The 72,089-nt window shown below is 45.3% G+C and overlaps 2 protein-coding genes and 1 pseudogene across 2 annotated transcripts; 2 read left to right on the top strand and 1 right to left on the bottom strand.

Moving 5' to 3' along the window:
* Nucleotides 1-32,972: 32,972 nt before the first annotated feature.
* Nucleotides 32,973-34,138, bottom strand: LOC136511485 (peroxidase 2-like). The gene is made up of 2 exons (XM_066505546.1): nt 33,917-34,138; nt 32,973-33,731 (listed from the first exon to the last, which is right to left on the bottom strand). The coding sequence occupies exons 1-2, from the start codon at nt 34,136-34,138 to the stop codon at nt 32,973-32,975; spliced, it is 981 nt and encodes a 326-aa protein (XP_066361643.1).
* Nucleotides 34,139-37,401: 3,263 nt separating this feature from the next.
* On the top strand, nt 37,402-38,669 carry LOC136510075 (peroxidase 42-like). Its single transcript, XM_066504644.1, has 2 exons — nt 37,402-37,644; nt 37,911-38,669. Exons 1-2 carry the CDS (start codon nt 37,402-37,404, stop codon nt 38,667-38,669), a joined length of 1,002 nt encoding a protein of 333 aa, XP_066360741.1.
* Nucleotides 38,670-54,598: 15,929 nt separating this feature from the next.
* On the top strand, nt 54,599-60,856 carry LOC136511420 (peroxidase 2-like; annotated as a pseudogene).
* Nucleotides 60,857-72,089: the final 11,233 nt, after the last annotated feature.

The raw sequence follows: 72,089 nt of genomic DNA, 5'->3' as shown, positions 1-72,089 counted from the left end.
ACACCGTCATGAAGATGGATAGAAGTGGCATTGGGTACTTGGCAAACCAAGAGAAGAAGGCTTAAGCTCAACAACAACACAAGTCAAAGCCAAAGCCAAAGAGGTGTTTTGAGTGTGGACAAGAATGTCACTTTGCCCATGAGTGCCAAACTCTACCACCACAACCCTTGCCCAAGTATTCTAGATCCTTTGCTTTCAATGCTCATTACATCTTAGAAAGGACTCTAGTGGAAAGATGAAAGTTATGTTCTTAGGACCTCCCAACAAGAATAGGCCTAAGAAAATTTAGGTAGCAAAGTCACTTGTTGAGAAAGTGAAGGGCCCTCAACAAGTTTGGGTTCCTAAACAGGCTTGATCTCTTGTGTGTAGGTGAACTACAAGACCGGTGGAAGTCATTGGGTAATTGATAGTGGTTACACACAACATATGACCGGTGATCCTCATATGTTCACCTCACTAGATGAAGAAGTAGATGGACAAGAAAGAATCACATTTGAAGATAATTCAAAGGGAAAAGTTAAAGGATTGGGCAAAGTGGCAATATCAAATGATCATTCAATCTCAAATGTGCTATATGTTGCTTCTTTGTGTTTCAACTTGCTATCCGTTGGACAATTATGTGATCTTGGCTTTCAATGCCTATTCACCAGAAAGGAAGTGGTTGTATCTAAGAAGGATGATGATCAAGTGATATTTAAGAGATTTAGATACAACAACCTATATCTAGTGGATATCACCTCCGAAGATGCTAACTTGAAGACTTGCCTATTCACCAAAACATCACTTGGGTGGCTATGGCATAGAAGACTTGCTCATGTTGGGATGAGCTCACTCAAGAAGCTAATGAAGAATGAATTGGTGAGAGGGTTGAAGCATGTGAAATTTGAGAAGGACAAGCTTTGTAGTGCATGTCAAGCCAGCAAACAAGTTGCAAACACTCATCCTACAAAAGCTTTCATGTCAACCACAAGAGTGCTAGAGCTCCTTCACATGGACTTATTTAGACCAACAACATACAAGAGTTTGGGAGGAAATCTTTATTGTCTTGTGATTGTTGATGACTACTCTAGATACACATGGGTATTCTTCCTTCATGACAAATCTGAAATTGCATCATGCTTCAAGAAGTTTGCCAAGAGAGCACAAAATGAGTTTGAAGTGAAGCTCAAGAAGATTAGAAGTGACAATGGGAAAGAATTTGACAACACAAACATTGAAGTCTATTATGATGAAGTTGGGATCAAGCATGAGGTCTCCGCAACATATACTCCTCAACAAAATGGTGTAGTTGAGAGAAAGAATCGGACATTAATCACACTAGCAAGAACAATGCTTGATGAGTACAACACACCTGAAGCTCTATGGGAGGAAGCTATCAACACCGCATGCTATGCATCCAACCGCCTATTCCTTCAAAAGTTTCTTGGCAAGACACCTTATGAGTTGCTCAATGGGAAGAAGCCGGACGTCTTCATCTTTAGGGTGTTTGGTTGCAAATGCTACATCTACAAGAAGCGGTAACACCTAGGGAAGTTTCAAAGACGTGATATTGGTTTTCTTGTTGGTTACTCATCAAAGTTCAAAGCATATCGAGTATTTAATCATGCCACCGGCTTGGTTGAAGAAACATATGATGTGGAATTTGATGAATCTAATGGCTCCCAAGGAGCACATAAGAATCTTGATGATGTAGGTGATGAATCATTGAGGAAGGCCATGAAGAATATTCCGGTTGGAGACATCAAGCCACAAAATGATGAAGATGATGTACAAGTGATTAATCCACATTCTTCATCAAATGTGCCACAAGATGGTGATAAAGTTGGGAGAGTAGAAAATGAAGATACTCATGTCTCCCATGAGCAAATGGTAACACAAGCACAAGATGTTGATGCTCCACAACCTCCCCCTCAAGTGGTTGATAGAAGAAATTCACCTCTACTACAAGCTCATCCACAAGATCTCATCATAGGGAGTCCATCAAAGGGTGTAATGACTCGCTCTCAAAAGCTTTCTTCATTTATTGAACATCACTCTTTTGTCTCTTACTTTAAGCCTACTAAGGTAGAAGAAGCTCTTCAAGATCTGGATTGGAGAAATGCCATGCATGAAGAATTGAACAACTTCACCCACAATAAAGTTTGGACTCTTGAAGAGCGACCACAAGGTGCAAGAGTCATTGGAACAAAGTGGGTGTTTCGCAACAAGAAAGATGATCAAGGCGTTGTTGTGAGGAACAAGGCAAGACTAGTTGCAAAAGGGTTCTCTCAAGTTGAAGGATTGGATTTTGGAGAGACCTTTGTACCGGTTGCAAGACTAGAAGCCATTCGTATCCTCCTTGCATATGCATCACATCATGAAATGAAACTATATCAAATGAATGTGAAAAATGCATTTTTAAATGGCTTTATAAATGAACTAGTCTATGTTGATCAACCTCCTGGGTTTGAAGACCCTAGATATCCTAATCATGTTTATAGGTTGTCCAAGGCGCTATATGGGCTTAAGCAAGCCCCAAGAGTTTGGTATAAACGCCTTTGGGATTTCCTCATTGAGAAGGGCTTCACCATTGGGAAGGTCGACACCACACTATTCACCAAGAAGCTTGATGGATATATCTTCATTTGTCAAGTGTATATTGATGATATCATATTTGGATCATCAAATGAAGATTCTTGCAAAGATTTTGGTGAATTGATGTCGAAGGAGTTCGAGATGTCAAGGATTAGAGAGCTTACATTCTTTCTTGGTTTTCAAGTCAAGCAAATGAGAGAAGGGATTTTCATCTATCAAGAAAAGTATACCAAGGATCTTCTTAAAAGGTTCAATATGGATGAATGTAAGCCAATCAAGACACCAATGCCATCTAATGGACATCTCGACCTAGATGAGGGAGGTAAAACGGTTGATCAAACTCTCTACCGCACTATGATTGGTAGCTTGTTATATTTAACCGCATCTAGGCCCGACATCATGTTTAGTATGTGTATGTGTACTAGATTTCAAGCTAATCCTAAGGAAGCTCATTTGATTGCCGTTAAAAGAATCCTTAGGTATCTTAAGCACACGCCAAGCATTGACCTTTGGTATCCTAAAGGAGCTAGATTTGAATTAGTTGGCTATTCCGATTCGGATTATGCCGGTTGCAAAGTTGATAGGAAAAGAACATCCGGAGGGTGCCATTTGCTTGGTAGATCACTTGTGTCTTGGTCCTCCAAGAAGCAAAATAGTGTGGCTTTGTCCACCACCGAAGCGGAATACATTGCCGCGGGTGCTTGTTGTGCACAAATACTTTACATGAAGCAAACTTTGCTAGACTATGGTGTAGTTCTAGAAAAAGTACCTCTTTTGTGTGACAATGAGAGTGCGGTAAAACTTGCTAATAATCTGGTTCAACACTCTCGCACCAAGCACATAGATATCTGCCATAACTTTCTTAGAGATCATGTTGCAAAGAATGATATATCATTAGAAGGTGTAAGGACCGAGGATCAATTGGCGGATATCTTCACTAAACCGCTAGATGAGGCGACATTTTGTCGGTTGAGGAATGAGCTCAATGTGCTTGATTTTAGCAACTTCACTAGAAAATGAGCTTATGTTGTCCCTTGCATTGCATTGTAATATACAACATGTTTAATCTTTGGTAATGCATTTAGGGCTTATCTAACATGGTTAAGATAACCGCCGAAAAGCATGTGAAGAAGCTTAACCTTGGATCAAACTTGACAAGCAACTAGATTTACTTTCAAGTATTGCATTGCATATGCATGAATGTTGTTTTGTCGTTTCTCTTCAATCACCCTTTTATTGCCTATTTTCTTAAAAAGAATTATAGCCTAAGGCAAAATATTTTGAAAAATTTGAGGGTTTGAGAGAGGTCACTCACATCAGTCCTAATTGGTGTTTATTTGGATCTTATTAAAGTTTGGACTTGATTGGGAACAGGCAGCGCGAAGGACTTTGAAGATTTGCTGAAAAAGAGTGACCGGACGTTGCACCGGACTTTGATATCCAGCGTCCGGTCAGTTCACAGAAGGTGAACCGTTGCTGTGAAGGAGTGACCGGACGCTGGAACAGTGTTCTGTCTATGTCTGGTCAGAAGGTGATCCTACGTTCGGTCAAGTGAAGAAGACGAAGACAGGATCGACCGGACTCTGGCTGCGTCCAGTCAGTTGTGATCGAACGCATCCGGTCGTGACTCGACAGATTTTGGACCTCTCTGGAGTTGACCGGACTCTGGTTGACAGCGTTCGGTCGTTGCCATCGGAGCATCTGGTTAGTAGATGTCGTGCGGTTTTTGGACTCTATCTCGTTTCCTTTTCTAATCCATCGGGGGCCACCATATAACCCAACCACCGTACGCGCCGCCTGACCTGACCCGCATCCGTGCCGACATCGTCGAGACACGTGCCCTAGCCGATTTCGCCGCTCTCGCACCGCCGCATCGCATCTACGCCGTCTTCCTCGCCGCCCACAGCGCCGCTGACCCACGCCGTCATGTCCACACTCCAGCACCGCTGTCCCGTGCCGCTCCCGAGCCATGCAGCAGAGCTCCACCGCGCCGCGCCTGCGCAACGCTCTCGCCACTCCCGAACACCACCACGCCCACGCCTTGCTCCACACTGCCATAGCAGTGCCGCCAGTGCCCTAGCGCCTCTACCTTGTCGTGCCACCATAGTGCCGCCACCAGCTGCATCTCCTTTGCCACGCTAGAATCTCCTCACCCCATCTAATGCCGCATTGCGTCGTTGGAACCCTCATTGCCGATTCGATGGTGCCCGAGATCCGTTCCTATTCTCTTCGGTCATCGGTTCGTCACGTAGCAAGCCATCGTCTCTAATTTCGTACCTATTGCTTGCTTCTTAGGGTTTCGTATCTCTAGATATATTGTAATTATTCATATATTCGATCTATTCTAACGTGCAGCGAGTCGGTGTTTCTGAGATCATCTTGGCGGTTGTCAGTCAACTCAGGGCCAAGCTTGTGAGTAAGGATCGAGGCCAAGCCTCAGGAGTGTCAGTGACAGTTGTTTCTTGTCTGAGGTAGCAGATTGTTCCAGATGGCTCGTGTCAAGAACGTCGGAGGTGGTCCAGGTGATGAGGATCCAAGACCTTCGCCTCGCTTGCCTACTGATGTGAAAGGCAAGGCGACGAAGAAGATCAAATCGAAGAAGTAGAAGTATGCAGATGCTAATACAGCGAGAGCAGTCGTAGTTGCAGCCACCGCAGAGCATGTAGAGAGAGGAGGTGCTAGGAGTGGAGTCCAGATTGTAGATCAGCTTTCACTAGTACAGAGGGCAGCTATAGAGTAGGTTGAGCATCGTCATGGTAGTCCAGCTAGGACTATCATGCTTGAGGGATGTCGTGTTGCTTTGGAGGAGACTTAGCCTTAGGGGGAGCCACAATTGTAGACAAAGCAGACATAGGAGGCAGAGCAGACCGAGGAGACAGAGCAGGCACCTTAGCCATAGTTATGCCGCTTTGGTCGTACTCGTACCTAGGTGACACCGAGGGCAGAGACATAGCGGAGGGGTTCTCATCCACCTCCTAGACCACAGGGTCCACCTCCAGTGACTCACCTAGGTTTGAGGGCTGCCACGGCCAAGCAGGTTCAACAGCTTAGATTTGTGCTGTTCAAGGACTGGTTCCCGCCGAGAAGGGATGAGCATGCTTCAGAGGGGTTCTATACACCACTATAGGAGGATTTTTATAATGCATATCTTAACAGTGGGGTTGCATTCAGGTCTCAGAGGGTGTGTTCTATTGAGGCCATTGTAGCAGTAGCTAGAGAGCAGATCTGTCCTCACCTTTCTTATCTGCCAGGGCTGATAGATCTACTTGGATGAACAGGCAAATATGTCCCATCATGGGTCCATGAGTTCTACGCTTCACTCTATATTGACCCAGGCCATAGATTTATTCACTTTACATTCAGAGGCCGCGATTATAGGCTGATGAGCTTTAGGGTCTGAGAGATCCTCAGGTTACAGGATTCACCCATCCACATTCACGAGGTTTGCTATGGACACACAGAGCCTCCTAGACGCCCTCATGGTGGTCTTGTGCCTCCTACAAGTCTGGTTCACCCTTGCTTCACAGAGCCATTCGTGCGAGGGGTCGAGCAGGACACCTAGGGATCTTACTCCTATAGCTAGACTGCTAGATGCTATCATGAGGAGGACCCTGCTACCAAGGATGGGATATCGCGAGAGATTGACTCGTATTCAGTTGTGGCTACTGAACGCCTTGATGTAGCAGACACTCTTTGATGTATGGAATGTCATTCTCTCTGAGATGGAGGATACCCTTGTGGAGGGATTTAGAGGACATAGATAGCTGCCTTATGCACACTAGATTACCTTTCTGATTCATAGGGCAGCTACAGTGAGGCCTCCAGAGATATTGGTAGAGTATTCTGGTGCTACTACTGAGTTCCCTGCATATAACTTGACCCAGATGCTCCATCATAGTAGGCTGAGTGCACCTAGCCAGCTGCACTGTCACCCAGAGGTGCCTGAGACTGTAGCCCAGCAGGATGAGACTATTAGGGGCATTACAGCTACAGAGGAGGAGCAGTTAGATGCTCAGTGGGAGGGTATGGTCGAGAGCGACTCCAGCGATAGTTTAGATGACGACTACCAGGATATCCCTCAGATGCCTCCTCGATGACATGACCATGAGGCTGGTAGCTCTAGTTCAACTCCACCTGCACCGTAGACAGACCCTGCTCTACTTGCTATCCTTGAGCAGATGAGGTAGGATCAGGCTTGTCAGGCCTAGGAGACCGCAGCTACATTTGCATAGTTTCAGGCCAGACAGGACGAGTTCCAGCGACAGCAGCAGGCTATCTAGTAGCAGCAGCAGGCCATGCAGCAGCAGCAGCTCCTCATGCAGCAGCAGTTACTTGGATTTATGCAGCATGTAGTTACTGCTATTGGGGCTCCACCGCCATAGCCTTCACCCTAGATTGGCTAGCCTGCCACCACTTCTATGACTCCAGCTTTACAGCCTAGTGGGCTTCAGAGTCAGGGACAGCCAGCGGCACAGTTTCTTTCAACTATAGAGCAGGTGTCCCAGTGGTTTGCCTCGCTAGTGCCAGCCCCGCAGTTCACACCGCTTCATACGGGCTTCCCACCGGCACAGAGTTCGTTGTTGCTTATGCTAGATACCCTAGTCTCTAGGAGCCTTGGTGTGACATTCAGTGAGTTGACAGGGCAACCTAATCTGTTAGATCTACATGTCCCTGGTTCTTCCACAGTTGCTCCTATCACTGGGACTACATAGACGCTCCCTTCATCAGTTGCATCATCAGAGCCGCCTGCTTCAGTGATACTTGCAGAGTCACAAGCCGCACCTGTTCCAGATTTGATCTAGACCGCTTCAGCGTCACTTCTAGCCATAGAGGGTTAGACTGCATAGAGCTCAGGATCAGATGATGATGCTACATAGTTCTAGATCGCTCATCGCACCTCAGCGTCCGACTCGTCCACTGCAGCCCCACCGACCGACCCTTAGGTGTTGGTGTTTGACACTAAGGGGTGAGAGGGATCGAGTATGATAGACTTAGGGGGAGCAATACATTTAGGGGGAGCTTATCTATTATATTTGGCTTTTTATGTGTGATGCACTATTATGCATTCATGTTTACTTTCATGCATCGAACTATATTTATGTGATAGTGATATCTACGTGATGTGATATTTATGTGATATGTGACATGTGTGCTCTCTACTTTGAATTATTTATATGTCATGTCACTTGGTTATACTCATTTATTTTGCTTCCGTGTTTTACTCCGATGCAAATGAGCTTTATTACTTGTACTCATGCTTATTTCATATCTATTGAGTACATCATGTTGGCTTGGGTCTTATAAGCTTGCCTAAATCTTTTGTTCTTATTGTCAAAAGCTTATATATGAACCAAGCATGTTGAAAACCTCATCTCTTTTACATACTCGAGGTTGTTTTGTCATCAATCACCAAAAATGGGGAGATTGAAAGCATCTAGGCCCCTAGTTGGGTTTCAGTGATTAATGACAATACATGATTACTGTGACTAACATGTGTTTTGCAGATGCAATTAAGTTAGGTCATGGTAATGGCAATTGATTGGGCAATCATGGTTGTCATGCCCCTACGATGGAAATTGTTTTGGTTTTCAAAGGATGGATGACAAGGTTAAGGATAGACTAGTTCTAAGTGTCGTTTGGTGTTGAAGAGACACTTAGAGTAGTTTAGGACTTTGCTTTTCCTTTAGCCGTACTAAAGGGGGTATGGACAGGTAGCTTGACCTAGGTGAGTCTAGTGGGTTAGGTGTGGTGCACACTTGTCAAATCTAGCACTAGGTAGCTCCTAAGTAGCCCTAAGATCAATTGGAGCGAACTTCATTCACATATGATTGCGAGTTGGAAGTGTATGGAGGGTCAAATGTTGATCGGACATTGGTTCCGGTGTGACCGGACGCTGGCGCAGAGTGCGCTCAGTTCATTTGATCAAGGTAAAGTCATCTAGATATGACCGGACGCTGAGAGAAGAGTGACCGGATGCTGGGTACTAGAGTCTGGTCAACTCCAGTAAGGTCCCAAAGAGAGAGAATCCTAATCGGACGCGTCCGGTCAGTGCTGACCAGACGCTGGTCAGGTTCTGGCTACTGACCGGACGCTGAGCAGTAAAGTGACCGAACGCTGGATGCTAGAGTCCGGTCAACATCAGTAAGGTTCCAGAGGGGAGTTTTCGTGACCGGAGCTGGTCAGTGCTGATCAGACGCTAGTCACTGTCCGGTCACAACTTAACTGCTCGGTGGCAGGGAGAACTGACCGGAGCGTCCGGTCACCCTGCAGTGGCATATAATGGTTCATTTTGAATGAGGGGTTATAAATACTTCCTCTATTCACTCAAGGGATCACTTTTGCTCATTTCAACAGCTGAGAAACACCCTTGAGAGTGCCAAGAAGAGCAAGGTCCTAGTGAGGTGATTGAGATTTGAGAATCCAAGAGAGAGGCCTCATTAGTGAAAGCAAGAGTAGCAAAGTGTGCATCCACCCTTCTCATTAGGCTTGTCATGGTCAAGTGAAAGTTTGTGCTTGTTACTCTTGGTGATCGCCATCACCTAGATGGCTTGGTGGTGATTGGGAGCTTGGTGATCATCCGGCGGAGCTTGTGGATGACCCAACTCAAGTTGTGAGTGGTTGTGGGTGATTCACCGCGACGGAGTGTCGAAGAATCAACCCGTAGAGAGCACTTGATCCTTGCGTGGATCAAGGGGGAGCTACACCCTTGCATGGGTTCTCCAACGAGGACTAGTGGGAGTGGCGACTCTCCGATACCTTGGCAAAAATCGCCATGTTCCTCCTTCTCTCTTTACTTTAAGCATTTACTTTGAGCAATTCAATTCTTGTCTTTACATTCATAGAATTGCCATGCTAGAGTAGGATTGGAACATAGGTTGCAAAACTTTTGTGCGGTAGAACATTAGAAATACATTCTAGGCACAAGGGGTGAAGTGGGCTAAGTGTAGGATTTAATTATTGAAAGAATTTTAGAATTAGCCCAATTCACCCCCCCTTTTGGGCATCTTGATCCTTTCATGGGCCACCCTCATGGGCCGGGCGACCTCCCTATTGGGCCGACCGGCTCACTATGGTGCCAGGTGGGCTCCTCCTTCTGGTGGTGAGGCTTGGGCTCCGTCTTGAGTCGACTTTCGTAGGTGTCACGGGTAGAATCACTTGTTGTCATCGGTTTGCTCGTTTGGAGTGTATGACAGTAGTCCTGGAAGCTATTTTCTAGATAAATCCTCCTGCAGTCATGAAATCACCAAAGTTCGTGGAATTCATTAGTTTAAACCCCTAAACCTTCATTGGTGATTACATTTATGCCCTTATATATGTTTAATTAACGATTTATAATGGTTATTAACTACCGTCAATAAACACACACGTGAAGCAAGAATAATCATCAACAATAATAAGACCATATTTGTTACCGTCGATGCTAACATAGGCGACCAGTCCAAAGAGATCCATATGAATAAGCTCCAATGGGCTTGTTGTTGTGACAATGTTCTTTGGTGGGAGTGGTACGCCTACTTGTTTTTCGGCTTGGCATGCATTACATATCCAATCTTTCTCCAAGTGAACATTCGTTAGTCTAAGAATGTGCTCATCCTTTAGAAGTTTGGCCAAATTCCTCATCCCAACATGAGCTAGCCGGTGATGCCATAGCCAACCCATGCTAGATTTTGCCACTAAATAAGTCTCAAGCTTAGCTTCACTTTTGTTGAAATCAACTAAGTAAAGCTTGCTTTTCATATGACCCATAAAAGCAATAGAGGAATCCTCCCTTCTAATGGCAGTCATACCCTTATCCGTAAAGTGACAGTCATAGCCCATCTCACATAATTATGATACGGACAATAAATTGTAACTCAATAAATCAACATATAAAACATTTGAAATTAAATAATCTTGAGTTATAGAGATTTTACCAACACCAAGCACGTCTCCTTTTGAATTATCCCCAAATACTATATTTTCACTTGGACCTTCCGTTTGGGCATAAGATGTGAACATACTCTTCTCTCTGGTCATATGATTTATACATCCACTATCAAGCACCCAACTTGATCCACCAGGGGAGTATGCCTGCAAAACAAGTTTAGTTCCTTCTTTTAGGTCCCCAATTAGCATTGGGGCCTTGAGTGTTAGCCACTAGAATCTTAGGAACCCATAGAGATCTTTTCTCATATATGTTGGGCTCATTTCCAACATACGTGGCAACAACTTTACCAAGGCTGTTGCGTCTCAACACATAGCTATAGGACATACTCTCATGGGGTGCATGGTTCTTAGGCTTGTAGGCATACTTGTTCCTCTTTGGTATGATTGGGTTCTCCATGACCTATAGACGAGTGTTAGATGCTTTAGGGGCTTGCTGTCTTGGTTGAGGTTGTGCCTTGGTTCTGTTGGTGCCACTGTTCTGCCAGACCCCGAAGCCTCTGTGTTTTGGCGCGAAGCATCCAGGGCATGAAACCTCCACATTTCTACGTGGAGCCTCCATGGTCTGCACTAGTTGCACCTCTCCAATGGTCTCCTTCTTCTCAAACATGATGCAAGACACTCCATTCACCATCTTTCTTTCACCAGTCTTGCCACCCTTCTTGTGACCGAGACCCTCCTTGATAAAAGGATGTCTTCCTTGAATGAATTTGGGCTTCTTGCTTGCATCATCCATGCACCCACTAGCTATGATGTTGTTGAGTCTTGTAATTTCCTTCTTCATAGCTTCCATATTAGCAAGGTTAGTAGCATGAGTTTCTAAATCAATATTGTAGAATCTATCACAACCCTTGCTAGTAGATGCATTAGAGATCTCACTTGCCTTCATAGGATGTGAGGTTTTATCCCAAAGGATGCTAAATTGCTCTTCAAGCTCCTCATTTCTTGTCTTGAGGGCATTGTTCTTTTCTTGAAGAGTATTTAGGTCATCCGTTAGGGTAGCTATGACACTTTCCGCTTGGTCAACTTCCAAACATAAAGTTTCAACCTCACTTCTTTTCGATGCAAGAGCTTTCTTGCAAGTAACATAGTGTTTCTCTTGTTTGGCAAGAGTAGCTTGAGTTCTCTCTAATTCATCTACCACCTTGGCTATGAAGTTTCTAGATTTTTTATCCATTTTACTTACCAAGTTGTTTAGTTCATCATCACTAGAGTCTATGTCGGATTCATCACTAGGTGGAGGAGAGGGTTTAGGCTTGGATTTAGGTTTTACCTTTTCTCCTTTGCCCATGAGACAAAAGAGTGTAGATCTCTCCTCATCATCGGTCAAGTTGGTGAAGAGCTTTGGTGAAAAAGAATGCTTCTTGATAGCAATGGTTGCAACTTTCTTTGTTTCTTCTTCACTTGAGCTATTATCATTTGAATCCCATTCATGACCAATATGAGCTTGACCCGAATAGTTCTTCTTATGTTGGGTCTTGTCATCTTTCTTATAGTACTTCTTCTTTTTGTCTTTCTTGTCCTCTTTGTTCTCATAAGGACAATCGACAATGAAATGCTCTGTGCTTCCACAATTATAGCATTTCCTCTTTTGCTTGTTGGGAAATCTCCTCTTCACAAATTTGTACCTTTCTCTTTTCAATCCCTTCTTGTACTTCCTCATGAACAAAGCAACATCACCAATCTCACCGGAAGACACTTCATCATCTTCATCATCACTTGAGTCACTTGATGAATCAATCGTCTCAACCTTGCTTGATCTTGATCTTGGCAGCTTGCTTGAGGTGGAGGTCTTGTTTGATTTATTTGCCTTGAGAGCTACCTCTTTGACCTTCAAGTTCTCCATCTTTGCTTCTAGCTCTCCAAACTTCTTCCTTTGTTGTATCTCCATCTCCATGAGCTCATGAGTGAGTATTCTTCCAAGGACATCACTAGGGGTGAACTCTTCATACATCTTCTCTCTAATCAATGTCACGAGAGTTGGGTTTCTTGGAGCAAATGCTTCTAACATCACTTTTACAACATGATGATCACCCAAGTCATCCCCACCCAAGCCTCTAATCTTGCCAACTATCACCATCAATCTATCAAACATCTCTTGAGGGCCTTCTCCATCCTTGATGACAAACCTATTGAGTTGAGCCATCAATAGATCAATCTTGGACTTCTTTACCTTACTAACCCCTTCATGTGCAAGGTGAAGAGTGTCCCAAATCTCCTTAGCAATCTCCAAACCAATCACTTTGTTGTACTCTTCTGGGCTTAATGCACTTAGAAGAGCACTAGTAGCTTGAGCATTGCGATGTATCATGCGAATCTCTCTTGGTGTGGGATTTTTGAGATCAACAAGATCTTCAAAACCTACACACACAATATTCCACATCTTCGGATGGAGTCCAATAAGATAAGCCTTCATCATATGCTTCCACTTGGCAAAGTTAGTCTCATCATATTGGGGTAACTTGCCCGCGGGTATGTTGATGTGAGTGTTAGTAGGCAAATTTATGGAATCATAATTGAAGGATACACTCGAATATGACCTCTTGGTGTTGGACTTGAGTGTTCTCTTTGGTGGCCTTTGAGCATAGTACTCATCATCATCATCATCTCGATTCTCTGACTCGCTGCTTGGTTGTGGACTTGATTCCACTTTTCTTCTTGCTTTGTATTTCTTCTTCTCCTTGTTCTTGTTCTTTTCCCTTTGCTTGTCTCCCTTGGAGGATCCCTTCCCACCGAGCTTGACCTTTGGAAGTCGCTCAAGCGCTGCTGCAGGATCATCCTCAAGAGCTTCTAGTTGTTCTCCACTTGGAACATCTTCATAACATTCCTCTCCATCTTCCTCCAGATCCCTTTCTCTAGGACTTGCCATTTCCTCACATGATTAAGTGCTATCACGATGAAACCTACTCTAATACCAATTGAAAGGATCTAGCAAGTGGCCTAAAGGGGGGTGAATAGGCTTTTTTCTAAAATTTAATCAACTTCACGAAATTAATCAGAACGCGGAACCTCCGGGCCTGAGCATGGAGGTTCCGGGGCTAAGCGTGGAACCTCCGGGATCAGAGTAGAAATCGATCTATTGTGGAAATTAGCAAATGAAAAATTGATCGAATGTGATACCAGTCTTCCTAAGGAGTTTGTTGAGCTATCCAAATGGTTGGTTGCACCTAGAAGATGAGGAACTCATAGATCGGATGCAAACCCTAAAAATCAATTCAAATCACAAGTAACAGCAACAACAATCATAAACACAAGAGACACAAGGATTTATCCCGTAGTTCAACTCATCATAAAGGCTTGTCTACGTCCACGTTGTTGAGGTTAGCCACAAAGGCTATGGAGTCTCTTTCAACTCACTCCTCTTCTCCAACCTATCACTAGGCAATAGATTGAAGGGTTCCACTAAGTCACAAAGGGTAATACAAACGTCCTGGTGCTCAGGCACAAAGGATTGGGAGCTCCCAGGCAACCGCTAGCCATCTAGGAGCTAAGCTCCAAGAGTAACGAACACACCAAGCGGCTAGGGCTTCACCAAGTGCACAAGAACAGAGGAGAAGGATCTTCTCAAGCTTTCTTGCACCCTCTAGAGCTAAATCCCTCAAGGAATCATAGAGATCGTGAGCAACAGAGTTGGGAGCACTGAGCTTGGAGATAGAGAGAGCTTCAGTTCGAGTTAGTGATGAGGACATCACTTCTTCATCACATACAAGCCAAGGAGAGGAGGAGGACCAGCATGGACATCCAATTCATCTTTCTCATGGTGGAGGCCCAGTCCAACTGAAGTTGGAGCCCATCTCGGGTTCTAGGATCAATCTTCCTTAAACTGGTCACCCAAGAAGCATCCGGACTCCGTTTTCGACGATCCACATATGGTTGGAAAGCTAATTTGATAAGGAAGCCAATGAAAGTGGTATCATGTCAAAAGCCCTTCGTAATCAATGGGAATTGTCGAAACAAGTCAGTATCCAGAATCTGCTAGGGTGCTGCGACACCGTCTTTTGGTCCTTTGGACCATGTATCGTGTTTGAGCCCATTAGGGGGCGCGTCCAGAGGGTGACGCCCAAGACTCTATAAATAGCAACTGTCACTCTCCTTAGGGTTTGGGTTTTGTTTAGTTCTAGATTTCCTCGTGAAACATATGTCGTTTTGCTACAACTATCGCCGCTAAGGCCGCTTGCTGTGAACCAAGGCCCTAGTTCTTGATCTTGTTTCCCTGTGACGATTAGTCCTTTCGAATAAAGACTTGAACTCATTCTCGTTATCTTAAGCCTCATATTTATTTACAATTTCAGATTGTGTTCATCCCGTTCTTGCTTGTGTTCTCGATTCACTTGCAGGAAAGCCTTCTCGGCAAGGTCAATCGCGTTCGCGTGGTTGATAACCAATGGAGCAGTGGTGTAACGGTTGCGGGGTCCGAATCAGTCTTGGTTCGAAGCCTAGATCATGAATATTGAGTCTCCACCAATCGACGCTATCATACCTTTTGGAAGATCGGGCCTAGTCTACATCAAGTGGTATCAGAGACCTTGTTGCCCATTAGGTATAACTTTGTTTTTCCCTTTAGATTGTTACTATTTTTGCATTACCTATAGTCCACAAAAAGCCAAAAAAAAATATACACTGCCACATATTCCCTGTCCTATAGCCTCATTGTGCCATGCAATTTCGTCTCTGTGTCGCATGGTTGAGTTTGTGCCCTAGGTCAAGCTCTGGTTGCTGGTTTTAGATCGTTTTTAGTCTAGTTTGTGTTTTTTCCTTTGTTTTTCATCATAATCCATGAACACCTTCAAATCTTGCTGTGTTTCCTTTATATCCATCAAACCCTAGTCCACGCCATCTAATTTGTTATCCTTGTCTTCACTGTTTCCATTAAATCTTTGCTGCCGTGGCCAATTTTGCGCGCATTGTTCCCGTTTTGTCCTCTAATTCGGAGTCAGTTTGTAAAACTGGTCTAGTTTTCGCATACGAAATCGGATTTCGACGTTCCATATATCAAAATCGATTAGAAAAAATTTTTAGATCCGTCCGTCCCCTACATTGTTGGGGTCGGAGATTTTTATTTTGGTCAAAAACTGGTCACAAGATCCTCTTTTCGTGGCCACAAGCTTTTTGTTGATTTTGAGCACGTCTTTTGAAATTTCCATAGGCCACGCCTTTCACTTGTTTAAGCTCATATTTTCTGTGGTTACTTCTTTTGTGCTCCTAAGTGAAGAAAAAATATCAAAAAAATAAAAATAAAAAGTCAAAAAATCCCAAAAAAACAACGACAGCCGAAAAATAGAGAAAAAAGAGGGGCAAAAGTGGAACAATATCTAGAGGAGCACATAGAGAGCACCATTTGAGCTATGTTTGCATGTGCTAATTTCTGCCTTGTTCCTAATCATATTCCTGTTGTTCACATCACTTGATACATCTGGTACTTGGAACGTGAGTATTCCAGCAACTAAGATAAGTACTTGGGATACTTATTTAGCTTTGCTATTCAGTTGCGAATTTTGCTATTCCTTGCTACTATATTGTGTCTGTCCAAGCTCCACTTTCTTCTAACCAAGTACAGGTTCACCTTACAACTGTTACACTCAAGCTACACCGGTATCACAGTCACTGACCGATTGCATCGCCTGTTGCTTTGGTAAGAACACTTATAAGACCATGGTAAGATGCTTGAGAGTTAAGTGCCTTGTTTTTCCTTATCGACAACCTAAGTAGTTGGTAGGGATAATACTATTTGTGTTGTCATCTTCTTTCTACTAACCATGTCAGGAAAAGCGAAAGGCAGCGGCAAAGGAAACAGGGACACACCTACAGATATCAATGACTGTGTTTCTAAGAATGAGCTTCGTGCCGTTCTTAATGACAAGTTCAATGAGATCCTTCAATAAATCACCAACTTGGCCAAGAGGATTGAAGATGTTGAACAACGACATCCTAGACCATGTCCTAAAGAAGATGATGATGATCTCTCTGAGGAGGATGATGGCGACGCGGAGGCTGAAGCCGAAGCTCAACGACGTGCTGAGGATGCACGTAACCATAATCGGTTGAACTTTAACCGACGCGGTATGGGAGGTAATAACCAAGGTAATAATGATCCTTTCTCTAAAACCAAGTTTAAGATACCTCCTTTTTCTGGTTCTGCTGATCCTGAAGCATATTTAGATTGGGAGATGGCTGTAGATAAAAAATTTAGCTCCCATCAAGTCCCTGAAGAATATAGAGTTAGACTTACTACTAGTGAGTTTACTAGTTTTGCTCTTTTCTGGTGGAATGATATTTGCAATAATGTTAATGCTAATGCTAATGCTCAAATACCTCAAACCTGGACTGTACTTAAACGACGAATGAAATCGAGATTTGTTCCTCCATACTATTAGCGTGATCTGCGATTAAAACTGCAATGTTTAAATCAAGGTAGTAAGACTGTTGAGGAATATTATCAGGAGCTTTTAATTGGTCTAGTACGTAGTAACATACAAGAGGATGAAATGGATAAGTGTTCTAGATTTTTTGGAGGTTTGCGTCATGAAATACAGGATGTTCTTGACTATAAAGAATGGACTAGATATATCATTATGCTCTTAAAGCTGAAAGGGAAATACAGGGATGACAACCTAGGCGTTCCACGAATCCGTCCACTCCTTCACGTCCAGTTGAGGTGAGTAAATTTTCTGATGTGCAGACACCACTAGCGCCTGTAAAGAAGAGTTCTTCTATCACACCTTCGTCCAGTGGATCTGCTACACCTTCCTCTAGCAGCTCTTCTAAAATTGTTTGCCACCGCTGCAAGGGCATGGGACATATTGCTAAAGAATGCCCTAGCAAACGCGCATATATTGCTACTGATGATGGTGGGTATGCTAGTGCTAGTGATGAAGAGAATGAATTTGCACTTGCAACTGATCTTTATGCAGATAAATTTGCGGATAGTGCTGAAGATCCTGATGAGGTAATTGATAGTGTGACATGCACTGCAAACTACAAAACAATCCTTGTTCAGCATGTTTTGAGTACACAAGTTGAGCCAGTAGACAAGCTACAATGCCACAATTTGTTTCAAATGTTCCTCACTGTCAATAATTTCCGTATTCGTGCTATAATTGATGGAGGGAGTAGCAATAACTTGGTAAGTTCTGAGCTTGTCAAGACCCTTGGTTTATCTACACGTGCTCTTCCACATTCATACCATGTTCAGTGGTTCAACAATAGTGGTAAGGCAAAGGTAACACAATCTGCTCGTGTGCATTTTTCTATCGGATCATACCATGATTATGCTGATTTTGATGTCATGCCTATGCAAGCTTGTTCACTTTTGTTAGGCCACCCTTGGCAATATGATAATAATGTTCTACATCATGGTAGGCAAAATAGGTATACTTTTATATTTAAGGGAAAGACCATTGCTTTACTTCCTTTAACTCCTGCTGAAATTGTGCAATATGAAAAGGAACTTGCTGAAAAGAAAAAGAAAGGCCATGATAAAGACTTTAGCAAACCAACAAATGAACCATCAAGTAACATGAAAGAAGTTTTATTTGCTCTTAAATCTATTCTTGCTGATCATGATGAACCTTGTTATGCTTTAACTTGTACATCGCCTATATGTCCACTTGGTCCTGCTTCTAGTGCTATGCCTCTTGTTGGTACTAACCTTTTGCAGGAGGAGGATGAATTCCTAGCTGGGAAGCCACCATGGCAGCCGCCTTTACGAAGGATTGGGCGCCAAGATGAACGTCTTCTTCTAGAGCCATCATTGCTGTCATCCAATGGAGGAGACGATCTACTTCAGTCGAGGACGACTTCAATTCAAGAAAGAGAGGATGATGAGGACATCACTTCTTCATCACATATAAGTCAAGGAGAGGAGGAGGACCAGCATGGGCGTCCAATTCATCTTTCTTATGGTGGAGGCCCAGTCCAACTGAAGTTGGAGCCCATCTTGGGTTCTAGGACCACTCTGCCTTAAACTGGTCACCCAAGACGCATCTGGACTCTGTTTTTAATGATCCACAAATGGTTGGAAAGCTAATTTGATAAGGAAGCGAATGCAAGTGGTCTCATGTCAAAATCCCTTCAGAATCAACGGGAATCGTCGAAACAAGTCAGCGTCTAGAATCTACCAGGGTGCTACGACACCGTCTTTTGGTCCGTTGGACCATGTATCGTGTTTGGGCCCATTAGGGGGCGCGTCCAGGGGGGTGACGCCCAAGACTCTATAAATAGCAGCCGTCGCTCTCCTTAGGGTTTGGGTTTTGTTTAGTTCTAGATTTCCTCGTGAAACATACATCGTTTTGCTACAACTGTCGCAGCCAAGGCCGCTTGCTGTGAACCAGGGCCCCAGTTCTTGATCTTATTCGCCTATGACGATTAGTCCTTTCGAATAAAGACTTGAGCTCCTTCTCGTTATCTTAAGCCTCATATTTATTTGCAATTTCATATTGTGTTCATCCCGTTCTTGCTTGTGTTCTCGATTCGCTTGCAGGAAAGCCTTCTCGGCGAGGTCAATCGTGTTCGTGTGGTTGATAACCAATGGAGCAGTGGTGTAATGGTTGTACGTGTCCGAATCAGTCTTGGTTCGAAGCCTAGATCGTGAACGTCGAGTCTTCACCAATCGACGCTATGTCATACCTTTCGGAAGATCGGGCCTAGTCTACATCAGTTAGAGTGAGTGAGGTTGAAGATAACCATTGGGGGCGAAGGGGTGAGGTATAAATACCCCCACCATCACCCACAAAATGGTCGGCTCAGACAAACCTCGGAGCCTCCGCGTCAGATCGCGGAGGTTCCGCGCCGTGAAGGTTCCGCGCCTAGGCACAAAGGTTCCGCGCAGGCCATAGCAGATAGGATTTTAGCTTGGCTGGCTTTTTGTGGCTACGATTATTTGAGATGTAGATGGAGTTTTGAGTACTTGGTTCCACCCAGCACACCATTAGTATTCCCCTTGATAGTACGGCTTGTCCTATATAACTCAATTTTAAAATATAAAATGAAGTAAACTAGCTCTTTGAGCCGTTGCAAGCCATCCAATTGAATTGGGGGGTCTCCTCCTTTATTTCTTTGCACCCACTACTAATGATACACTGTCAAACACTTAGAGAAGCCATTAGTCCTTTAGTTATATCGTCAACATCACCAAAACCCACTTAGGGCTTGATTGCACTTGCACCTATGAGGCCCTCCCCATGAACCGGCGGTGATGGGTTTCCCCCTCATAAGTTTTACCATGGACATTCCCCTCCCTAAAACAACTGCTAGAATGGCTAGAGAAACACTCCGATGAACATTTTGTGCACCTTAGTCATAAGAAAGTACTAAGCTTCACGGTCAACTGTAACTCAGTTCCCTGTTATGTGTTTGGTACCTTCAAACTTGTCAAATGGCCACCAATGAACGGTCCTTAATCGACACAGGTGGGACTAATACAACTAGAGCCTCGCTCTGTTGCTATAATCAATCATATCCAAACCAAAGTCTAGAGTCCCGCCCGGTTTCCAATTATTACCCCATCCAAACCATGTGATAACAGTAACAATAGTAGCCATGACCTATCTCTCGCGAGTGACAGTCCATCACCCGACTTCTACCATAGGTCCTATAGCATGGCATACTACACGATCATGTCATACTAGTAGGACTCATAGGATAAAATATTTATGCATGTGGGTTTTAGACAACTCCTGCAACTTAATGCACACACACATGGTAATAAGTGCTTGAAAAAATAGGGGTTATGCACCGGGGCTTCCCTGGGTAAACTTGTACTCTACTAAGTTAGTATCCCCATCTTTAGACACGATCATCCTTCATCTTTAGGATTTGATCACCATTGCACCGTCTTCTAGTTCGACTTCATAATCCACCAATTAATCCATCAACCACCATCGTACCTAAATGATATGCATGAATGCAATGCATGCTTAAGTCAAACAAGCATAACAAGACATTTACAAACACTACAAGACAAGCAACACGTCATCACGGTGAAGGGCAACTAAACGTTGGAGGTTCGACTCTCATCCTCTCCTAGTGACTTACTTGTGAGTTACTATTATCAACCTAACACAAGTGAGCAAAACAACCATTTGCATTTAAAACATACAAGTGAAAGCTTATCATAACATGCTGAGCACACTTCTACTTACTAAACACACTTTGCCTAGTCATCATGTAAAACAAGTAACATAGACAAACGTATATTAACCATAATCTAAACACCTATCATATACAAAAGCTTAAATAATTACAACTAAGGAATAAAAAGGTGGCGCACCAAACATCTCTTTTGGACATGAAAAATTTATAGTTTATACATCTTAACTAAACATAACTACTACATAAAATTCATAATTTTAGGATAAGCAGATTATTTACTAGCAGTTAATTAAGATTTAAATGCCAATAAAGCATGTGACACATGATAAATCAATAACTCAGTAAATATGTATCAACTATGCATGGAATTTTTACCAGTGTACACACACATCAATACTAGTTTGCCATAAAAATTTCACTAGATTTGGACTATGAAAACATGCTCTATTAAATAAACACATAAAAGCTAGATCTACTATACAACAAAAACTTTATACTAAAGAACATGATATTATATGTCTACTGCATAGATCTAGTCATGTGAAGACTAACAAAACTGGTTTGGTATTTTTAGGATTTTTCTACGATTTATTATGAATTTTCAAAGTTTTAGCCAAATCATACTAAAAAGAAAAAGGAAAACCATATAAGACAGACACATTTCACCGACACCCCTGTGGTTTTCCTTAATTAACCCATGGACTAGCCATACTATTCATGTGAGTCTAGTACTTTGCATCTGGACCCAAGAAAGAGTTTCTAATTCATTTTCTTCCCTGTCTTCTGCTTCAACGTAGCAGAGGAGCAGAGGACGGACGGGCTCCGCGCGATTCCGGCGGCCAGGTGGCCGAAAACAGCGACAACGGGGCCGTGCGCCCAACTAAGGGGGCCCCACACGCCCGTTGGCGGAGGAGTCTTGGCCAGAGATGGTCGGGGCGTGCTAGCCACGCGCGCCACTGGCAGCGGCAACGGCTACCTTGCCGGCTCCAGGCAGCAGGCGGCGGCGGTGTTGTGAGGCGCGGCGGCCGATGAGGACGGGCTGTGTGGCATCAGGCGAACATGGCGCACTCACGGCTAGCACCACCCGCGCCAGGGTAGGGCACAACGGCCTGGCCGTGTGCGTACTGCACCGCGGTGGCCCGAGCATGTGCCACGGTGGCTCCCGATGACACGGGCTCCAGTGAGCGCGAGCGGGACACAAAGGGGAGCGAGGAGGAGGCGATGGTACACGTGGTCGCGACTGTGGTGGTGTACAGAGGCGAGAATGGCAGCGGCGGCCGGAGCTCGACAGCGGCCATGGCGGACGAGAGTGTGTGCGAACGAGAGAGCGGGCAGAGGGTGAGCTATGAGGGAGCGAGAGAGAGGGCAAGGAAGAGGGCGCAAGTGATCTAGATGAGCTGGGCGTGCAAAAGAAGAGAGTTTTACATGTGTACCATTAAAAAAGATAGCCCTTTCCTATAGGTCAATAAAAAGTTCTGACGCACCCAGGTGCCATGACACTTTTTTTTGCCTTCCAACCATTCTGTCCACCTTCTGTTTGATTTCCACCATTTGATAGCCCGGACATGTGGACCTGGTCAGTGACAATGTCCAAAATACCCTTCTCTCACAATCCTATCCCCTTTCTGTTCGGTGGGGCCAAGCTATCAGCGACCCATCACCTTCTTCCTCCTCAAGAAGAGTAGCGTGAGCTGAGGGTATGGCCAGCGAGATCTTCATGGCTGGGGCGGAGGTTGCCCGCATGCGCGCCCGCCGGACCTGCACCGCCGAGCCCACCGAAGATCCTCCTTCCTCTTCCTGTTGCTCGCGACATGGCGGCCCGCGGCTACAGCCTCCGCACTCTCCACCTTCGCGCCGGCGGCGTCCACGCACGCAAGGAGACATAACCATCCTCGCACCCCTTCGCTGCGCTAGCCAACGGGGACGACATCCTCTGCACCTTGGTCTGGACTTCCTCTGCGCCGTGGTCTACCCCTTGGTCCGAATTCAAAGGGCGACACGCAGTTGACACAGATGTCGTGCGCGCCGAGCTCGCATGCCGCGTTCTTGGTGAGACCCACGACGACATGCTTGGAGGCGGTGTAGGCATGTGGGCCCATGCCACCGAGCACACCCATGACACTAGCGACGTAGACGATGCTCCCGGCCCGACGCCATGGCGAGCGCCGTGTGCTTCATCCCGAGCGTGGCACCCACGGCTTCGTCTGCGGCATCCTCAAAGGGACGCTGGCCTCCATCCTCTGCTTCAGGAATGACACGACGGCCCCGGTCGTTGCCGGTGCACCCATGGACGGGAGCTTCGACGTCATGGCCGCGTGTAGCCACTGCACATGCGCGTCGTCCATGACGAGGGTGCTCATGTGCTGGGGCCTTGACCCGCCGAGGGTCGCCTCGGCAGCCACTCGGTATGTGCCGCCTATGGTGGTCGGGGCGGAGCTCGCTCGTGTGACCGCCTATGGTGGACGGGATGGAGCTCGCCCGCACACCGCCCGCTGAGCTCGCTGCTGCCTGTGGGGCCTTCCGAGCCCACCCCTGCACGCCCAAGCACCACCAGTCGCCAGAGCAGAGCCCACCCCTACCGAACGGCTCTCCTGCCGCACTGTAGCCACTGCAGGGATAGGCGCCAGAGTCAGCCCTGCTGTCACATCTAGTCACTGTAGCGGCATAGCAACTATACTAGGACTAGATGGGTAGAGTTGTATATATAGTTTACCACTGCAACTCAGTAAAGAGAGCGAGTTCAGTTTTGCCATCTCCTCTGTAGAGCTCCGACCAACGCTGGTGCTTCTACTGTGTGTATGCTATGTTCTCCCTCCCTTCTTCTACCTCTAGCCATAGTGTGTGGTCGCCAACGATAGTTCATGGTCGGCATCGCTAGTGAGTGTTCAGCAACACTAGTGAGTGGTCGGATATCTCAGTGCCGGAGATCTAGTGGGCTAACAACCAGGACCACCTTTATCATGGTTGTAGCATGTGAAGATTGCTGTAAGTGCTGAAAAAGGCCTCGAGTTCCTCCATAAGAAGGTTGATCCTCCCATCATTCATGGCAGCATCAAGTCCAGCAACATACTTCTCTTTGACAATGATGTTGCAAAAATAGGAGATATTGGTGTCTCAACACAGCTAGCCCCTAACAGGTTTGATGGGTACTATGACACTGTTTGGCCTTTTTATCAAGGATGGCTGGGAAGTACCACCTGAGTATGTGATAGACCACACTTTGAGAATTACACTTATGCATGCTAGGCTGATAAATGATATGCCAGCATTTCTACTACTTATGTGCTGCTTCCTTCTTTGAACTTGTTAGGTGCTGAATGGGTGGGCAGTATAGCACAAAGAGCGACGTCTTCAGCTTCGGGATTGTACTGTTGGAGCTTTTAACTGGTCGCAAAGTAATTCAGCCTGTTCGCTTGTTGGTTTCAGTCAGGACTTATCAGCCAGCCAACAATGTTTTTCTCTCACAACAAACCAGCACCAGCCAGACTTATCAGCCCAGAAACCAACCAGCGAACAGGCCGATTGAATATACAAAGCCACGTGGCCAACAGAGGCTAGTTACATGGGTACATATGGTAGAATTCACTGTTTTACTATACTTAATTGAACGGCAGAGCTCATACCTTTTCTTAAAAAAAGAGAATTCATTGTTTTAGTTTCTTTATAGGATGCAACAGCTAATTTGCTTATTCTAAGATGCAGGCTACACCAAGGCTTAGTGAAGACAAGTTGGAAAGGTGCATAGATCCAAGGCTGGAGGAGGGTACCCACTAAAGGCTGTCAGCAAGGTAATGATATTGTTAAGCCTGGATGTTGTGTGCTCGAGTGAGCAAGTTGAGGTCTATACAGTGTGACTTGAACATAACCATCTTTTGACATTGGAAAAGGGAAGACATAATCAATTTTCTATTTTCTTTTAAATGGAATTTTTAGATCATGTCTGTTTATCCTGCATTTCAGCTGAACTTATCCAGAAAATAGTATTTAGGGTCAGACAGATATAGCTTCTGCTCTCCACTTTGAAGAAACAGAGGGCATGCTCCACAATAACTCAAGCTTTGCCTTGTGAATCTTGACACAAACCACCAACATAAAGCAAACAAACTTTCTGTTGATTTAAATATTCATATTATTTTAAAAGAGTATACACTTTAACTAAGGGTACGACTTTTTATGGAGAAGGTACACACCAAAATAAACTGAAAATCATAAGCAAATCGTATTTGCCAAATTCGCTACGCTTTATAGCTACAACTAATATTGTAACTCTAAAAGAACAATATATCCTTGTTCTGAAAGTAGTACTCTAAACAAACGAACTTTTATTTTGTTTTGTGTCATCGTGTGTGTATAATTCTTGATTTAGTTTGGCAAACAGATGGCTGCTGTTGCTGTACTGTGCGTGCAGTTCGAGGCAGAGTTCCGGCCTGAAATGAACATCGTCGTCAGGGATCTGAGCCCGTTACTGGACAGCAAGTGAAGAAGTAACCATCCCTGCATTGGTGAAGCACCTGCAATGTGATTTTAGTGCGTGTCATTGCGAGTTCAAGATCACAGGATCAGTTTTTTTTTGAAAGAAAAACCAGGAGCTCTGCCGCTCAATTAAGTATAGGAAAGAGAGTGTTTTATGTATACATGGCACTCATTGGGCCAATCACACCGGTCCTAGGACCAAAGTAGATACACCCCTCCCACCGTCAGTTTTTTCACCCCGCAAAGGAAAAAGCCCTGTGCAGCACAGGATCAGGGGTTTCATGCAGGTGATTGGTGTGGAACTGAAAGCTATCATTACTGCGTTCCCCAAGGCTTGGAACTTTTTGCTTTGTTTTAGTCTGCACGTTACAATGGATCGTCCTGGTGCATCTTGTTTGGTCAGTTTTGGAACATGCAATGCTACGTGTAGCTTCCATCTGTGTGCAAATGCTGAATCATATTTTACATGATTATTATTTGGATTCCCTATTATTATGATTATACTCCTAAGTTATAACAGGGGCCGGATCCTAGTATCCTACCGTATTTCTTTCATGTCGTCCATGTTGTCACCTGACTACCATCATTGCCGGAATGCATTCACCTGGTGGTCGTCAAACAACATACAACCTCGAGCAGACTCTGTCTCCGGGCTAATACACCATTGGATAACCTAGCCCAAACCACATATTATAAGCTCGTTCTCTTTCCCTGGGCTGAGGCCCAAGATCGCATTACAAATTCCAGCATAATTATAATTCTAATCCCCGCCAAGGTCGCTTCAGGTATACAGACTGCTTTAGTTTACTGCTTACTCTAAGAAGGCAGGACATATTCAGAAGCTTTAGTTCCTAAATTTTTTTGAGAAATGTCGGCGCACATTCAAAAGAACAGATAAATGTCACTGGCAGCACACACAACAGTCTAATATAATAATGATTAATACATTCTTACAGCTTAGTGTCTACGCCAAATATGTCAGATGTCACAGGTTGCGACAGAAAATGTATGATAAGGAATGAATTTGACCGCCAAATGGTACCAGCTAAATAGTGCTATGATCATTCACAACTCAAGACACCACACTGGACTTATTGTTGTCAGAGATCAAGAAAGACAATCACCAAACATAATATAACAAGAAAAATATCAATCATGAAATTCAGGTCAGAGCAAAAGCAATCCATAGACTATTTTCTTGGGGCTTTAAGGCGCAACAAATGACACAGTTTGCTCAAGACGATGTGGTACAACCCAATTCTGAGGTGGAACACAAGGGGATCTGATCTAAAATAAAATCCTTGATCAAAATTCCTTATTAGCTGAAAACTTTGCAGTAAAAAACTAAGGTGGTTATAGAGGCTGTAATATATCTCATTCCCAACGTCATCCTACTTGTGTTTGCTTTCCTCTGCTTCCTGCTCGTATCGACGTTTGAACTTTGCAATCTGACCAAGGCTTTGAGCCATTTGTCGATTGGCCCTCATGTGGTACACTTTGCCAGTGTGGTTCACCTTGGTCATCATGATATTGATCAACCTACCACTCTGCGTCACATATGAAATCCATTGCATCTGAGGATGCAGTCCCTTCCTCATCCTTCAGACCTATTCACAAGTAGCCAGGCGAGCAAATTCATCAGTTAAATAAGGATGATGATGAGATTTACTGATGCTGAACTTCTTTGTAAAAAGGGCGTACTCAGTGCAGAGAGCTCCCGCTCTGTGCGGGGTCTAGGGAAGGGTGTCAGTGGCAAGCCTTACCCTCGCCTGTGCAATGCGAGGAGACCGCGACTCGAACCCGGGACCTTCCGGTCACAGACGGTAAGACTCTTTCTTTGTGAGTTATAAATTTTGATTGATCACTACAGACCAAATAGATGCAGTTAATGAACGTTTAATGTCCTGTAGAGATGTTAATCAAGGAGGCAATACAGCCAATCGCCCAGAGCTATTAGGCCAGTCTCACCGCAAGGTTTCATGACGCTGTTTCCAAGACGTGAGACTACTAAAAACTGAGTATGAAACAAGCTCTCTCAATGCACGGTTTCATTTCACGGTTTTATAGGCTAGCTGCAACATTTAATTCCTGCATTGTGTTATGATCAAGTATGCCATACGAACTATGTAGCCATTTCATATTATTGTAAATGAAAATATATTAATTATCTTCAATATTCATAGGATATGAAATGGAGTCGCATATGTGAAAATAATTAGATACAATATATCTTTAACTACATATTAATTATCTTAATATTCGATTGGCACACTCTTAAATAATTAGCAATATGCGAATTTAGACTTGGGAGTTGTAGCTGCCAACTCTTAAGCACTCTTCTAGATTTTTGAATTTGCAGTGACAACTTCAGCTTTGTCAGGTTTGTGCAGACAATTATCTCCTTTTCTCTAGACCGGAACCCAAAATCTTATTAGAAATTCCAAAACCTTTCCCTATTATTTTTTCGCCCAAACCACAAACTTACAGTCCTTTTCTGGTTTCATAGCCCATCCCCACAAAGGTTAAATATAATATGTTGCTTTAATCGAGCCTTTACATGGCTGAACTGTAAATGTGGGAATATTGATTGTATTCCAAGTATGAGTACAGGAGTACATATATACACGCTTGGGTGGCATGCAAGCCTACCACAATTGGCGTGATTACATCCACAATTATAGGCCTAATTACATTAGTCTAACACTCCCCCGCAGTCTAATCAGGGGCATCGCTAATGGTCAGACTGAACCGGAACTCCTGGAACAGCGAGGTAGGAAGACCCTTGACGAAGACGTCAGCGTACTGTGATGTCGTGGGAACATGAAGGACCCGAGCATGACCGAGTGCAACTTTCTCTTGAACAAAATGGAGATCGATCTCTACATGTTTTGTTCGCTGATGCTGCACTGGATTGCTGGAGAGATATACTGCACTGACGTTATCACAATAGACCAAAGTGGCTTGGCGAGGAGGGCGGTGAAGCTCGAACAGTAGCTGTCGCAGCCAGGTGGCTTCAGCTACGCCATTCGCCACAGCACGGTACTCGGCCTCAGCGCTGGATCGTGAGACCGTGTGCTGCCGCTTGGAGGACCAGGACACCAAATTGTCACCTAGGAACACTGCGTAGCCAGAGGTGGAGCGACGGGTATCCGGGCATCCAACCCAGTCTGCATCCGTGTACACGATGAGCTCTGTAGGTGATGAGCGGCGCATAGTCAAACCAAGTGAAAGAGTGCCTCGTAGGTACTATAGAATCCGTTTGAGAGCCACGAGGTGGGGCTCCCTGGGGTCATGCATGTAGAGGCACACTTGCTGAACAGCAAAAGCAATATCCGGACGGGTAAATGTCAGATACTGCAGGGCGCTAGCGAGACTGCGGTACTGTGTGGAGTCAGCGACAGGAGGTCCATCTGCGGATAATTTGGAGTGTACATCGACAGGGGTGCTGCAAGGCTTGCACTCACTCATTCTGGCTCGCTCCAAAATGTCCTGAGAGTATTGTCGCTGAGAAAGAAATAAACCACTGGCAGAGCGTGTCACTGAAATGCCCAGAAAATGGTGAAGCGGACCCATATCGGTCATAGCAAACTCACGCTGGAGAGCCCCAATAATCTGCTTCAGAAGGCTGGCAGAGGAAGCAGTGAGAACAATGTCATCCACATAGAGCAACAACAAAGCTGTGTCTGTCCCTCGTCGATATATAAAGAGTGAGGTGTCTGACTTTGCTTCAACAAATCCAAGTGAAATAAGATGAGAGGCAAACCAATGATGCCAAGCACGCGGAGCCTGCTTTAGACCATATAGAGACTTGTTGAGCCGACAGACGAAATCAGGACGAGAAGAATCCACAAAACCTGTGGGCTGAATGCAGTACACTGTCTCTGTGAGGGTACCATGCAAGAACGCATTTTTCACATCCAGCTGATGAATGGGCCAGTCCTGAGAGAGAGCCAGAGAAAGAACCACTCGGACTGTCACGGGCTTGACCACCGGGCTGAACGTCTCATCATAATCAATACTAGGCCGCTGTGTGAAACCCCGGAGGATCCAGCGGGCCTTGTAGCGATCCAAAGAACCATCTGCAAGTAGGTTGTTGCGAAAAACCCACTTGCCGGTGACCATGTTAACACCAGGAGGCCGTGGCACAAGACTCCAGGTGTCATTGGCAATCAAGGCATCGTACTCAGCTTGCATAGCGGAGCGCCAATTTGGATCGGACAGAGCACCACGGACAGAGCTGGGCAGTGGCGACATGGGCACAGCGTGGAGGTTGAGGCGATCCACGGGCTGTGCGATGCCGGCCTTGCCGCGCGTGCGCATGGGATGCGCATTTTCGACGGGGGTGATGGAGACCAGCCTCGTGGCTGCCGTACGACCGGTGGCCGTGGTGCTGCTGGTAGTTGCCCGCACGGAAGACACGGGGGCAGCAGCACCGGCTGGGGCGGTCGACGAGGCGGATGTAGCACTGCTGGCAGCAGCCCGTGCGTGTGGCATAGGGGCAGCAGCGCTGGTCGGGGCAGGTGAGTGGCCTCCAGCACTCGTCCAAGCGGGAGGGGACGAGGGCTCCGGCACGGGCGACAGTACGCCGTGCGGCGCCGTGGTGGTGGGTGTACCTGCAAGTACAGACCGAACTCCAGGAACCGGAGTGTTGAGATCATGTTCATCAATAAGTCCAAGGCGGAGGATGCCATGGGCGTGGTGGACATATCGGTGAAGGGGAAAAAGGATTCGTCAAAGACGACATGTCGGGAAATAAGAATGCGGTTCGACTGGAGCTCAAGACATCGATAGCCTTTGTGTTCGGAAGAGTAGCCGAGGAACACGCATAGGGAGGAGCGGGGTGCAAGTTTGTGGGGTGCTGTGGAGGACATGTTGGGGTAGCAAGCACACCCAAAAACTTTAAGATGGTCGTAGGAGGGTTGGGTGGAATAGAGATGGGTGTAGGGTGTCGAGAAGGCGGGGGTTTTGGTGGGGAGCCGGTTGACAAGGTAGGTGGCGGTGTGTAGTGCCTCGACCCAGTAAACCGAAGGAAGGCTCGCCTGAAAGAGAAGGGAGCACACAATATTATTAAGAGTGCGAAGAGAACGTTCGGCCTTTCCATTTTGCTGAGAAGTATATGGACACGACATGCGAAGTTGGACACCGTGGGAGAGAAAAAACGTGCGGGCCGGGGAATTGTCAAATTCACGGCCATTGTCGCACTGGACGCTCTTGATGGTGGTGCCAAATTGTGTGTGAACATAGGCAAAAAAAATTGGAAAGGGTGGAAAATGTCTCGGATTTTAGGCGGAGAGGAAAAGTCCAAATGTAGTGTGAGCAATCATCTAAAATAACAAGATAATATTTGTACCCAGACACACTAACAATAGGAGATGTCCAAAGATCATAGTGTATCAAATCAAAATTATGAGTAGCTCTAGAGCTAGATGACCCAAAAGGAAGCCGCGTGTGCCGACCGAGCTGGCACGCATGACATATATGGTGGAGGTTATCTTTATTGCACGAGATAACACTGGAGCTGATGAGCTTGGACAAGGCTTCACGCCCAAGATGACCGAGACGACGATGTCAAAGCGAGGTGGGTGCAGCGATGAGGGCGGAGGCGCTGATGGTGGGTGGGAAGAACGGGTAGAGGTTGCCGGAGCTATTGCACCTGGCGATCACGTTCCTGGTATGCAGATCCTTCACAGAAAGGCCAAAGGGATCAAATTCAATGGAACAATTATTATCGGTAGTAAAATGACGAATGGAAATCAGATTCTTAATTATATTTGGAGAAACCAAAACATCATTAAGAACAAGATTATGATGCGGAAAAGAAAAGGTGTGTGATTGTGATCCAGTGGCAGTGACAGGAAGAAGTGCACCATTACCCACAATGATAGATGAAGGTGTAAGGGACGACGGTGAGGTAATGGTGGAAAGTTTACCAGCGTCCGCAGTCATATGAGAGCCAGCACCGGAGTCGGCATACCATTCGGATGGTGTGGGCGGGGTGAGCGACATGGTGTTGAACGACTGCACCAGGGAGTCCTGGTTCCATGCGCCTCCATGAGTGGGGTTCCAGGACGCCTGTGCAGCCACCTGATAGGGCGCCAGGGGCCCTTGGAACGTCGGCGGCGAGTGCACAGCTCCCCCGTAGACGTACGGTGGGGGCGCGGCGTAGCCGGTGCTGTAGACGCCACCGCCGGGAACGCTGCCGAACGACCCGCCATACTATGGAAAGGCGGTGAAAGCCGGCTGAGGCGGCGGAGGGCGGCCGTATGGCCACATCTGCAGCGAACCTGCCCAGGGTTGTGCAAAGGATGGGTGCACGTGCACGTCCAAGAGGCTGCTGGCCGCCACCACGCCCGCCGCGGCCATGGCGATGGCCGTTGGTGCGCTGGCCACCCATGGGCGCACCGGGGGGACGCTGTGGAGCCGTCGGGTTCCCCTGGCGCGATGTGGAGGAGGGCGCCGGCGGGCCAGACGCGGCCGGCTGCGGGTTCACGACGAGAGCCGCGGGCGGTGAGGGCGGGCAAGCATCAATCTCCATCTCCTCCAGTAAGAGGTGCGTCCGGGCCTCGGCGAATGTCGGGAACGGACGGTGCATCTTGAGGATCGACACCATGTGGCGGAATTTTCCGCTCAGCCCGCGAATAAGGGTGAGGACCATCTGGCGATCACCGATGGGGTCGCCGAACTCGGCGAGAGACGCGGCCATGGTCTCCAGACGATGGCAAAAATCGGTGATCGACATGGAGTCTTGGCGGAGGTTGCGGAACTGCGTCTCGAGGAGGAGGGCGCGAGACTCCTTCTCGCCAAGGAACTCGTCCTCGAGGTAGCACCATGTCTCACGTGCAGGGCGTTGGCGGATCATGAGCGACTGCTGCAAATCGCCGGAGACGGTGCCTTAGATCCACGTCAAGACGACGCAGTCCGCCTGGAGCCATGCGGGGCGCTCGGGGAACGCCTCATCTTCGAGCACGTGGCGGGTCAGCGAGTACTTGCCGAGAACGGTGAGGAACATCCCACGCCACTTAGTGTAGGTGTTCGTGGCCTTGTCGAGGATGATGGGGATGAGCGCCTTCACGTTGACGACGGCGGTGGCCTGCGCCCAGATGGCTTCGTGGGTGGCTTCATACTCGGCGAGGGCGGCGGTGCGGAGGCAGATCTCATCGTCACGGCGCGCCTTGTCGGCGCGTGCAGCAGCCTTGGCAGCGAGGCGACGTTCCTCGGCGGCCTTGGCTGCAGCGGCGGCGGCCTCGTCCGTGATGTCGTCGTCCGCCATGGCGTGTCCGGATCGGCGGCCGCTCCCGGCTGGAAAGGCAACGGGTGGGCGATCGGGAGGAAGATCGATGGCCGCACTGGCAAGGCAGGGCGGGCGATCAGGCGCGGCGATCGGCTCGGCGGCGCTCGGGAGCAGTGAGCGTGGACCGGCAGCGCGCGAGTAGAGGTTAGGGTTGCGGAAGCGGATCGTAACCGCGGTGATACCATGTAAATGTGGGAATATTGATTGTATTCCAAGTATGAGTACAGGAGTACATATATACACGCTTGGGTGGCATGCAAGCCTACCACAATTGGCGTGATTACATCCACAATTATAGGCCTAATTACATTAGTCTAACATGAACCATCTATTATCACAAGTGTATGCTTCATTCAAGTGTGATGTCAAGATAAAAAGGGCAACCGCTGGCTGATTACACCATGAAGGTAAGTTTTTGTACCTCCTCTAGGAAACATTATATAAAATATAAGCACTAGAAACAACTTTAAATCTATAATGCAATCAATTAATTGTACACCTCCGAAGCTACAAGAGCAGCAAGAGCCAAGAAATGAAGCGACAAGCAGATATCGAAATTCATATATGAAATGCAAGATTAGAAGTGTTGGCAGCAGCAGGTGGTGGATCTTGCTTCACGGCCTCAGTTACCGCTGTTGGTGGCGCCGCAGACTCTCCTGATCTCACCCTGGGTGCCGGTAAGCACCTCGATGCCTCCCATCTTCACCATTGCCCCTGCGAACCGTGCCATCCACGCGATCGGGTTGGCAGCGTTGTCCTGCACCATCTTGTTGGTGGTGTTGCTGCTCGTCAGTGTCTGGTCCGACGTGAACATCACCTGCCCGGTGGCCAAGTTGGAGTAATACTGGTTGCTCAGCTTGTTCGGGTCTGTCACACGGTTGTTGTTCAGCACGGTGCCGCCGCCACCTTGTGACGGCGGAGGGCACACTGCCTTGAGCCCTTGAGCGAAGGTGTCGTTCATGGTCGTGTCCACGGTGGGGTACAGCCGGGGCGTGACGAAGGAGCAGTGCGTTTGGCCGAAGGAGTGCGCGCCGGAGAGCGCCACGAGGTCGGTGGGGTTGAGGCCCTTGTTGTCGAAGCTCGTGATGAGGTCCTGGACCTGCATGTTCGGGGCAGGGAGGTTCCCGAAAATGTCGTTCATGTCGGACACGAATCCGTCGCGCCGGCCGCCGGGCATGGCAAAGGCGAAGCCGCCAGAGAGGATGGCTGAGTCGCGCGCAGCGTAGGCGAGGACGTCGGCGCAGGAGACAATGCCAGGGCAGACGGCCTCCACGGCTGCCTTGATGGTGTTCACTTCGACGTAACCACGTAGCGGGATGGCTAACTTCTCCGGCTGTGAGTTGCTATTGGACTGATCGAGCAGAATGGAAGCGTCGCAACCCTGAAACAAAAATAAATAAATAAATAAATTGATCTGTGATCACTTTCTTACACATGAGCTTGTAGTTCTATTACATATATACACTATACATCGTTTTTGACATTTTGTTCTAACCATGCATTATTACTCACAATTACATATAAAAGTATATACGTCACAAAAGGAGGACAAACTGAGATCATTACCCTGACGAAGCAGTCATGGAAGAAGAGACGCACAAAGGCGGCGCCCATGGTGGGGTCGTTGGAGATGATCTTCTGAGTGGCATTGCGGACCGCCTCCTCGGCTTTTGGGCACGACGAGCTGTAGAAGTTGTACTGCAATGCCGTACCAGATGCCGTGCTCATCGCAGCTGCAACAAGCACCATGATGGCTAAGGCCTGGCATGCTGAGGTCGCCATCGCCATGCCTCGGTGTAATAAGCAATTCAAATCTTTCAGAAAGCTCTGTGTGTGTGTGTGATGAACGGAATGTTTAATGCTGACAGCAGAGTGGTCTCCGCTGGTATTTATAGATAAAGACGCGAGCTAATGAACCCGTCGAGTGCAGGGAGCTAGTTCTCTGTTCACTGCGTTTTCTGTTTTGTGTTTGATAATGTATGTAATGTAAGTCAACTACTGAAACAATGATTTGGGAGGTTACTGCTAATGCTACACCATAAACTGGTTACAACTGTTGGTTGTTAGTTTGTAACAGCAGCTAGATATTGGCGTGTTGACATTGCCAATCGATCATGCATACATATACGTGCTAGCTTATTATTAATCTCGTTCAGGATTAGAAGACTTTAGTTTGAGCTAGCACATTGATATTGTGGTGTGAAGAGTTAGAAATTCAATATCACTGATGAGAACGCAGCTAGCTAATCAAGCTTAGGGCAAGATTCCATGTATGTACCTAATAATCAAGCTGTATGTTGACTTGGATTTGGGAACTCCTCTCTACCGACAAACTCACAAACAGAAGCAACGACCTAGAATGAAATGGCCGGCGGTTGACTACCTACATGTTTCATACTTGTTGGAAGGGCATTGTATATGTCCGATCAAGAACGTTGTCTCTTTTATTTATTTGATCTAAGACATGATGTTGTGTTTATATTGATTGAGGTCGCATATATGATTATATATGGACATATCTTATTTAGAGATAGAGATTTGGGGACAAATATATGTATTATTGATCGAACATTCTCTCCGCTAATTGTTACGTCTATTTGTAAACAAAGAGTGTCAACCAACTGGCCGGTCGTTATTAGCACAGAATCCACAATTGAATATTCATATATACATATATAGCGTCATATATGGTTCTCCTTTTGTCTCTCCTCTTGTTCATTCGATTATACATTGTCTCTCCACTAATTTTAGGAAGATGGAAGAATTGATCGAACCGATTGTCAGCAAAACAAATAACTTTATATATATATATATATATATATATATATATATATATATATATATATATATATATATATATATATATATGTATATATATATATATATATATATGAGAGTATATTCTGTAGTTAGCTACAAAGTAAGTTATTCTGTAGCCACCTCCATTTACGATAATTTTATATACTAATTTACGACAATATCAATACATATTTACGATAGTTGGGTTACTATAACACATGGGGATATTTACCATAATGTTATATTAAACCACATAGTAAGGAGTTACTATAATCTCGTAAATTAACATAGTAATTATCGTAACTCAAAGTGGCTATAGAATAAGTTATTTTGTAGCCAACTACAGGGTAGTAGTTATATATATATATATATATATATATATATATATATATAACACATTAGCACGTTATCACCGACACAGCTGAGCACGTCTTCATATGCATATAGACTCGCCAATAAACAAGTACGTATATAGATGTATTGCGTGTGATTTTGTAACTTAATTAATGTACTGTTTTTTACAATGTTCATACTTCGTTGCCTGTGTATATTGCGTGTGACTTTGACTAGGATTAACATAAATCTTCACGTTGCTAGAGGCAGGGATATGACGGAGAATATATTGCACAGCACACAGAACCGAAAGAAAGCTGGTTTATTCGTCATAAAACTACACTCGAGTCGGACATAATCATAAGCATGTATGTACGCCGTCGGACATACGCACATTTGATATAGATCAATGTTGATATGTCTGATGATTAATAATTTCTTTGGAAAAATAAATTCTGATTAAGAATTATCATATATACTTTTGCTAATTGGAGGCCCAATTAAACCAAGCCTCCATGTTAGTCCTCAAGAAATGCATTAAAGAAAAAGATCAAATCAGTCGTTACAATTGTGGTATTAACTACGTGAACATTCAAGGCTGTCTAGAAATTCTAAATTTTGAATTTCAAAATCTATGAACTTAGACACATATTTGATATTGTAAACGAGACTTCAAATAAAAAAACATTCCAACTATAAACTTGTAAATTGTATTGAGAACAACAACTTTGGTTAGACCATGTCAACATTGAGGTTGTTTGAAAATTTTAAATTTCAAATTTCAAAATTCATGAATATCAAACAATATTTTGGGATTAAAAAGTTTCAAATAAAAAACTCTTCAACTGTAAAGATATAGATCACGTCAAGGGCTACAGTTTTAATATAAAGCTTGTCTACGAGTTTATATGAAAAAGTTATGAATGATTGTTTTGTGCAACAATTTATAGAGACAAACATCTTAACATGCCTGCCTCTAAAATTCGATTTATAGAGACAAACCATAGATTAATGGGGTTGTGTTCAAAAATAAACTTACATCCCCTGTGTTAATTAATTCCTCTTATTAGCTAGGATGTAGTACTAGGAATAGGAACATAGAGAGAGGCACACACACGAGCCGACACCACTAAAGTTATATTCATTTGTTCACTGATGACGTGGATTATTAACGACCTTAAGCTCAGTTTACATATTGAATCCTTGTCGACAATAAGACATCATAATTAGTGGAGGCATGCAATAATTTCAACCACCAATAAACAACATTATACACATCTTCTGTCCAAAAATTTTAAAATATTTTAATATAACCATATTGTGACCTTGTTAACGTGTCAGCAAATAACTTATGCTAGCAGTTGACGTAGAGTGCATTGACGTGTACTACGCTAGCAGTTGAGTCGACCACACGGCTTAAATAGTTGTTAGCTGATGGAATGAATCATGTCCTAACAAATCCCCATATCACCTATTTTCTTATTCGCGGATGAAATTAGCACGTATATACTTGTCGCCAAGTGGAAAACTGGCAATGTCAACACGCCTTGCAATGCAACTGGATCGCCAGCTACAGCGTATGTTGTACCAGCCAACTGTGTGCTAGCAACGACCTCCCAAGAACATAATTGTTGCAGTTAAGAACAACATGTTAACCAAAAACAAAATAGAGGCATGCATTCGTCTCTATAAATACCCTAACTAGGTGCCTCACATTGCCACCACACCAAGCATTCGCGTCTCTTTCAGTACTAGACATCACATCCTCCAATAGCAGCTTAGCTTGCTTCTAATATCCTAGCTAGCTTTCTAAGATCGATCTTGGGTACGTTAATATACAAGGATTAAGGAGAGCTAGTTGGTGAGATCATCATATATATAATAAGCTAGCTGAAGATTTAAGTAGCAGCATATATATCATGGCGATGCCGACGTCGACGTCAACATGCAAGGCCACGCTGCTCATGGCGTTCGTCGCCGCTGCTGTGCTGAGCACGGCGACGACGTCGTGGGCACAGTCGCCGCTGCAGATCAACTTCTACGGCCCGTCGTGCCCGCAGGCGGAGGCGACGGTGCGCAACGTCACCGCGGGGATCATCGCCAACGACCCCACCATGGGCGCCGCCTTCATGCGCCTCTTCTTCCACGACTGCTTCGTCAGGGTATATTTATATATGTATATATAACTTTCTTTTTAGATATATAATAAAGTCGTCAGGGTATAACTACACAGTACGTACTACTGATCATCGTCACACGAGAACACCATGTCGTTATTGCAAAATGACAAGCAGATCCCCTCAAAAAAATGACAAGCAGATATGCCATGTTTGGCAACTCTCTCAACATATTTTAGTACTCGCATAGTACAATCAGCACGTACGTAGTATGCTAATGCATGGCTCCGGCGGCTTAATTTGCACTGCAGGGGTGCGACGCCTCCATCCTGATCGACCCGACCAGCAGCAACACGCAGGTGGAGAAGAAGGCGATCGCGCTGCGCGGGTACGCCGCCGTGAACACGATCAAGGCGGCCGTGGAGGCGGTCTGCCCCGGCGTGGTCTCCTGCGCCGACATCCTGGCCTTCGCGGCGCGGGACACGGCGGTCGTCTCCGGCGGCTTCGCCAGCTTCGACATGCCCTCGGGCCGCCGCGACGGGACGGTGTCCAACTTCATCGAAGTGCTGCAGAACATCCCGTCGCCGACCTTCAAGCTCCAGGATCTCATCAACAACTTCGCCAAGAAGGGCCTCGACGTCGACGACCTCATCATTCTCTCCGGCGCGCACTCCTTCGGCCAGGCGCACTGCTCCTTCTGCAACGGCCGGCTGTACCCCACCGTCGACCCCACCATGGACGCCACCTACGCCTCCGATCTCAAGACGGTGTGCCCGGCGCCGGGCAGCAACAGCGGCAACCCGGTGATCAACAACAACCGGGTGACCGACCCCAACGTGCTCAGCAACCAGTACTACAGCAACCTGCTGGCGGGGAAGGTGCTCTTCGTGTCGGACCAGCAGCTCATGAACACCACCTACACGGCGGCCAAGGTGGCCAACAGCTCCGCTGACGCTGCCACGTGGATGAGCCAGTTCCAAACGGCGCTGGTGAAGATGGGCAGTACCCAGGTGCTCACCGGGACGGCCGGCCAGGTCAGGAAGTTCTGCAACGTCGTCAATAGCAGCTAGAGGATCGGCCGGCTCACTAGCCTGTTGTACAATTGGTTCTAAAAATAGAACACAATTTGCCTTTTGCTTATAACTATATATATGTACTACCATGTGTCAAATTAAGTTCATACATACAGTAATATACAACCACTTGCAATCTAAGAACCGTCACTACTACATATATACTATAGAGAACCAACCGTGGAAATGCATTATTGTTGTGGCCGCAAACGGAGCGGTTGGAAGCGGCAAATGGTGCCCAGAAATATGGTACCGGAACGCACTTTAGTTTCTCAGTCAAGTCCAGAACTTCCACACATTTAATTTCTAGAAAGTTCCGCACATGTGCGGAAGTTACTTTACTAACACTACTGGATTCAGGTTCTTTAGCCAAATTGTACTCGGCAAAGCCTTTGTCGAGTGCGGCACTCGGCAAAGAACACACGGAAAAAAAAATTGATCGGCAAAGATCTCTTTGCCGAGTGTTTTTTATCGGGCACTCGGCAAAGAAAAACGACCGTCACGGCGCCGGCCCCGTTCACGGTGGCTTTGCCGAGTGCCAACCCTGCAGGCACTCGGCAAAGATTTTTTTATTTTTTTAAAAAAAATTCTTTGCCGAGTGCCCTCTGGCCGGCGCTCGGCAAAGTTTGAATTTTTTTTTTTTTAAAAAATTCTTTGCCGAGTGCCCTCTGGCCGGCACTCGGCAAAGTTTGAATTTTTTTTAAAAAAATCTTTGATTTTTTTTTAAAATTGTTTGCCGAGTGTCATGGTCATGGCACTCGGCAAAGCTGGAAAAATGGTTTTCCGAGCGTCCATTTTTCCAGCTTTGCCGAGTGCTGTGACCATGACACTCGGCAACGGGGTCCTTTGCCGAGTGCAACACTCGTCAAAGTAACCCAAAACGGTAATTTTTTTTTTTTTTAAATTCCATCGTGACAAATAAATTCATACAAACATATATCACATATATATCTGTCCATCACATATATATCTCATTCATCACATATATATCTCATCCATCACATATATATCTCATCCATCCACACATCCATCCGCACATATCACATCCATCACAATATTTATCACATATATAATAATAAGTGCTCAAGTCCATCCAAATAAATCCACAAGTCCATCAAAGTCCACAAGTGCATCACAAGTATATCACAAGTCCATCACGAAGTGAACAACAAATGAAAAAAATACAACGTGCACTCATCTCGACCACTGCGACTGTGGTGAAGGTCCATCATTCGGAGGTGCATAAGGTGGATTATTCGAACCACCGTCAGATGGAGACTGCACAAAGAAGAAAAGATTACATGTAAGACAAGATTATTTGGATAGCTAATCTAGGAAGGTAGAGGCCATACAAGCAAAGCACAAGCGAAAGTAAAAAACTTTCATACTCACAGGAGTAGCTGTAGCTGCAGGACGCAGAGGCGGAGGTGGAACCAACAGCCCAGCTGGCAGAGAGAAGCCCACACGTTGCCCAAGCCCTTGTAGGAACTCCGTAATGTCCATCAGCCTCTGCGCCTGGGCCTGCCGCTCGGCTCGCTCGGCCTCCAGTTGGGCCACCATCCTCTGGTGCCCGGCCTCTAGCTCCTGACGTTGCCTCATTTCTTGTTCCAGCCGGGCTTGCAATATTTCACTCCAATGTTTCAGTAATGCAAAGCTAATTAAGGTGTGTAAAGATCAATGTATGACGAGTAAAACAGGAATAACCTCGAGTGCGTCGACCCGGTGCTGTGTAGCGGTCTGCCGTGTGCGAATGGCCGGGCTCTCGCTCATGCTCCGTGCTCAGATCTGGGAGAGAGAGGGAGTAAAGGCCGTGTCGATGATGCCGTCGTCAAGCCAGAACCGCCCATGCTTCTTGCCTTGCCCTGCCCTCATGACGGCCTCTCCATCGAAGTCCTGGGTGCTCGGATCGTGGTCTGACCCATGGAGCGACCTTGCCACCTCAGTGTACTCACTGATGCGGGAGTGGACGCTCGGATTCATGTATGCCTCGGGCAGGTCCTCCAGGTTGAAGGAGATGTCGGACGTCGCCTTGCCCTTGTGGGCCATACACCATGCCTGGAAGTCCGAGCAAGCCTGGCCACTATGTGACGCCGACTGTGAGAAAGACAGCACGATGACTAGAAATCAGGTAGAACTGAGCGTCACAATAGATAAATGAATTTGCGTACCCATGCTTGTTTGTATCCGGCGAGGCTACGGCTGCCTTGATGGTGTGCTGGACCTTGCATCTGCAAACGACGGTCTCGGGCATCGCTCTGCATCTTGAGGTACTCCTCCGTGAACCACCTCTCCACCATCATCGCCCAGCACTCGGGATGCGCTTGGCACCACCAGGGAATCATCTACATGTCATCAAGTATTGGACATATAAGAAGATCAAATTAAACCAACTTAATCTCAAAACGAATCAATATTGATGTTCTTCATTTACCTCAAGGTACTGCTCCCGGGTCAGCTGCATCTCTCTTGCGTCTTTCTTGGTTTTTCTCTCTCCAAGCTTCGACCCGTAGTAGGTTACGATGGCCTGGATGCGCACCTCGTGATGCATGTCGGTGACGAGTTTTTTACAGGCTTTGGTAGTCACCTGCTCCGCCCTAGCCTCAAATCCCTCCTCGCATCTGTAATAAGTCTGCATACAAAAGCGATGTATCCATTCATTATTTCAATAAAGTCTAATGAATGCGACGTATTGAGCAATGTTGTGTGAGGGAGACTTACCCAAAACTCTACCTTCACCCGCGCCGCCTTTTGGGGTACTCCGCATCGGTGGCGACGGCGTAGTGGTCAAACAAGTAGGCCGGCTCCGTCTTCGATGCGTACGTGACAATGCCGGGGAAGTGTTGCCTGCACAGAAGACCCAGGATGCCGTTGACTAGCCATGCGCAACCACCCGACACAACCACCCAGTTCCTGCACAAGTGATTAAGAAAAATTATTAGTTTTTTCATCATATCATATGAAGTAGTGGTGATAACATATAAAGTTACTTACTTTTGCCCTTCGGGGCGAATCACTGGGCGTTGGTGACGAAGAGGAACCTGTGGGAGGCTCGCGGGACCTCGCAAGTAGACACTCGAAGAGGAGTCAGAGGAAGCAGAACCCGTGCCTACCGCCTCCAACTCATCCTCCTCGTGCGGCCCCTTCTCCTCGTCCGTCTACCGAACCAGCTCATCGTCCGACTCATCCACGGGCGCCACCTCCTCCTCCGGCTCCTCCTCACGCGGTGTGGGAGGAGACGGCCCCCTCCTGCCGAACCAGCTCATCGAAATAGGGGAGCCTCATCATGCCCGAGATATGAGTCCACATATGTTGCTCACCATATCCCACAAAAACCACCTTCTTTATTGGGCACGAGAGCATCTATATGAGCATGAACCTCGGCACCAGTCATCATCCGCGGTGCAGGGTTTGTCACTTTAACACCTTTCGTAAAGTTCTTGATGTCTTGTCTAAATGGATGGTCAAGAGGTAGGAATTGACAATGTCTGTCGAACGACGAATACTAGCCACCCTTCTGCAACCAAATAAACCTCACACCTTCCTTGCATATTGGGCATGGGAACTTCCCGTGAACACACCAGGCACAGAATATCCCATACGCTAAGAAGTCATGCAGGGAGTAGTGGTACCAAACGTTCATTTTGAAGGTTGTCTTTGTAGCTCGATCGTATGTCCATACCCCTTCGTCCCAAGCACGGACCAATTCATCAAACATGGGCTCCATGAACACACCCATATTACTCCCTGGGTGTCCAGGAATTATCAACGACAAGAATACGTTATGTCGTTGAAAGGAGACACCGGGGGGGGGGGGGAGATTAAGGGGGATAACGACGACGGGCCAACATGTGTATGGGGCAGCCATCATTCCATAAGGATTGAACCCATCTGTTGCCAGCGCGACACGTACATTACAAGCCTCATCTGCTTTGTCACGATGTTTGTCATTAAAGCGGATCCAAGCTTCACCATCAGATGGATGTACCATCTTGTTAGGATTGTACCATTTGCTATTTTTGTACCATGTCATCTGTTTTGCGGATTCCTTGATCATATATAGCCGTTGGATCCACGGTAGGAACGGAAGGTACCGTAGGATTTTCACGAGGATCGTAAGTTGCCTCTTCGGGCCATCATCAGAGTCTACTTCCAGGTACCTAGAGGATTTACACTTTGGACAAAACTTTGCATGCTCGTATTCTTTCCTAAATAGGACACACCCCTTCGGACAAGCATGTATTTGCTCATATGACATCTTAAGTGCACGAAGGAGTTTATGTGACTCGTACATGCTCTTTGGCAGAATGTGGCCCTCCGGAAGCAGGGTGCCAATCACGGCCAACATCTTATCGAAGCCAGGTCCACTCAAGTTTAACTTGGACTTCAACCCCATTAAGCGTCCAATGGCATCCAGTTGAGACACCGTTGACCGACCGTGAAGGGGTTTCTATGCCAAGTCCATCATGTCGTAGAACGCCTATCCGGCTGCCTCCATCTCCTCCTTCTCACGTCCCTCATCGAACTGTCCTTGGTGAAAGTCATCTAACATGTCTGCTACCCCAGCATCAGCATCAAAAGCCTCCACCCGTGGTCTCACCGCCTCCTCTCTCATACGATGGGCTTCACCATGGTGGACCCACCGGGTGTAGTCCGGCGTAAATCCATTCTTCACAAGATGTTTACCCATTTCCACCTTGTTTACCCTTCTCCTATTTCCACATTTGCTGCAGGGACACAAAACTAGGCAATGTCCTTTAGCAGCCTTGCCAAATGCACTGTTCAAGAAAGCATTGGTCTTGTTCATCCATTCCGTGGTGTAATCACTCTGACTTCTCTAGCCCATGTACATCCACTGACGGTCATCCATCCTCTAACATATGTATTAGCGAGTAATGTAACCATCAATTGCATCTACATGGTGTTCCTACTGTCTAATAGGTGAGGATAGGTCCTAATCCCACCCGCGGATGCGTAGATGAGGTTAGTTTCCATGCTCTACTCTTATCCGAGACAGAATTTCGGCAGCACCTCCCCGCTGTTCTCCAGATACATGTCCTGCCAAAGAAGAGTGCGTATCCGGAGAACAATAGGGAGGCGATGTCGAAACTCTATCTTGGACCGGAGCAGACCATGGAAACTAACCCATCTATGCATCCGCGGGCTGTCCAAAAAACATGGACAATCCGAAATAGATACGGTCATAGATATGCAAAGATCTGGATACCTCCAACCGTATCTCTTTCGAACGGGAGATGCCTAACTAGGTTACGCGATCTACGACCATGATACGAAAAGAGGGGTTATACCTAGGGTGGCGGCGAAGTCAGGCTAGCGGGGCCGTGGCGGGTCGGTGCAGTGGCGAGGAGACACGGTGCAGGCAGACCGGCACGGCGACGAGAACTCCGACTCGGCTCCGACGGGCTCTTCTCTACAAAAATGGAACAAAATACTGTCATTTAAAAAAAATCGGCAGAACCTCCCCTGCACGGTGAGGTTTGCAAAACCTGCAAAAAAACAATGGCACGATGGCCGACAAGCACATATGTCTCAAGAGAAGCCATGTAGTTTGGATATCAATCCATGCAGAAGAATATATCCAAGTAGTACCACTACTTCTACTACTACTTCCACTATTGCTACTACTACTACCACTAGTTCTACTACTACTACTACCACTATTGCTACAACTACTACCACTAGTTCTACTACTACTACTACCACTACTTCTACTACTACTACCACTAATTCTACTACTACTACTACCAATAGTTGTACTACTACTACCACTACTTCTAATACTACTACTACCACTAGCACTACTAGTACAACTAATACTACTACAACTATCACTACCACGACAACAACAAGAGAGAAGGCATACCTGACGGGCGTCGGGGGTATGGGCGAGCGGCGTCGGGGTCGGGCGGCGTCGGGGTCGGAGTCAGGGTCGCCGAAGTCGGGCATAGGCGATGTTGGGGCGGCCAGTCCACGGGGCACGGCTGGGGGCAGGGCAGGGCGTGGCTGGGGGCAGGGCGCGGCAGGGGGTAGGGCGCGGGCGAGCGGGCGGTGGCGCGTGCGCGTGGTGTGTGTGCGGGGTGCGTGGCCGGCCCAGGCGGGAGGGGTTAAATCCCCCCTTTGCCGAGTGCCCCCGATCTGGCACTCGACAAAAGGTTTTTTTATTTTTTTTAATTTTCTTTGCCGAGTGCCCAGATTTGGCACTCGGCAAAGAATTTTTTTTTGAAAATACTTTGCCGAGTGCCCCTAACACGGCGCTCGGCAAAGAATTTTTTTTTGAAATGTCTTTGCCGAGTGCCCCTGTGAAGACACTCGGCAAAGAGGATATTTTAAAAAAAAATCCAAAACCCTCTTTGCCGAGTGCCTTATTCTTGGCACTCGGCAAAGAGCCCCTTTGCCGAGGGCTAAGAATAAGGCACTCGGCAAAGAGGGTTTGGATTTTTTTTAAATATCCGCTTTGCCGAGTGTCTTCACAGGGGCACTCGGCAAAGACATTTCGAAAAAAAAATTCTTTGCTGAGCGCCGTGTCAGGGGCACTCGGCAAAGTATTTTCAAAAAAAAATCTTTGCCGAGTGCCAGATCTGGGGCACTCAGCAAAGTATTTAAAAAAAATTCTTTGCCGAGTGCCAGATCTGGGACACTCGGCAAAGAAATTAAAAAAAATCTTTGTCGAGTGCCTAACAGCAGGCACTCGGCAAAGAAGGACGTGGCCGAACACCGTTACGCGGGGCAGCCTATGCCGAGTGCCGTGCTTTTTCCGAGAGCCTGGCACTCGGCAAAGAAGTCCTTTGCCAAGAGCCTTTTTTTGCCGAGTGCCCGGCACTCGGCAAAGAACTCTTTGCCGAGTGCAATTCTTTGCCGAGTGCGGCACTCGGCAAAGAACGTCTTTGCCGAGTGCCCGATTTTTGACACTCGGCAAAGCAGTTTGCACTCGGCAAAGATCCCGTTTCTAGTAGTGTAAGAGCCTGTTTGGCAAGGTTTGTAGGGCCTCTGTGAACCAGCTATTGTAGCAGGGAGACGCTTTTCTCTGTCCTCGCGAAATGAACTAAGAGCCCGGAGAAGCCACGTTTTCTAGCTCCTCTGGCTCTGGCTCCTCTGCCACTGTAGCATGGAGCCGGAGCCCGAGACAGTTCCCCCAAAGAGGGCTTAAGCTACAAATACATATGACAGTAGTGATATCAAATCTGATACAAAGTAGAAGCCATTATGGTTACCCAAAAAAAACAAATGCTATGAACCGCCAACGAAAGCTAGACTGGTTGGTCGACGCTTTCTTCCCTCATGTTCTGAGTTCGATCCCCCCTCGGGAGAGAATTTTAGGTTTGAGGGTAAAAAAAATCTCCTCGTCTATTCCACACCAAAGTACAAGTCTGTGACCGTCCCATCTCACGGGGATGCGGTGCCGCTGTATATGTGTGGAGCTGGGGTTCAGGGATTTTCTCGATCTGTGTGAGAAGATCTTCTTCTTAATAAAATACCGGTGGGACGTCATCCCTCTACGGGTCAAGTTTGTTTGCAATGAACTATCAGACACACCGATTAAATCTTTTTTGCACAACAACTGACAAACATGATGATTCTTAACATAAGACATACCCGATAATTCTGCACTTCAAGTAACTGCCTTGCAAACTGAACCCGGAAGTAGGCTCAAAGGTACCAACCATTATCAATACAGACAGCCAATATGAACAAATAGAACCAGAGCTTTAATTTGAACCAGTTGTCGACTCAAGATATATACAAATAGCCACAACAACTGAATACTGTAGCACTACGTAGGCTTAACCGAATGTAGAAGAGACAACGGTAGATGGTACAAATGTGCCTTGTACCTCAAAGTGCCAACACTGTCAAAGAAGAATATCAAAAGCCATACTCAACCGATTACAAATATGGCCATAGTAAGACTAACCCACATAATAACTCTTATGCAAATCTTCTGAAGCAACCTTGAGAACAAAGGAAGCACCAAGCATAGAGTTGACTAATAGGGATAAGTCTTATTTCCGTTAAATTATCAAGAGATAGCAAACAAATAGTTCAAGCTTGGCTGAGATACTTCTCATAACTTTTGGATAGATCAAATGCACTATCAAATTTTGTGTGTGAGCGAGTTCAACACAAGGTGCTTGCAAAAACTAGCTCACCAATTTATCATTCCCTTTCACCAAATCATCAACATACCGTAGAACACATATGCCTCTCATGCGAACTTAATCAATATGACATTTAACTCAAATAACTCCAACAAATGACACCAATAGCAAGCAAGACAACAACCAATCAATTCATATGGTAAGAGGAATATCGAACCACAAACAGACACAACGGTTTACGCGTAAACTCCTTGCGGGGAAAACCACAAGCGGCAACAACCAAGTAATCAACTATGAAGATGATGGTATATGAGATGGGAGCCAAAAACGATGGGGGATGCTCCAAAACCCCACCAAACTCTCTCTCTAATGGTGGAATTGGCAGGTCAAAGCCTCACCCTTCAGATCTCATCTCTCCCTCCCTCTCGCTAATCCTCAAAGGGGAAGAACAAGCCGTACAAGAGAATCTCTGTGTTTGGGATGGGTTTTGCACATTACAAAGGGCCCCTCAAAGTTGCATAGTGTCACAAATGAGTCCCTCAATACCTAACGAAACATATAAGGAAACTTTTGCATAATGTATGCAATTGGCTAGAGTCAGCTTCGAAACTACAAATAGATTATATAGATGGTGGTATCTTCACTCTCGGTCCAATACACATGAACCATTTGTGTAAATGGCATTATCACAATTAGTTCCACGAACCAACTGACTTTGATAATCACTTATATGTACAATGGATTCTAGCCTATGGACCATCACTGATAGTAGATTTGATCCTAATTTGTAGCTCTACTTTTCTAATCGTGTTCATAGTCCCCCCCCCCCACCCACACACACATTGCATCTATCGCACCCTTATATGTGTTTGATATGTATTTGGTCCATAACTTAACATGAGCTATTCATATATGTATGTACGTAGATTTATGGGTTAATTCTGATCATTTTTAATAATGGTAGAGTTGGAAATTTAGATCCAAATTAAGGGTGATCTCTTTACATTTTCTATAATGGCACAAGTGGGTAATTTAGATGAAGATTTGGGGCTTAATTTGTGTAATTTTTCATAATATGATGTGGATAATATATATATATATATATATATATATATATATATATATATATATATATATATATATATATATATATATATATATATATTAGACTACTTTTTTTGTAATGGGGTATGGGGAATTTTCAAAATTAATTAATCAATGCCAATTGTTTTCTTTGATGACAAAAGTGTCCTAAATTGATAGCCAGATGATATTGTTTTTATGGGAATTTCTAGTCTTTATTTCTTATCTCAATCACATGTTGCGAGGGTCAACATTGAGGCCACAAGTACCTTAGCTAGTTAAACTATAGGGGTGACTACTCGCTCTAGTTTTTGTAGCTCCGCTCCACCAACTCTACCGTGGAGCAGCTCCACCGTGGAGTTTGTAGAGTAGGTGGTACTGTTTGGCACACCACCTAGCTCCAACTCCAGGAATGAGTTGTTTCCTTGCAAATGGTCTATTATGCCCTTGATTAACGTTTGTTGTATGTTTTGATGTCGGTGGGGCATATATATAAGTGAATATTTATTGCCAAATGAAATCTGATGTAAAATATATATAAGAAATTACACTTAATGGTATTAATCTCGAGAACACGGCCATCTTGGATGGATTAGTAATCCTCAAGATCAAATCAAATGCCTCTACTCCAACTCTAATCGAGTGATTCGTTGCCTCATTGTGAGTTGTGGCAGGTGACCGGGTTTGGGGACATGTTCTAGTGCTATGGGCTCCTGATTCCTGAGCCCTGCACCGCATTGGATGGTCATGCGTGTTCTTAGTGTGGTTGTAACAGGGCAACCGAGGGGGCGGTGGAAGAGGAAGACAACTAGAGCCTGGATCTGGAGGTGACTTCGTTTTTGCCTAGCGTGCATGTGGAGCGGCGGCGGAGAAAAGAAATCACACGTACTGGGAGGGGGAGTCGCACAGCTGAGAAAAAAGAACTGGTACAGATCATTAACGAGTGGCAAGGTGGGTAATTACCCCTTAACTCCATGTGGAAGTACAAAACTCAGAAAACTAGAGTACCCCTTTGAGGTGCTACAGAAAAAAACGTGGAGTTGGCCTCCAACTCCACCTTTTTCTTGGAGCGGAGTTCTTGGAGCTTAAGGTGTTTGGCAACGCAGAGCTGGAGCGGAGCTACAAAAAACTGGAGTGGAGCAGCCCCAAACACCTTCTATATACCTGCATTCTGTCCTACAAGCTCTTTTAAGAGAAACCCTACCAGGCCGGCTTGTCTTCCAAGAAAGATATTATTTTTTCTGTCATTTAGATAGAAAGAATCTAGGCTCAGCAAGTGAACTCAATTTAGCATCCCCCAAAAGTTTGGATTGCTAGTTTGCTTTCAACTTGTGCTATTTTCTTCTTTCAGATATATTTTTCATGTAAGATTGTACCACATCCCATATTCAATAGCTGGCTTAAAAATCCACTTACCTCATACTCCCTCTCGTCCCAAAAAGAAGGACGTTATGAGATGGGTGCAGGTCAAAAATTTTCAACTTTAACTAGGTTTGTAGAAAATGCGTGCAACATTTATATCTCTAAATAAGTTTATTATGAAAGTATATTCAACGATCTATCTAACGATACTAATTATGTATTATAAATATTAATATTTTTTATATATAATTGGTCAAAGTTAAAAATATTGATTTCTGAGGAAGCGAGAACGACTTCTATTTTGGGACACAATGGAGTATTACCTTATATAAGTGCATTGAGATATTTTCACATTAAGTTCTTAATACCAAAACCCTTGCTCTTTAGGTTGGCATAACATTGGCCCACTTATTAATTAGTCTCTGTCTGTGTTTTTTTTCCCTATGCTCATCACATTTGCCAAAGAATCTTGATCTACAGTACTCTTTTTTGATCCTACCTTCCATGGCAAGTGTACCAAGCAACAAGAGAGACGAAAGAGAAACCCAGGTCCACACAATAATTAATAATATGTATTACGTACGCGACGTGTGTGCTAACGACACTCTCTTCAGCCTGAGAGAATGACTAAAGAGTAGTTTACAGCCTGAGATCTACTTCCCCAAACAAATTTAAGTGATAGCTCGACTGGTTCTAGCAGCTTGTCCTGTTCAACCAGCCAAGCTGTGCTTTATGCCATTTGAAATTCTTGCGCAGTTCAAATATACCCATGCAGGCTATGCTATAGCCAAGAGCCATGTGTTAGCTAGTTCATCCTAAACAAAATGGCCTTGTGAGTATACATGCATACAGCAGGATAGCATAACAAAGGATGCTCGTTTTTGGCGCGACAGTTCATAAATTCAAGTAAAAAACATCAGCTAACTCAATAAACTAGAATTAGACTTGTCCTCATTTGCTACTGGCCTAGTTATTTGTCATTTTTATAGACAGTACATGAGATTGTCAAATGCATTGAAAACTAAATAAACCTTCAAGCGGTAATGTCGAAGGAAAGCACGCATATATATGGTTGACTTTATTCCACCAAGTGGCAATACAATATGCTTGTCATCTGACTGCATTAATTATTATATGGTACGGTGGTATGTGTGTGGTACTAATCTCTCAATTATCGTCTTAGTAACTGTTTCAAAAATAAATTAAAATGCAACAAGTACTCTCTGCATGTATGATTTTAAGGTTTGTGCTCATCCTCATCAATGTCCTCATCCATAGATACAAATACCCTTGCTTGGGAGGTCACCATCAAACATTCTCAGCACGTCTCACTTTGTAATAGCCATCACATTGTCAAATAGCTTGAATTGTGAGTGGCGACTGGTGGCCCACCTGGCAGCCGCATCCGTATACACAGCTGTACAAAAAAATGCCACATGGCATTCCAAATAGGAATTTAATTTAGTTTCTGCCATTACGATAGAAAGATTAATATAATCTGTACCTACTATTTTTTTGTGAAAGAAAGAAACTATTACTTACGAAGTGAACTTCAATTTTCATTAAGCATCCCCAAAAGTTTGGATTGCCCGTTTGTTTTCAACATGAGCTTGTTCTGCCACATCCATCTTGATCAGTAGGCTTAAAAAATAATCTTGCGCTGATTAGGGGCGTTGAGTTTGCACATTTAAGTTCTTAATACCCAAACCCCTTGCTCTTTATTAGCTTGGCATGACATGAGCCACTTATTAATAAATTAAGTAATATGTATGACGTATGCTACTCTTCCGTTCAGTTGACATTCTTCGGATCACCTGAGCAAAGTAGTAGTTTATGGCTTGAGATCTACTTCCCGGCCAAACAAACCTAAAGTGATTAGCAACTGGAATCTAGACTGTTTTATGCAATTTAAAATTCTTGCACACAGGTCATATACACCCAAGCTAGCTCAGAACCATGTGTTAGCTAGTTCATCATGAACCAAATGGGCCTTGTGAGTACATACTAGGACACCATAAGTCCATAACAAAAGGTGCTCGTTTACGGCGTGAGAGTTCCTAAATTGAAGTCAAATAGCAGCTAACTCTAAACTAGAATTTCTCATGTCCTCATTTGTCAGTGGCCGCGTTGTGACATTTTCTTACACAGTCCATTCCTGGAGTCAAATGCACTAAAAACTAAAGAAATCATATCTGAAGTCATAACGGAGGAAGGCATGCATTCTACACAAGAAACTGGCAAAATAATGCTTTTTTTTGCAAAAGATTGACGAAATCACCACAGGGCTTCGCTGTCGACGGGCATGTTGTCTACCACTGAAAGAATAGCGTCGTTAAACCCTGAATAAATCCAGGAAAATACGAGTACCCGTGTTAAGTCGGGACACTTGAACCCAGGGTGGGCTGGTTCCACCACAAGGAAGCCAACCACCTAAGCTACGCTCATTTCGCGGCAAAATAATGCTTGTTATCTGACAATAATCCAAACAGACAAGAAAAGTGGCAGATAGATTGATCTAGTGGTTGATCTAGGGTCGGGCCAGGGCTGCAGCGTTTGGTGCAAGGCCAAACAAGCAACTTAACGGAGATCATTGTTTGGGCCACCAATTTGTTTTGTCCTCCACATCTCCAAACTACGAAACGGTTTCTCTCGAAACCTCTCCCCACGAGAGGCGAAAGAGGGCGACTCCTACTTCCTATGCTCCCATCGGGCCGGATCATCGACCCCCTCCGCCTCCGGCGGCCTCCTGGCCTCGGATGTGTTGGGGATCTACGTCTCCTTGCCTGGCAGTATAGATTAGGTCCCTTTGGTTTGTATCCTGGCGGAGTCTGCTTGGTGGAGGTGGTGTGACTTATGTGGAATAAGATTCTCCTCGCCCCGATCCACCTCGTCGTCTTCTCCTCTGAGGATGACGATGGGCTTGTGAGGTGGAGGTCGACCGGATCTGCAGAGATCCAGATTTCAGCGACACCTGTGTTGGAGTGATGGTGTTGGTTGCACTACGCGGGGAGGCTTGCGGGGAAGTTATCAGGTTTGCGATGGACAGGTATGATGGTCTGGCTCCCTCTCCTCCCAGTCTCCACTGGGATGGCCAGATCGAGGCCTAGGTTTTCACAGGGTGTGTCCCTGGCTGATGTTTGCTACGGTCTTTCTTCCCATTCGTTGCGGGATGCTACCTGCGGCTCTTCTCAAAGCCTCTGGACGATGGTGCTCTCCTGGGCGTATGGATAGGGAGCCGTTCGTCTCGGCTTTCTCTGGAGACATGGTCGATGGCAGGAAGTTGGCGAAAGGCAGGCGACTTCAGTGGACACGAAGGCTCTCAAGGACTTCCTTATAATTTTCTTTTTCACTGAGGGCCTTTGTGTAGTTTGGATGGGGCAGCTTCCTCCTATGTATCCTTTGTGTATGTGTTTGTATGTGTGCGCGCATCAGTATGTTTTCCTTACTTTGTAATATATGTTGCGCGTATTGTGATAAAAAATTGTTTGGTCCTCCGATTGTATGAGGAAAAGTCCATTTCACGTTCCTCGACTATTGCGTGTCAGATTTGCCCTCAATCACGAAACCAAATTTTTATACTCTTCAACCCTTAAAATCGTCCTATTGATCTCCCCTAAAGCGGTTTTGATTGACGTGGCGTCACAGTCAACTGTCCTACGTGGCACCACGTGAACCACGAGAAAGATAAATCAGACTTTCATGATAGTTTATTAGAGAAGTCAATTAGATTTATAAAAAACTATAGAAATAACTTTTAAAATTATACTACACACCCAATGACACAATAAAAAGGATGGGAGTACCACCTAGATGTTAATTAGGGTATGCTTAGAGTTATGATATCCATTGGTACCCGCTAATAATGCACTTGAGTTTATTCATTTTAATTTACAAATCTGAGTAAGCAGTTCATTTTATTTTACAACTCTAAGCTGGGAAATGAACTGGGTGACTTCATTGTGGTGGGACTTGCTTATTGCCCGAGTTCACGTCATTGATATTTACTCAAGTGCTTCTATTTTTCTGAATTTATTTCATAATTTGATGGGTGCTACTATACTCTTTATGTGGTAGACAACGTGCATATTGATAACGAGACATTGTTGGCTTAGTCTTTCCGATGTGCTCATACACGTGTATGCATTCATAGAGGTAAGTGTGTGTATGTGTTTGTATAAGCGTCTGCACACTTTCCGTAATGTGATTGAAAATGAGAAAACCATAGATTAATGGGGTTGTGTCCAAAAATAAACTTACATCCCCTGTGTTAATTAATTCCTCTTATTAGCTAGGATGTAGTACTAGGAATAGGAACATAGAGAGAGGCACACACACGAGCCGACACCACTAAAGTTATATTCATTTGTTCACTGATGACGTGGATTATTAACGACCTTAAGCTCAGTTTACATATTGAATCCTTGTCGACAATCAGACATCATAATTAGTGGAGGCATGCAATAATTTCAACCATCAATAAACAACATTATAGTACACATCTTCTGTCCAAAAATTTTATAATATTTTAATATAACCATATTGTGACCTTGTTAACGTGTCAGCAAATAAAAGCTCTGCTATCCATTCGGTTGCTTGGTTTCTTGTTCATGTGCAATTGTTCCGGCCTGGTAGATGGCGATGGGTAACAAGGCATTCCAATGCACATAATCTCTCTCTCTCTCTCTCTCTCTCTCTCTCTCTCTCTCTCTCTTTGTTCCAGATAGGAGTATGCCCAGAAGTAACCATGATGTAATTATCTAGCTAGAGATTTCATTGAGCTTCATCATGTGAAGCTTATGCTAGCAGTTGACGTAGAGTGCGTTGACGTGTACTACGCTAGCAGTTGAGTCGACCACACGGCTTAAATAGTTGTTAGCTGATGGAATGAATCATGTCCTAACAAATCCCCATATCACCTATTTTCTTATTCGCGGATGAAATTAGCACGTATATACTTGTCGCCAAGTGGAAAACTGGCAATGTCAACACGTCTTGCAATGCAACTGGATCGCCAGCTACAGCGTATGTTGTACCAGCCAACTGTGTGCTAGTAACGACCTCCCAAGAACATAATTGTTGCAGTTAAGAACAACATGTTAACCAAAAACAAAATAGAGGCATGCATTCGTCTCTATAAATACCCTAACTAGGTGCCTCACATTGCCACCACACCAAGCATTCGCGTCTCTTTCAGTACTAGGCATCACATCCTCCAATAGCAGCTTAGCTTGCTTCTAATATCCTAGCTAGCTTTCTAAGATCGATCTTTTGGGTACGTTAATATACAAGGATTAAGGAGAGCTAGCTTGGTGAGATCATCATATATATAATAAGCTAGCTGAAGATTTAAGTAGCAGCATATATATCATGGCGATGCCGACGTCGACGTCAACATGCAAGGCCACGCTGCTCATGGCGTTCGTCGCCGCTGCTATGCTGAGCACGGCGACGACGTCGTGGTCACAGTCGCCGCTGCAGATCAACTTCTACGGCCCGTCGTGCCCGCAGGCGGAGGCGACGGTGCGCAACGTCACCGCGGGGATCATCGCCAACGACCCACCATGGGCGCCGCCTTCATGTGCCTCTTCTTCCACGACTGCTTCGTCAGGGTATATTTATATATGTATATATAGGCTGCGTTCGCTGGTCGGAAAAACCAGACCAGCCGGCTGCTCCTCATCACAGGTGCACTGTTTATCAACCAGCCGCTACAGTGTTTCTCTCTCACATAACCAGTCAGTTTCAGCCAAGTTTCAGACCAGCGAACGGAGCCATAACTTTCTTTTTAGATATATAATAAAGTCGTCAGGGTATAACTACACAGTACGTACTACTGATCATCGTCACACACTCACACGAGAACACCATGTCGTTATTGCAAAATGACAAGCAGATCCCCTCAAAAAAAATGACAAGCAGATATGCCATGTTTGGCAACTCTCTCAACATATTTTAGTACTCGCATAGTACAATCAGCACGTACGTAGTATGCTAATGCATGGCTCCGGCGGCTTAATTTGCACTGCAGGGGTGCGACGCCTCCATCCTGATCGACCCGACCAGCAGCAACACGCAGGTGGAGAAGAAGGCGATCGCGCTGCGCGGGTACGCTGTTGGAGTTGTTCCAAATTCACTCCAGGATATAGGCCAGGCTTCTGACGGAGCGAAGCGGAGGCCCGTCGCCGGAGGCTTAGGCCGGAGCGTAGCGGAGTGTGAAGCCGGCCCATCAGGTCTCGCCCCTGTGCTCGGGGGGTGCGGGGGGGGCGGAGCCCCCCGCGGTACGGTACGGTATATACACCCTTGCTAGGGTTTCGTGGAGACTTGATTCTCTTGTAAGCCGCCATAGGCGTGTAACCCAAAACTCTTGAGATAGTGAGATTGTTGCTGGCTGGTGCCCGTGGTTTTTCCCCTTCACATCGGAGAGGTTTTCCACGTTAAATCGTGTGTCTCCTCTGTGGTTTGATTCTTTACTTCATATTCCTATACGTCGTTCATAACAAGTGGTACCAGAGCTTTGGTTGCTGTTAGGGTTCATGACGACGTCGATGAAGTTCGATCTTCCGCTGCTGAACTACGACACGCGGTTCTCGCTATGGCAAGTCAAGATGCAGGGGATTCTAGCGCAGACTCATGACTATGATGAGGCGCTGGATAGTTTCGGAAAGAGGAAGGCCGAGTGGACTCCAGAAGAGATCCGCAAGGATCAGAAGGCGCTCGCCCTAATTCAGTTGCATCTTCATAATAATATTTTGCAGGAGTGTCTGAAAGAGAAAACTGCTGCAGAACTATGGCTGAAACTGGAATCGATCTGTATGTCCAAGGATCTAACCAGTAAGATGCAGATGAAGATGAAGCTATTCACTCTGAAGATGAAGGAGGACGATTCAGTGATGAGCCACATCGCTGAATTCAAGAAGATCGTCGCCGACCTAGTGTCGATGGAGGTGAAGTATGATGATGAGGACTTAGGTCTTTTACTGCTATGTTCTTTGCCAAATTCGTATGCAAATTTTCGTGACACTATACTCTTGAGCCGTGATGAACTAACCCTAAAGGAAGTTTATGAGGCTCTCCAGTCTAGGGAGAAGATGAGAGGCATGGTGCAGAATGATGGGACGTCGTCCTCCAAGGGCGATGCTTTGCATGTGAGAGGCAGAACTGAAAACAGATCCTCCAATGATGGCAATGATGGTAGAAAGAACTACGAAAGGAGAGGCCGTTCAAAGTCCAAGCCGTATGGTAATAAAAAGTTCTGTGTTTATTGCAAGCTGACAAATCATAATATTGAGGATTGCAGAAACGTACAGAATAAGGAGAAGAGGAAAAACAAGTCGGCTGGTAAGGTCTCTGTTGCTGCTGCTGCGTCTGATGATGATTCTGGAGATTGTCTGGTAGTATTTGCTGGTTGTGTTGCTGGTCATGATGAATGGATTCTCGATTCCGCATGTTCATTTCATATTTGCACTAACAGAAATTGGTTTAGCTCGTATAAGCCTGTGCAGAAAGGGGATGTTGTGCGGATGGGAGATGATAACCCGTGTGATATTGTGGGGATTGGATCAGTTCAGATCAAGACTGATGATGGCATGACACGCACGCTGAAAAATGTCAGGTATATACCAGGGATGTCCAGAAATCTTATCTCATTGAGCACGCTTGATGCAGAAGGTTACAAATATTCCGGTTCAGATGGCGTTCTGAAGGTATCAAAAGGTTCTCTTGTTTGCTTGAAAGGTGATCTTAATTCTGCAAAGTTATATGTCCTTAGAGGGTGTACTTTACCTGGTTCTGATTCCGCTGTTGCTGCTGTTACTAATGATGAACCTAGTAAAACTAACCTTTGGCATATGCGTTTGGGACATATGAGTCACCATGGTATAGCAGAATTGATGAAGAGAAACCTGCTGGATGGCTGCACTTCGAGTAAAATAAAGTTTTGTGAGCATTGTATTTTCGGGAAGCATAAAAGGGTATATTTCAACACTTCTGTTCACACCACTAAAGGTACTCTTGATTATGTTCATGCTGATTTATGGGGGTCCTTCCCGTAAGTCCTCACTTGGTGGTGCTCATTACATGCTTACAATTATTGATGATTACTCTAGAAGGGTTTGGCCTTATTTTCTGAAACAGAAAGATGATACTTTTGCTGCTTTTAAGAACTGGAAAGTAATGATAGAAAGACAAACTGAAAGGAAGGTAAAATTGCTTCGTACTGATAATGGTGGAGAATTTTGTTCGCGTGAATTTAATGATTATTGCAGATCGGAAGGCATTGTTAGGCATCACACCATACCCCATACTCCACAACAGAATGGTGTGGCCGAACGCATGAACAGAACCATCATGTCCAAGGCCCGTTGCATGCTGTCTAATGCCAGGATGAGCAAGCGTTTTTGGGCTGAAGCTGCTAATACTGCCTGTTACTTGATAAACAGGTCGCCTTCTATTCCACTAAATAAAAGAACTCCCATTGAGGTATGGTCTGGTACGCCTGCTGATTATTCACAGTTGAAAGTTTTTGGATGCACTGCTTATGCTCATGTTGATAATGGAAAATTAGAGTCTAGAGCTGTTAAGTGTCTTTTCCTTGGTTATAGTTCGGGAGTCAAAGGCTATAAATTGTGGAATCCTGAAACAGGAAAGACTTTTATAAGCAGGAGTGTTGTTTTCAATGAATCTGTGATGTTTACTGACAGTTTGTCCTCAGATCATGTTCTAGAAAAGGAGCTGCAGCGTATGCGCATGCAGGTGGAGCATGTTGATGATGATACAGGTGTGCAGGTGGAGCCTGTTGATGAGCATGGTGACCATGATAATGATGTTGCTGAGGATGATGCTCATGATGATGTTCAGCAAACTCCTCCTATTTTGCAGTTAGAGGAGGATTTACCTATTGCTCAACGCAAGTCAAAAAGGACAATTGCACCTCCTAAGCGTCTTATTGAAGAGTGTAATTTGTCTTACTATGCTTTGAGTTGTGCTGAACAGGTGGAGAATGTTCATGAGCCAGCAACCTATAAAGAAGTTATTCGTTGTGGTGATACTGAGAATTGGATTTCTGCTATGCATGAGGAGATGCAGTCTCTTGAGAAGAACAGTACATGGGAGATTGTACCTTTGCCTAAGAATAAGAAGACCATCAGCTGCAAATGGATCTTCAAGAGAAAGGAGGGTTTATCTCCAAGCGAGCCTCCAAAGTATAAGGCAAGGTTAGTTGCTAAAGGCTACAGTTAAATTCCGGGTGTTGACTACAATGATGTGTTCTCTCCAGTGGTAAAACACAGTTCAATTCGTACTTTCCTTAGTATCGTTGCTTCACATGATCTTGAGCTTGAGTAGTTAGATGTGAAGACTACGTTTTTGCATGGAGAGCTTGAGGAGGACATATACATGGACCAACCAGAAGAGTTCATAGTGCCTGGCAAGGAAAAATATGTGTGCAAGTTGAAGAGATCCTTGTATGGTTTGAAACAGTCCCCTCGTCAGTGGAACAAGAGGTTTGATTCATTTATGTTAGCACACAGTTTTAAAAGATCTAAGTATGATAGCTGTGTTTACATCAAGCATGTTAATGGATCACCTATATATTTGCTGTTATATGTTGATGATATGCTGATTGCTGCCAAGAGTAAGATTGAAATCACTAAGTTAAAGAAGCTATTGAGTAGTGAGTTTGATATGAAAGACCTTGGTAGTGCTAAGAAAATTCTTGGTATAGAAATTAGTAGAGACAGAAAATCTGGTTTGCTATTTCTTAGTCAACAAAATTATATCAAGAAAGTTCTTCAGCGTTTCAACATGCAAAATGCTAAGGCTGTTAGTACCCCTATTGCACCTCACTTTAAGTTGTCAGCTGCTCAATGTCCTAGTACAGATGTAGAGATTGAATACATGTCAAGGGTTCCTTATTCTAGTGCTGTTGGGTCTTTGATGTATGCCATGGTTTGCTCTCGTCCAGATTTGTCATATGCTATGAGTCTTGTTAGTAGATATATGTCTAATCCTGGCAAAGAACATTGGAGGGCAGTTCAGTGGATTTTCAGGTACCTCAGAGGCACAGCAGATTCCTGTTTAAAGTTTGGAAGAACTGATAAGGGTCTTATTGGCTATGTGGATTCTGATTATGCTGCTGATCTGGACAGGCGAAGATCACTTACAGCGTGCAAAGAATTAATTTGGCTGAAAGGTTTGTACGCTGAGCTTTGTGGAGTTGAATCTTGCATAAGTTTGCACTGTGACAGTCAAAGTGCAATTTACCTCACTAAAGATCAGATGTTCCATGAGAGAACTAAGCACATAGATATCAAGTATCATTTTGTGCGTGATGTGATTGAAGAAGGTAAGCTGAAGGTATGCAAGATTAGTACTCATGATAATCCTGCTGATATGATGACAAAGCCTGTTTCTGTTGCTAAGTTTGAGCTGTGCTCAAGCTTAGTTGGTTTAATTGGATAGTCCAAGAGACTATTGTTGGCACCAGTGGTTTTCTATCTTTGTTATGTTCAGGATGAAGGGTTGATTTATGATACAAGATGAATTTGTCTCAAGGTGGAGTTTGTTGGAGTTGTTCCAAATTCACTCCAGAATATAGGCCAGGCTTCTGACGGAGCGAAGCGGAGGCCCGTCGCCGGAGGCTTGGGCCAGAGCGTAGCAGAGTGTGAAGCCAGCCCATCAGGTCTCGCCCCTGTGCTCGGGGGGTGCGGGGGGCGGAGCCCCCGCGGTACGGTACGGTATATACACCCTTGCTAGGGTTTCGTGGAGACTTGATTCTCTTGTAAGCCGCCATAGGCGTGTAACCCAAAACTCTTGAGATAGTGAGATTGTTGCTGGCTGGTGCCCGTGGTTTTTCCCCTTCACATCGGAGGAGTTTTCCACGTTAAATCGTGTATCTCCTCTGTGGTTTGATTCTTTACTTCATATTCCTATACGTCGTTCATAACATACGCCGCCGTGAACACGATCAAGGCGGCCGTGGAGGCGGTCTGCCCCGGCGTGGTCTCCTGCGCCGACATCCTGGCCTTCGCGGCGCGGGACACGGCGGTCGTCTCCGGCGGCTTTGCCAGCTTCGACATGCCCTCGGGCCGCCGCGACGGGACGGTGTCCAACTTCATCGAAGTGCTGCAGAACATCCCGTCGCCGACCTTCAAGCTCCAGGATCTCATCAACAACTTCGCCAAGAAGGGCCTCGACGTCGACGACCTCATCATTCTCTCCGGCGCGCACTCCTTCGGCCAGGCGCACTGCTCCTTCTGCAACGGCCGGCTGTACCCCACCGTCGACCCCACCATGGACGCCACCTACGCCTCCGATCTCAAGACGGTGTGCCCGGCGCCGGGCAGCAACAGCGGCAACCCGGTGATCAACAACAACCGGGTGACCGACCCCAACGTGCTCAGCAACCAGTACTACAGCAACCTGCTGGCGGGGAAGGTGCTCTTCGTGTCGGACCAGCAGCTCATGAACACCACCTACACGGCGGCCAAGGTGGCCAACAGCTCCGCTGACGCTGCCACGTGGATGAGCCAGTTCCAAACGGCGCTGGTCAAGATGGGCAGCATCCAGGTGCTCACCGGGACGGCCGGCCAGGTCAGGAAGTTCTGCAACGTCGTCAATAGCAGCTAGAGGATCGGCCGGCTCACTAGCCTGTTGTACAATTGGTTCTAAAAATAGAACACAATTTGCCTTTTGCTTATAACTATACATATGTACTACCATGTGTCAAATTAAGTTCATACATACAGAAATATACAACCACTTGCAATCTAAGAACCGTCACTACTACATATATACTATAGAGAACCAACCGTGGAAATGCATTATTGTTGTGGCCGCAACGGAGAGGTTGGAAGCGGCAAATGGTGCCCAGAAATATGGTACCGGAACGCACTTTAATTTCTCAGTCGAGTCCAGAACTTCCACACATTTAATTTCTAGAAAGTTCCGCACATGTGCGGAAGTTACTTTACTAAGAGCCTAGTTGGCAAGGTTTGTAGGGGCTCTGGCTCCTCCTGAACCAGCTATTGTAGCAGGGAGATGTTTTTCTCTGTCCTCGCGAAATGAACTAGGAGCCTAAAGAAGCCACGTTTTCTAGCTCCTCTAGCTCCGGCTCCTCTGTCACTGTAGCATGGAGCCGGAGCCAGAGAAAGCCCTGCCAAAGAGGGCCTAAGCTACAAATACATATGACAGTAGTGATATCAAATCTGATACAAAGTAGAAGCCATTATGGTTACCCAAATGAAACAAATGCAATGAACTGCCAACGGAAGCTAGACCGGTTGGTCGACGCTTCCTGTGGCACCCCTCAGGTTCTGAGTTCGATCCCCCCTCGGGGGCGAATTTCAGGCCTGAGGGAAAAAAGAAATCTCCTCGTCTGTTCCACACCAAAGTACAAGTCTATGGTCGTTCCGTCTCACGGAGATGCGGTGCCGCTATATATGGGTGGGGCCGTGGTTCGGAGATTTTCTCGATCTGCGTGAGAAGATCTTCTTCTTAATGAAACACCGGTGGGACGTCGTCCCCCTACGGGTCGAGTTTTTTTGCAATGAACTATCAGACACACCGATTGAATCTTTTTTGCACAACAACCGACAAACATGATGATTCTTAACAGATGACATACCCGATAATTCTGCATGTCAAGTAACTGGCTTGCAAACTGAACCCGGAAGTAGGCTCAAAGGTGCCAACCATTATCAATACAGACAGCCGATATGAACAAATAGAATCAGAACTTTAATTTGAACCAGTTGTACGACTCAAGATATATACAAATAGCCACAACAGCTGAATACTGTAGCACTGCCTAGCCTTAACCAAATGTAGAAGAGACAACGGTAGATGGTACAAATGTGCCTTGTACCTCAAACTGCCAACACTGTCAAAGAAGAATATCAAGAGCCATACTCACCCGGTTACAAATATGGCCACAATAAGACTACAACCCACATCGCAACTCTTATGGAAATCTTCTGAAGCAACCTCGAGAACAAAGGAAGCACCAACCATTGAGTTGACTAATCGGGATAAGTCTTATTTCCATTAAATTATTGAGATAGCAAAAGTTCAAGCTTGCCTGAGATACTTTTCATAACTTTCAAATAGATCAGATGCACTATCAAATTTTGTGTGTGACTTCAACACAAGGTACTTGCAAAAACTAGCTCACCAATATATCATTCCCTTTCACCAAATCATCAACATACGAAATAACACATATGCCTCAATGCGAACTTAATCAATATGACATTTAACTCAAATAACTCCAACAAATGACACCGATAGCAAGCAAGACAACAACCAATCAATTCATATGGTAAGAGGAATATCGAACCACAAACAGACACAAAGGTTTACGCGTAAACTCCTTGCGGGGAAAACCACAAGCGGCAACAAGCAAGTAATCCACTATGAAGATGAAGGTATATGAGATGGGAGCCAAAAAGGATGGGGGGGCTCCAAAACCCCACCAAACTCACTCTCTAATGGTGGAATTGGCAGGTCAAAGCCTCACCCTTCAGATCTCATCTCTCCCTCCCTCTCGCTAATCCTCAAAAGGGAAGAACAAGCCATACAAGAGAAGCTCTGTGTTTGGGATGGGTTTTGCACATTACAAAGGGCCCCTCAAAGTTGCATAGTGTCACAAATGAGTCCCTCAATACCTAACCAAACATATAAGGAAACTTTTGCATAATGTATGCAATTGCCTAGAGTCAGCTTCCAAACTATAAATAGATTATATAGATGGAGGTATCTTCACTCTCGGTCCAATACACATGAACCATTTGTGTAAATGGCATTATCACAATTAGTTCCACGAACCAACTGACTTTGATAACCACTTATATGTACAATGGATTCTAGCCTATGGACCATCACTGATAGTAGATTTGATCCAAATTTGTAGCTCTACTTTTCTAATCGCGTTCATAGTCCCCCCACCCACACACACATTGCATCTATGGCACCCTTATATGTGTTTGACATGTATTTGGTCCATAACTTAACATGAGCTATTCATATATGTATGTACGCAGATTTATGGGTTAATTATGATCATTTTTAATAATGGTAGAGTTGGAAATTTAGATGAAGATTTGGGGCTTAATTTGTGTAATTTTTCATAATATGATGTGGGTAATATATATATATATATATATATATATATATATATATATATATATATATATATATTAGGAGTTACTTTAGACTACTTTTTTGTAATGGGGTATGGGGAATTTTAAAAATGAATTAATCAATGCCAATTGTTTTCTTTGATGACTAAAGTGTCCTAAATTGATAGCCAGATGATATTGTTTTTATGGGAATTTCTAGTCTTTATTTCTTATCTCAATCACATGTTGCGAGGGTCAACATTGAGGCCACAAGTACCTTAGCTAGTTAAACTATGGGGGTGTTTGGGACTATTCTCCTCCAGTTTTTGTAGCTCCGCTCCACCAACTCTACCGTGGAGCAGCTCCACCGTAGAGTTTGTGGAGTAGGTGGTACTGTTTGGCACACCACCTTGAAAGCATCTAGGCCCCTAGTTGGGTTTCGGTGACTACTGACAATACAAGATTACTATGACTAACGTGTGTTTTGCAGAGGCAATTAAGTTAGGTCATGGTAATGGGGATCAATTGGGCAATTGAGGTGGTCATGCCCCTACGATGGAAATCGTTTCAATTTTCAAAGGAAGGACGACAAGGTTAAGGATGACTAGTTCTAAGTGTCGATTGGAGTTGGAGTGACACTTAGAGTAGTTTAGGACTTTGTTTTTCCTTTGGCCGTACTATTAAGGGGGGTATGGACGGGTAGCTTGACCTAGATGAGTCTAGTGAGTTAGGTGTGGTGCACACTTGTTAAAACTAGCACTAGGTAGCTTCTACATATGCCTAAGATCCAATGGAGCAAACTTCATTCACATATGATCGAGAGTTGGAAGTGAATGGAGGGTCAAATGCTGACCAGACGCTGGCTCCGGTGCGACCGGACGCTGGCCGTAGGGTCCGGTCAGTTCATTTGATCAAGGTGATTGCGTCTGGCGCGACCGGACGCTGAGTGGTCAAGTGACCGGACGCTGAGAGACAGCGTCCGGTCGACTCCAGTAAGGCTCCAGAAGAGAATATCTGCGACCGGACGCGTCCGGTCAGTACTAATCGGACCGTGGGGGTTCAGCGTCCGGTCGAGTACAGTAAGGTTCAGTGAGGGTTTAATACGACCGGACGCGTCCGGTCAGTGGTGATCGGACCCTGCCAGCGTCCGGTCAACACTTAAACACTGGTGTGCAGGTTGAACTGACCGGAGCATCCGGTCAACATGACCGGAGAGTCCGGTCAACGTGACCAGAGCGTCCGGTCACCCCGCAGAGGCACATAACGGTTCGTTTTTCAGGCTGCCTTATAAATAGAAGCTCCACTCGTGTGTGGAGTCACTTTTGCTCATTCCAACAGCTGAAAAACACGTTTGTGAGTACCAAGAAGAGCAAGGTCCTAGTGAGGTGATTGAGATTTAAGAATCCAAGAGAGTAGCCTCATTAGTGAATCAAGAGTAGCAAAGTGTGCATCCACCGTTCTCATTAGGCTTCGCGTGGTCAAGTGAGAGTTCGTGCTTGTTACTCTTGGTGATCGCCATCACCTAGATGGCTTGGTGGTGATTGGGAGCTTGGTGATCACCCGGCGGAGCTTGTGGGTGACCCAACTCAAGTTGTGAGCGGTTGTGAGTGATTCACCGCGACGGAGTGTCGAAGAATCAACCCGTAGAGAGCACTTGATCCTTGCGCGGATCAGGGGGGAGCTACACCCTTGCGCGGGTGCTCCAACGAGGACTAGTGGGGAGTGGCGACTCTCCGATACCTCGGCAAAACATCGCCGCGTTCCTCTCTCTCTATTTACTTTGAGCATTTACTTCGAGCAATTCAATACTTGTTTTTACATTCATAGAATTGCCATGCTAGAGTAGGATTGGAACTTAAGTTGCAAGTCTATTTGTGCGATAGAACATTAGAAACATCTTTCTAGGCACAAGGGGTTAATTGGGCTAACCATAGGATTTAATTATTGCAAGAAAATTTAGAATTAGCCCAATTCACCCCCCCCCCCTCTTGGGCATCTTGATCCTTTCAATTAGTATCGGAGCCTCGTGCTCATGTTTTTAAGCTTAATCGCTTAGAGCAAGATGTCTCACGGGGATGGAACTCCTCCTATCTTTGAGGGAGATGACTTTCCATATTGGAAAATCCGCATGGAGACGTACTTAGAAGCTCTAGACGTTGGTATTCTTAGAGCCGCCTCACAAGGCTTCCCAAAACCTCGGGATGCTACACACTTACAAGGCGATGAGGTTAATTATGAAAAGTGAAATGCAAAGGCTCGAAACACCATCTTTAGAGGCCTTTATAAAGATGTGTTCAACCGCGTAAGGAACCACAAAGACACCCATGCACTATGGTTGGAAGTTTGTGCGCTCCATGAGGGAACCAAGAGTGAGCGTGAGGAACGCTATCATCTTGTGATTAAAAAGCTAAATTCATTTGAGATGCTTCCCAAAGAATGTGCTAATGAGATGTATTCACGTTTGAATGTTCTTGTAGAGGAAGTCAATAGGCTTGGACTTACTCAAATGTCACCATCCGACGTTGTGAGAAAGATCTTGAGTGTCCTCCCCATTGACAAATATGGGCATATTGTGACCGTGCTACACCAAGGTGATCTTTCCACTGCTACACCGACACAAATCTTGGGAAAGATCAATGCTCATGAGATGTACATGCACATCAAGCCACAAGATAGCTCATCGTCTACCAAGAAGAAAGAGAAGGACATAGCATTCAAAGCTAGCCAAGATAAGGTCAAAGCAAGACTTGAGTACGAGAGCTCAAGTGATGAAGAAGATGAAGATGAAGATCTTGCTCTCATGGTAAAGAAAGCCGCCAAAATGCTAAAGAAGCTCAACAAGAGTGGCATCAAGTTCGACGGCAAGAAGAAGAAGTTCTTCACAAGCTCTAGGAGAAAGCCAATCTCCAAAATGGATTGCTTCAATTGTGGTGAACTTGGTCATCTAGCACACAAATGCACCAAGCCCAAGAAAGACAAGTTCAAGAACAAGTTCAAGGGCAAGAAAGATGACTCAAGCAATGAAGAAGATGATGAAAAGAAGAATAACAAGCCATACAAGAAGAGAGATGGCAAGAAGAGAGACTTCCACAAGAAGAAGAGTGGAAAGGCCTACATTGTCGGTGATTGGCTCACGGACATTGATTCATCTAGTGGATCATCCGATGATGATAGTGACAATGAGAAGGTGGCCGCCATTGCTATTGATCTTTCATCTTCACCACCACCATCGCCATCATCCTCTACACACCTATGCCTTATGGCCAAGGGTGAACACAAGGTAACTAATAATGATGATAGTAGTGATGATGAGCAAGCTAGTGATGATGATAGCGATAGCGATGATGATGATTCACCTTCATATGATGATCTTGTCAAAATACTAAGAAAATACACTAAGATCATTAGAAAGAGTAGAGCTAAAAATGAAAAGCTTGATGCTAAAAATGATTCACTCTTAGCTAAATGCGATACATTTGAAAAGGCTAATGTTGAGCTTAAAGAAACAAATGATGCTATATTATCCAAACTCAAGGAGCTCAAATCTTCTAAGAAAGAGCTTAAAGATAAACATGATAAACTTGAGTGGGTGCATAATGAGCTCATCACTAGCCACAACAAGCTAAAAGATGAATACACTACTCTTAAGATCAATCATGATACTCTTGTTATTGCTTAAGAATTTTTACCAAATGAGCCACATGATGCTACTAACCATGTTGTTAAGATTGATATAGCTACATCATGTGATGATTTAATTGATGAGAGCATTGAGCAAGGATCTAGTGGCAAAGGCAAGCAAGTGGTCGAGTGCAATGACTATGATGAGTATGTCAAGCTCAAGAGTGATAATGAGAAGCTCAAGAAAGATCTTGAAGAGATCAAAAGCCACAACGCCATTGTGCTAGAAACTCTTGATCATCATGAAGAGTTGATCCTTGAGAATGAGAAGCTCAAAGAAGAAAACAAGAAGCTCAAGGAAGAGAAGAAAGATGATGCTCTAAAGGAAGAAAATAAGAAGCTCAAGTTGGAGAAAGAGCATCTCAAGATTGGGTTGAGCAAGTTTGCTAGAGGCAAGCACCTCCAAAGTGAGCTACTCATGAACACCGTCATGAAGATGGATAGAAGTGGCATTGGATATGTGGCAAGTGTAGAGAAGAAGAAGGCTCAAGTTCAACAACAACAATTAAAGCCAAAGACAAAGCCAAAGAGATGTTTTGAGTGTTGACAAGAAGGCCACTTTGCTCATGAGTGCCAAACTCCACCGCCACAACCCTTGCCCAAGCATGCTAGACCCTTTGCCTTCAATGCTCACTACATGCTTAGAAAGGATTCTAATGGAAAGATGAAAGTCATGTTCTTAGGACCCCTAACAAGAATAGGCCTAAGAAGATTTGGGTGGCTAAGTCACTTGTTGAGAAGGTGAAGGGCCCTCAACAAGTTTGGGTTCCTAAAGCTTGAATCTCTTGTGTGTAGGTGAACTACAAGACCGGTGAAAGTCATTGGGTTATTGACAGTGGTTGCACTCAACATATGACCGGTGATCCTCGTATGTTCACCTCACTAGATGAAGAGGTAGATGGACAAGAGAAAATAACATTTGGAGATAACTCAAAGGGTAAGGTTAAAGGATTGGGCAAAGTGGCAATATCAAATGATCATTCCATCTCCAATGTGCTATATGTTGCTTCATTGAGTTTCAACTTGCTATCCGTTCGACAATTGTGTGATCTTGGCTTCCAATGCTTGTTCACCGAGAAGGAGGTTGTTGTATCCAAGGTGGATGATAATCAAGTGATATTCAATGGATTTAGATACAACAACTTATATCTAGTGGACTTCACCTCCAAAGATGCAAATTTGAAAACTTGCCTATTCACCAAAACAACACTTGGGTGGCTATGGCACAGAAGACTTGCTCATGTTGGGATGAGCTCACTCAAGAAGCTTATGAAGAATGACTTGGTGAGAGGGTTGAAGGATGTGAAGTTTGAAAAGGACAAGCATTGTAGTGCATGTCAAGCCAGCAAGCAAGTTGCAAATACTCATCCAACCAAAGCTTTCATGTCAACCACAAGAGTGCTAGAACTTCTACACATGGATTTATTTGGACCAACAACATACAAGAGTTTGGGAGGGAATCTCTATTGTCTTGTGATTGTTGATGACTATTCAAGGTATACATGGGTATTCTTCCTTCATGACAAATCCGAAGTTGCATCTTGCTTCAAGAAGTTTGCCAAGAGAGCTCAAAATGAATTTGAAGTGAAGCTCAAGAAGATAAGAAGTGACAATGGAAAAGAATTTGATAACACAAACATATGTACAGAATGGTGAAAAACATACGCGTCGTCTATGGAAAGAAGAATCCGGATGGGACGAACAGAGATAGAAGCACACCTCCTGTCGAAGGCATACCTTTCAAGAAACAATCGATCTTCTTTCAGTATCTGCCTTATTGGCTAGACTTGGAGGTCCCCCATGCCATTGATGCTATGCACATGTAGAAGAATGTCTTTGAGAGTCTCATTGCTACCTTGATGGACACAGACAAGTCAAAGGATGGTCTGAAAGCATGGAAAGACATGGTGCAGCTAAACGTGATGCCACAGCTTCACCCGGTACCTGAGGCTAATGGAAAATACACTCTGCCCGCGGCGTGCTTCAACCTAACACCAGACAAGAAGAGAGCTATATGCACTTTCCTAAGGGGGATCAAAGTCCCGACTGGGTTTTCAGCAAATGTGAAGAAGCTAGTGTCGATGAAGGACTTGTCAATAACACACTGCAAGGCTCACGATTGCCATGTGATGCTGATAGTGTTTCTACCTATTGCAATCAGGGCTATAAAGCCAAAGTTCTTGAAAATGGCCATCACCCGCATGTGCTACTTCTTTTCGAAGATCTCACAGAAGATGATTGGCAAGGAAGAGCTGAGTGACCTACATGAATTTGTGGTGGAGACACAAAACCAACTGGAGATGTGTTTACCTCTTGCTTTTTTTGATATAATGCCACATCTCATGATTCACATGGTTCATCAGATACAGGCGCTTGGCCCTTGCTACTTGCATGAAATGTGGTCCTATGAGCGGTTCATGTAGGTTTTAAGTCGATACGTGCATAATCGAGCATACCCAGAGGGCTCCATGATAGAGGGTTACAGTACTGAAGAAGGCGTCGAGTGCTGTCAAGAGTACCTAAAAGTATAGAAAGGGATTGGTAAACCCGATTCTCGTCACAAGGGTAGGCTGGCTGGGAAGGGCACCAGTGGTAGAAAAGTGTTCATCGACCATGATTACAAAGAGGTGAGTCGGGCGCATTACAGTGTCTTGCAGAGTTCACAACTGATGCAACCGCATATTGATGAACACTTGGCTATCATTATGGCGAAGAGAAATGGCCGTTCGGATGATTGGGTCATGAAACAGCACAAGCAATGACTAACTACATGGTTGAAGGACCAAAACATACCACCTGGAGAAACCATAGACTCTATTGCCATCAGTAGGTTGGCAGAGGGGCCATCGAGACAAGTGACATCTTGAAATGCTTATGACATCAATGGGTACACGTACTATACCCACGCAAAGGATAGTAAATATGTGAACCAAAACAACAGCGTTCGAATAGAGGCTCTCGGTGGATTAGGGTGAAAGATCCAATACTTTGGCATCATTGAAGAGATATGGGAACTTGACTATGGAAGGGATAAAACGGTGGCCCTATTTCGATGCCGCTGGATCAAACAACACCAACTGAACGAGATCGGATTGAGAGTCCTAGACCTCGAGAATCTAGGCTACCAAGATAACCCTTGGGTGCTCGCTTCATGTGTCGCACAAGTTTTTTATATGTCTGACCCACAAAGTAACCTCCCCCCGAAGAAGAAGACAAAGCACGTGGTTGCCTCTGGGAAACAACACATTATTGGAGTTGATGGCGTGGACGATGTTCAAGCTTACAATAACTACGATGAGATGCCGCTATTCATAGACTTTCCTAAGAAGATTAGTGTTGTTGAAAAGAACCTCCCCAAAGACACAATGCCATGGGAACGAAAAGGTGTCAAGGGGAAAGTCGTTACAGCGGGCTAGCTAGTTGTTGAACGTGGAGTGTTTTTGTATGTGTGTGAGACTACATTTTATGCATGTGTGTGAGACTACCCTTTGCAACATCCAGATGACTCTATTTGAACATCCACTCTATTTTCATTTATTACAACATTTTCATTTTATTTCATTTAATGTCATAAAATTGTAGTCGAAGTTTTAAAATTCAAATTTTTAATTTTTGTTTTCTATATTGTTTTGACTACAATTGTTTATATATATATTTATTCATATATAGAATAATACAAAATATTATATTTGTGCATATACACAATTTTTTATATTACTCTGTGTTTTTATGATATAAAAAATATAGAATTTATAATTTAAAAAATAGAAACTATTTGTAACCGCCCCTACAAATGTATTTGTAGGGGCGGCTGGATCAGGAACCGCCCCTACAAATGTATTTGTAGGGGCGGCTGGATCAGGAACCGCCCCTAGAAATAGGAGGGAGTATTAATAGGACGGTGCACGGGAGTGATGTCGTCTGGGCGCTGTCTTCTTCCACCGACAACGCCGTCAAGCCGCCCGTGTGCCTAGGGTTTCCGCCGCCGCCCCCGCCGCCAGTCCCGCGCCCGCGCCCGCCCACACCCGGCCCCCGGCGCCCGCACCTGCGCACCTAGGGTTTCCGCCGCCGGCCACGCCGCCGGTCCCGCACCCGCACCCGGCCCCAGGCGCCCGGCCCCCCGCATCCCGCACCTGGCCCCTGGCGCCCGCCCCTACGCGCCTAGGGTTTCCGCCGCCGACCACGCCGCCGGTCCCACGCCCGTAACCGGCCCCAGGCGCCTGGCCCCCGGCGTCCCGCACCCGGCCCCTGGCGCCCGCCCCTGCGCGCCTAGGGTTTCCGCCGCCGGCCACACCGCCGGTCCCGCACCCGGCCCCAGGCGCCCGGCCCCCGGCGTCCCGCCCCCGCACGCCGACGACGCACGCTCCCGGCGCCCCACGCCCGGCCCCCTGCCCCCGCGCACCGACGACACATGTATGTTCCTCCTCTCCCTTTCTCTGCTGTCCATCCCCATCTTGAACAGAGGCTGAAGAATCCTCGCAATTCTATTTGCTCTTCTTAATTATATTGCTTATGCAATTCTATGCCTTCGCCTTCAGACTTGTCGTAAGATTAGTATGCTTGTGTTTGCTTCAATTAGTATGAGATTTGTCGTAAGTCCAGAACTGAAGGGAATGAAATTGAACATGATATAAGCAGTTTAAAAAATTAGTATGCTTGTGTTTGTAGGATTAGAAATTAAGAGTGGCAGTTTCAAAAATTAGTATGCTTGTGTTTGCAGGATTAGAAATTAAGAGTTTGCAGGATTGTGTTGGGTGAGCACGAGCGGCTCGTGACGTCTTCGCTTGCGTCATGATAATAGGGATATTCTTTGTACTGATATTTAGTAGAAACATTTGCTAACAAAATATTCGACTACATCTAAACAAATGTTTTCATTATTGGTATAAACTTTAAACCAATACTTTATAATAACATAATAAAATTTCTCTCTTAGTAATTAGAGAAATGGTTAGTAATAAAGCTAACTAGTGGATAGAAGATACCGCTGTCTATAATAACCAATCTAATAGCTCATTCATATAATACTTTTCAATTGAAATATCTGACCACATCATTCTGTC

Source organism: Miscanthus floridulus, chromosome 16 (assembly GCF_019320115.1).
Source record: "Miscanthus floridulus cultivar M001 chromosome 16, ASM1932011v1, whole genome shotgun sequence".
Classification (NCBI taxonomy): domain Eukaryota; kingdom Viridiplantae; phylum Streptophyta; class Magnoliopsida; order Poales; family Poaceae; genus Miscanthus; species Miscanthus floridulus.
This window is presented reverse-complemented; position numbering and strand designations above follow the sequence as displayed.

Coding starts and splice junctions, on each gene's coding strand:
- LOC136511485 (XM_066505546.1), bottom strand. CDS start 34,138: ATGGCGATGGCGACCTCAGCATGCCAGGCCTTAGCCATCATGGTGCTT. Junction 33,732..33,916: donor TCCATGACTGCTTCGTCAGG/GTAATGATCTCA, acceptor TTTTTGTTTCAG/GGTTGCGACGCTTCCATTCT.
- LOC136510075 (XM_066504644.1), top strand. CDS start 37,402: ATGGCGATGCCGACGTCGACGTCAACATGCAAGGCCACGCTGCTCATG. Junction 37,645..37,910: donor TCCACGACTGCTTCGTCAGG/GTATATTTATAT, acceptor TTTGCACTGCAG/GGGTGCGACGCCTCCATCCT.